The sequence below is a fragment of the Oxyura jamaicensis genome, chromosome 2 (genome assembly GCF_011077185.1).
Source record: "Oxyura jamaicensis isolate SHBP4307 breed ruddy duck chromosome 2, BPBGC_Ojam_1.0, whole genome shotgun sequence".
Classification (NCBI taxonomy): Eukaryota; Metazoa; Chordata; class Aves; order Anseriformes; family Anatidae; genus Oxyura; species Oxyura jamaicensis.
This window is the reverse complement of record NC_048894.1, coordinates 103,024,937-103,097,025: the sequence shown is the minus strand read 5'-3', so window position 1 is coordinate 103,097,025 and position 72,089 is coordinate 103,024,937. Positions and strand designations below refer to the sequence as shown.

Genomic DNA, 72,089 nt, shown 5'->3' with positions numbered 1-72,089 from the left:
TTCAGGTATGCTTAATAGTTTTTACACACATTTGCATAGTCTACACAACTTGGTATATGTGAATGGGTAAATGCCATTGATTTGGTACTACACATGAAAAGTATAGCTTACTAAATTAATTTGTGTGAGCTTAGGACCATTAATCAAAGTTCTGGTGATTTAAGAGTATTCAATTGTTTCTTGGTTTTGTCAGTCTGTGCGTTCAGACTTAGACCTCACAAACTTTGGAAATATTTTTATGGATGCTTTTGCCCTCAGTTTTTCTGTGTTTCCTGGCCTGGCTGCCTGTCCAGTCACAGAAAACTTGATGTCTTTGAAATCCCCTGCCTGTAAACACTTTGGAGAGTACTCTGCCAGCGATGGCATGGCATGTGTGTGGATTCACTCTTTCCATGGCCTGGACAGTAGGCCCACAACCTAGAGTTGGCTTTCCAGAAATCATCTCTTGGAATACAATGGAGGTTTTCCCTGGAACATGACAAACCTAGTAAGGTTCAGAGGTTCGTTTCTCTTTGAGTAGATGTTGTACAGTTTAGATGATGGACTTAATTGCTTATTGTTCGTTTTAATACTGGAAGATTTGAACACCTAAAATACTAAATACTATGAAAAATACTAAATAAAATACTAAATATAATAAATAATAATATTTATATAAAATATAAATTATATATAAAATATAATAATACAATAAATATAAATATAAATAAATATAAAATATAATAATAATAATACAATAAATACAATAAAATACTAAATACTATACTGGATACTAAAGCATTTTAACACCTCAGCCATGGTGAGGACTGCTGACTTCTTTAATGCATTTGCCATATATGCTTTTGCTGGGATTAAAACTTCAACAAAGTTTCAACTTGAACTGGAAACTTGCTTAATATCAGATTTTACAAAAGTCCTGACTCTTCCCTGTCGGAATGGGAGTGACCCGGAGTAACGACACAACCTCGATGAGAATCTTCCCTTCGTAGGAAAACCACAAGGGAGCAGCCTTTCTTAAGGTTTCTCAGTCCTTTTGGTTATTAATCAGAAAGCATAGGGAGGCACAAAGAAAAAGATGAAATTAGAGTAAAACTTCCCATAAATATCAGAGGTTTCAACACTTGACAGTGGGCAACACATGAAGTTTTGGATCTTGGCATGTGTGATAAATGCAACTCAGGTCTTATTAGAGACAGAGCACAATCTTGCGTGAGACATAGAGTGTTTGGCCCAAATCAGCAAGAGCTAATCAGCATGCTGGAAATTAACAAGGAGAGTAAATGCTTTGCTGCATTAGCCTGGGGGGCTCAGAGAGTGTGCTTTAAAGAAGTGAGCCCTGAAAGTGCTTAGAAGGAGCCTGCCTCCATCAAACCATGAAGAGACCAGATAGGCAGGTCTAGTTGATAATTGTAATTCTGCTTTTGGGAACAGCAATGGTCTTTGCACTTCACTAACTTACAGGAATGAGATAAAAACTTCCTCCTCTCTGACCTATATGACTATTCTGAAGCTTTGCAAGTATTGAAAACAAGCTTTAGCAGATGACCTGTCCAAGTAACCCAAACCAAATCTGTAAGACTGAACAGCTGAAGTAAAATGGTGGAAAGAAAGATCCTGTTTTTATGCAACTGTCTTAAGAAAGAAAGAACAAGAGCAGAGAAATATACAGAAAATATGATATATTAGCAGAATAGTTTCAAAAAGAACATTTTACAAAGTTTTCTCAAGCTGTCAGCAGCTGTTTAAGTTTGCTCAAAAGTGATGAGGTGAAATGAAATTCTTTCATATATGATTATTTTTATATTTTCAGGGTCTTTTTTATTTTTTTTTTCCCAGGTATTATCTAGTGACACAGAAGATAATGCACTGTATCCAGGCAGAAACACTACAAAAAGATCAAACATTCCACTTCATCATGTTCAAATACTTTGATGCTACCATGGGCAGGCAAGAAGAATAGAGGAAAAGAAGCAAAAGGACACTTTAAAATAGGATCTAGGAAAGAGATTATACACTGAGCTGCTATAAATTACTTCTGGTAAAGTTGAGAAATCCCCAAAACACTAGAGATGTAGCACTTTGGTAATGCAATTAGAGATTTAAACTTCAGAGAATGACCCTTCCTCCCCCCATGCTTACTTGGAGAAACATACTCCCTGCTGTTCACCTGATAGTCTCAAGAGGAAGGAAAATGTGCAGGTGGCCTACATATGAACTACCCATGATTATATGAGCATGATTTACCTTACTGTTAACGTAGTAATGGGAGTACTGAGGGTCAAGCCCCCTTTGCTTCATAAAAAATATCTAAAAGCCACACCTCACAGTTAAGGTATAACAACATAGGTAATCCTAAGTCAACTTTTCATTATTTACTTTTTGCCTCATGAATTTAGAATGCCACTTTTTCTTAACAACAAGTGGATAGTGAGCTTTCCTAATAATTTTTTTTTTTTTTTTTTTTTTTAAGTGCATTGAGGATAACTTCCTGGTCCAGGTATTAGACAAACCAACCAGAAGAGAAGTGTTACTGGACCTGATGCTCACCAAAGCAGATGAACTCATTAAAGAGTTTAAGACTGGAGGCAGTCTGGGCTGCAGTGACCATGCCATGGTTCAGTTTGTGATCTCAAGGAATATACACCTGGCAAAGAGCAAAGAAAAGTCCCTGAGCTTTCAAAGAGCAAACTTCAAGCTATTTAAAAACATAGTGGCGAAGATCCCCTTGATGCTGTCCTTAGGGACAAAGGAGCTGAACAAAGCTGGCAGCTCCTTAAGGATGTTTCTCTACAACAAAAGAACTCTCCATTCCTCTGTGTAATAAAGCAAGCAGAGAGGGTAGAAAACGAGGATGGCTGAGCAAGGACCTGCTGGGCAAACTGAAATACAAGAAAGAAATGCACAGGCAGTAGAAGCAGGGACATGTGGCCTGGGAAGAGTACAGGGATGCTGTCCAAAAGTACAGGGATGGGATCAGGAAAGCCAAGGCATGGATGGAACTGAGCTTGACAAGGGATGCAAAGACTAACAAGAAGGGATTCTATAGGTACACTGTCCAAAAAAGAAAGACCAAGCAGAGTGCACCCCCTCTGATAAATGAGAAGGGAGAACTGGTAGTAACAGCTATGGAGAAGGCTGAGGTTCTCGACTTCTTTGCCTCAGTCTTCACTGCCAGTCAGGCTTCCCACATCTTGAGTCTCTGAACCTGCAGGTGAGGGCTGTTGGAGCTAAGCCCCTTCCACTGCAAGTGAAGAGCAGATTTGACACCAGGTGATGAAACTAAACAAGTACAAGTCTATGGGCCCCCATGACTTGCATCCCAGGGTCCTGAGGAAACTGGCTGATGTAGTTGCCAAGCCTCTCTCCATCATATCTGAAAAGTCCTGGTAGTCAGGTGAAATTCTTGGTGACTGGAAAAAGGGAAACATCACTTTTACTTTTAAAAGGGTAGAAAGGAGGACCTGGGGAACTACAGACTGGTGAGCCTCACATCTGTGCCTGGAAGGACTATGAAACAGATCCTCCTGGAAGCATTGCAAGGCACATGCAGGATAAAGAGGTGATCTGAGACAGTGTGGTGGTTTTACTTGGGTGGGCAGCTGAGTTCCACCTCAGATGCTCTCTCACTCCCTTTCCTCAAAGGGGAAAGGGGAAAAAATACAATGCAAAGGGCTTTAGGGTTGAGAGAAGGACGGGGAGATCACTCAACAATTACCGTGATGGGCAAAACAGACTCAGAGTAAGGAGAGAGTAAAATTTATTACCTATTACTAACAAGCTAGAGAAGTGAAAAACAAAGGAAAGAAAACAAAACAAACAAAAAAAACCTTTCCCCCAACAACGCTCTTCCACCTTCTCCCCCCGAGCAGCCCAGGGGAACAGGGGAATAGGGGTTGCAGTCAGTCTATAGCACTTCGTCTCCACTGCTCCTTCAAGGTCACTCTCTGCCCCTGCTCCACATGGGGTCCCTCCCATGGGATGCCATCCTTCCTGAACCGATCCTGCATGGGCTTCCCACATGCAGCAGCTCTTCAAGAACTGCTCCCACACGGCTCTGTACCACAGGGTCCATCCATTAGGAGCACACTGCTCCAACCTGAGTCCCCTATGGGCAGCAGCTCCCTCCAGACCCCCTGCTCCTGCATGGGCTCCTCTCCATGGGCCACAAGTCTGGTCTAGCAGGGGTCCTCCACAGGCTACAGCCTCCATCAGGGCAGGTCCACTTGCTCCACCATGGTCTCCTCCATGGGCCTGCAGCATGGAACCCTGCTCCACTGTGGTACTCTATGGGCTGCAGGGAGACAGCCTGCCTCACCATCGTCGTCACCACAGGCCTTAGGAGACTTCTGCTCTGGCACCTGGAGCACCTTCTCCCCCTCCTTCTTCACTGAACTTGGCACCTGCAAGGCTGTTTCTCAGTCCTCTCTCTCTCCCAGCTGCTGTTCCCCAGCAGTTTTTTTCCCTGTCTTAAATATGCTCTCACAGATGTGCAAACAATATCACTTATTGGCCTAGATCTGGCCAGCAGTGGGGCCCTTATCTAACATGGGGCAGCTTCTGGATTCTTCTTGGAGAAGCCACCCACCCTTATGGCCCCCCAGCTAACAAAACCTTGCCACGTAAAATCACTACAAATGGGTGCAAGATGGAAACTAGGAGGCTCTGCTGTGGTGGTTTTACCGTGGTAGGCAGTTGAACACCACAACCGCTCTCTCACTCCCCCTCCTCAGATGAGGAGGGGAAGAAGTAAAGGAAAGAACAACTCACGGGTTGAGATAAGGATGATTTAATTAAAGAGAAATATATATATATATATATATTATTAAGGAAATATTATTATTAATTAAACAATTCAACTAAAGGGAAAAAAGGGAAAGGGGAAGAGGGAGGGGGAAAGGGAATAACTAAACAAAACAAGTAAAGGCTATGTGGAAGTGCAGACGAAAAGAAATTACTCTCTACTTCCCACAAATGAGCGATGCTTGACAACGAGAGCCCACCCCTCCCCTCTTCTTCCTTTTTACACCTTTTATTGCTGAGTGTGACATCATATGGTATGGAATATCCCTTTGGTTGATTTAGGTCAGCTGCCCTGGTGATGTTTCTTTCTCACTTTTTGCCCACCCCCTAGGAGGGTCAGAGAGAGTCCTGATGCTGTGGCAGCACTTCTCAGCAGCAGACACAACAGCGGTGTGGTACCACTGCTGTTCTAGCTACAAGTGCAGAGCGCAACACTGTATGGGCTGCTGCAGGGAAAGTTAACATCCCAGCCAGACCCAGTACATCTGCTTAAATATGAGATAAAACTTTTTTATGGTGCATGTGACAGAGCACTGGAACAGGCTGCCCAGGGCAGTTGTGGAGTCTCCTTCTCTGGAGACATTCAAAACCCGCCTGGACACTTTCCTGTGTGACATGATTTAGGTGTGCCTGCTCCGGCAGGGGGATTAGACTAGATGATCTTTCAAGGTCCCTTCCAATCCCTAATATTCTGTGATTCTGTGATATTCCAGACCATATGTCATTGTGCTGAACAATAAATATGGGGGGAGTTGGCCAGGGAGGTTGGGCCGCTGCTTGGGATCTGGCTGGGCATTGGTCAGCAGGAGGTGAACCATTGCATTGGGCATCATTTGCTTTTTATTTCTCCTTTTCTGTTCTTCTTCCTCTTCTTCTCCCTCCCTTTTTTGTCCTATCAAACTGTCTTTATCTCAATCCGTGAGTTTTTACCTTCTTGTTTTCCCAGTTCTCTCCCTATTCCACTGTTGGGGGTGGAGGGCAGTGCAGTGAGCGAACAGTTCTGTGGGGTTTAGCTGCCTGCCCGGTTTCACCATGATGCCCTCTGAACCAGTGCCTGCTTTTAGAGTTCCTGATTAGCATACTACCAAAGTGTCTCTCGGTAGGGCACAAATCTTTGCTTTTCAACTTCTCTTTCAGCTTTCCCCTGCTCTGGGCCAGCACAATAGAGGGAGTCAGTTGGAGGGCCCCCAAGGTCCTCGGGGCCTGGAGGGGGAAAGTTTCAGGCTGAAGCTCCTTCCCATGGCAACACAACCATGTTTGACTACAGGTGTGGGCCACCATCACAATGGCCATCACAGTGGCCTGATTATATGTGACAGCAGCCACCACCACCCTGCCTTTCCTTCTGGGCCCTATAAAAACAGGAGCCTTGCAGCTGGCCCACCACTTGCCAGGCTTCAAGGCTTTATAATGCCAAGCATGCATGGAAGCAAGAGGAAGCAGAGCAGGAAGACGGGTGGCTGCCCATCTTGGAGAGAGGTGATGACGAGATTGGCAAGGTTGTCAGCATCCAAGCAGCTGAGAAGGCCATGTCATGGAAAGACATAGCAGAATGAGAGGAGGAAGAGCTGCTTTGTCACAAGAGCGATGGCCGGCATTCATATCACCAGTGCCATGCAGACCATGGCTGTGAAGCCAGGAGCGAAAAGCACAAGGCCGCGACATGTCCTTTGGCCAAAGAATGGTGTGGGACCATGGCATGCCAATTGTCATGTGAATGAGCAGGGGCACAGACTGCCAGACAACCGGGAGGAGCCCATGGAGGTGGATCCACAAACAAAGGAGGAAGACCCCATGGCGGTCGATCCACCACTGATAGGGCAGGCATGGAGCTACCCTTGCATGTCTTTGCTGTCCACCATGGGAGCACAGCAAGGTCATTGCAGGAGTGCCTGTCCAGCTCCCTACGTGCAGTGTAGCCTCTGTGCCCGCCATTTACTTGGGCAGAACCACTGCTCTGGATGTCTTGTGGGCTCGCTTGCAAGACATTGCAGAAATAAATAAATCATTTGTTGATTGTTGAGGGTTGTGTGAACCCTTCTTTCCCAACCCCCATCCCTCTTGAAGAAGTGGCATCTCTTCTTTATGGAGCCCCAAGGGAGAGGGGAGGAGAGGACCTGGCTGCTGTACTGGTGTCACAAGAGGAGTCCCTCAGAGGACCACCGTGGGTCTGGGGAGGAGGGACACTAGGAAGTATCTCAATCTGTGGATAAGAAGGATAAAGAGAGGGTGCTTGAAGATGCAGCCAGAGCCTCTGGGGCAGTGCCCAAAGCATAGCAGCAGACTGAGCAAAGAAGTGAGAGGGGCAGCAGTTCCTCCGGAGAAGAAAAAGGCTTCAGGCCTTCCAGGAAGAACTGCTGGAATTCAGTGTTGGGGTCCCTTTGAGATGCTTCATGAGGAGCTCTTCCCAAGACAGGGCAATAAACAAGAAAACAACCACCACCTGGTAAAAATGCTCTCCTCTCCTATTTGGCATTTTGGGGACTGTGTGTAGGCTTGTCTCCCCTTCTGATTGTGGGAGCCCTGCTGAGCCATCCTCCGGCCCTCATGAAGAAGTGGCATTTTGTCCTGGTTTTGGTTGGAATATTGGTAATTTTCTTCACAGTGGCTGGTGTGGTGCTGTGTTTTGGATTTTGGATGAGAATAATGCTGATAACACCCCAATGGTTTAGTTGTGGCACAGCAGCGCATATCCAGAGCCAAGGACTTTTCAGCTTCTCATGCTGCTTTGCCAGCGAGGAGGCTGGAGGGTGCAGCAGGAGCTGGGAGGGGATAGAGCCCAGACAGGTGACCCAGACTGGTCAAAGGGATATACAATGCTAGGCCACTCTCCACCTTCTTTGGTAAGTCATGGGCATCGGGAGAGGTGCCCGATGACTGGAGGAAAGGAAATGTCACTCTGGTCTTCAAAAGGGCAAGAAAAAGAACCCAGCTAACTATAGACTGGTGAGCCTCACCTCTATCCCTGGTAAGGTGATGGAACAACTTGTCCTTGTCACTGTCTCTAGTCATATCAAGGATAAAAGGGTCACTAGGGGCAGTTAACATGGTTTCATCAAGGGTAAGTCATGCTTGACCAAGCTGATAGTCTTTTACGAGGATATAGCTGGGTAGATGATGAAGGCAGCAGACATGGTGTATCTTGATTTCAGTAAAGCCTTTGACACCATCTCCCACAGCATCCTCACAGCTGAACTGAGGAAGTATGGTCTGGATGATCGGGTAGTGAGATGGACTGTAAACTGGCTGAAGGAAGAAGCCAGAGGGTTGTGGTTAATGGGATGGAGTTGAGTTGGTGTCCTGTATCTAGTGGAGTCCCTCAAGGGTCGGTACTGGGACCAGTATTTTTCACTATATTCATCTATGACTTGGATGAGGGAATGGAGTGCATCATCAGCAAGTTTGCTGATGACACTAAACTGGAAGGAGTGGCTGACATGCCTGAAGGCATGAGACAAAACTTTTTTATGGTGCGTGTGACAGAGCACTGGAACAGGCTGCCCAGGGAAGCTATGGAATCTCCTTCTCTGGAGACATTCAAAACCCACCTGGATGTGTTCCTGTGTGACATGATTTAGGTGTGCCTGCTCCGGCAGCGGGATTGGACTAGATGATCTTTCAAGGTCCCTTCCAATCTCTAATATTCTGTGATTCTGTGATTGTGTGATCTTTAAGGTTCCTTACAACCCAAGTCATTCTATGATCCTATAGAATAAGCCATATATATCCTAAGCATAAGCCATAAGCATAGAATAAGCTATTCTATGATCCTATTATACGATTCTTTCAGGCTGAGCATTTTCTCTGTGGTAAAGCAACAGTGCTGTTCCTTCCATCCACCCCCCTGCTAACATACAGGTACTTTGCATATTCTCTCTCACTCATTTTCTTTGAGCATCTCAGTATGTTTAGAGGTGGATATGAATAAAAGTAAACAAACAAGGAAGACTTCATACAACTTCCCACGTAGGCTTAATTAAGAAATGTAAGAAGCTTTAGAAGAGAACTCCTTTTGTTAAGATTACTAGGACAGCTGGAGCATTAAAGGAGTTCAATCTTTTTGAACTCAATCTCAATTTTTACACGTTTCTCATGATGTATTGAAACTATTCTTTGACCTTAAGGGACAGTGGTAGTGAGTCTGTGGTAAGTTCAGCAAGGAATGGCAGGAGACAAACTGTATCAAACCTTATCCTCAGTCACATGCAGGAAGTGTAAGAAGATCTGCATGTAAATGAAAGTGTTTCAAATGCTCTCTTAATACACCATGATATTCCCAGGCTGTTACTCCATGTATATTCTGATTTGATAACACAAGCATTTTGATAGATGTCTATTACTTCTTCCAAACAAAGCAAGACATTAAATATGCAATGTGTTTTAGACAGAATAAACAGGAAATCTTAGTCCCTTTATTCTACTGATAATGTATCATCATCAACACTGTGCTTCTTCAAATTATTTAACAAGTGACCAACAGATAATGAAAATGCCATTTAAAGAGTAAACTGCATGGCCAGTTTCATGCAGTAGCTCCATTTCCCATAGGATTGTGACTATCTGGAAGGCAGATTTTTTCAAAAGATAACCATGAAACTCTTAGACATCTTTTAAAGGCAGTACTGTCTTTCTTCCCTTGCATTGAACTTAAGGAAGTATGACCCATTAAGCTCTTTATATGTCAGTTTGGTTTTCTTCTATTAAATGACAAATCCATAACAAAGGCTGGAGGGGTGGAAGGTCAGGTGTCCCAGTCCTATTGTTGATGCTGCAAGGATAGGAGAATATTAATGGAATTAATGGCAGAAAAGAGAGCATGTTGGTGATTGCCCAGCCCTCTAATTATTCAAGATCTCTCTGCAAGACCTCTGTACCCTCAAGGGAGAAAACTACTCCTCCCAATTTAGTGTGCCTGCAAATGTACTTTTGAGTACTATATCCGGGTCATTTTTGAAAATATTGAAGAGAACTGGCCCTAAAATGGAGTTCTGTGAAACCCCACTAGTGACAGGAAATTATTAGGAGTTTCCAAAATGATACAGAGATGTCAAGGATGATAGGACCAGATGTTTTGCCTCTGTGCACTTATTATTATTATTATTATTAAAAAGAAATCAAGAAAGTGATTATAGAAAACTACAACCAAGTCTGTATTTTTGATTTCCAGTGTCTCAGTATTCAATAACCACAAACTTCAGGATGTTTATGACAAATCTATGTTTTAAGAAACCTTTCAAACACATGACAAAAACTCAGCCCTCTCTTTATAACCTCCAGCAATACCACCTCGTGCTCTGATCTCTCTAGATTTTACATGCTATGCTAGACAGGTTGACTGCTTGACTGTCAAACTCCAAGGAAAACAGAAGTACTGCTAGTGATTGTGTTGAGTGCTGTACAGTTACCACTGTCCCTGTTCAACACTGAGCCTGTCACCTGATACATCTCTGGTGAGCACTGACTTCTGGAATAAAGGCTGCAAGTCAAGAAGTTTAATCACCCAAAGTCTCATAAGGATCCTACCTCAGGGAAAACACCAGTTGCAATGTTGTGTTGATTTACATTCCTCCTGCAGCTATGTTCAGAGGCAGAATGCTTAAGTTCTTGTTTGAAGCTTGTGTCTCATGTGGTTGACTACATCATATTTGGTTTTCTGATTTATGCAGCAGAGGTTGGGAAAAAGTGTTGCTCATAAATACTCTTCAGTTTCTTCAAGTAATTGGAATTAGCTTATGATTTAATATTTATAAACTATTTTGAAATCTCTGTGAAAGGTGATATAGAATGCACTTTGAGGGACAATTTCAGATATGCAATATCAGGCCAGTCCAGAGAAGAGCTTAGAAAGACAGCAAATTTAATTTCAAAGAATATAACACAATTGATATACTTTGTCAAAGGGGATGCTAGGGCAACCTGCAGATGAGAAAGATGATACACCAGCAGAGCCTAAAAGAAGTGCAAGAAGAACCTACAAGAACTGTAGGTTCCTGTGGCATGCTTGAAGCTGCATAATCCCACAAGCATGAGACTCATTTATGAGTTATTTGCAAGTTGCAAATTGGCAGGGGTGTTTGTTTTGTTGTTTTTGTTGTTGTTTGTTTTGAGAAAGATACTAAATGATGAATGAGAAAGTTAACTCAATTTTAACATCTAATATCCATCAACACAAGGAGACCATGCCATCTTGCTAAAGAAAACCTATATTTTCAAACACAACGGCCGATAATTACAGTAATTTTATATTCCCCAAATCTCTGATTGCCAGTATCTTCAGATGGCTTCTCATGTTGTTTTATAGCTGCAGCTATTGCTTAGTGGCTTCCAATGAACATTCCAGTGAATATTAACTGTTTTTCTTTGAATGGCTGATAGTGTTTAGTTTTATTCAAGTAGGCACAAAAAAGAATATTTATTTATTTATTTATAATGCCTCTTTAAAAAAGAGACGAATACAGCATATTAAAAATTATTTTGAGTTGTGCACTACAGAGATTACTGAGTCCATGACGGACTCTAGAGCCATCAGTCTCACTGCTCAGGAAAGGGACCCCCATGAAAACCAAAACAAAAATAATTAAGTCTTACAGGCATTAATAGTCCTCAAAGAAAACAAACAAACAAACAACAAAACTAAACCAAACCAACCAACCAAACAACAAAAAAACAGGTGCCAGATGAAGATAAGTGAGAGCTCAAAGACATACATGGGCAGAGGGAAAGGAAGGCAATTCAATGGAAGATTGGCACAGGCATTGCAAAGGCACTGTGGTTTTGGGTGACAACAGCACATTACTACAGCATGAGGAGTACTGTTCAATCCTGAACTCAGAATGGGAACATATTACTGCAAGATGTTGTGCCACCTCCTCGTCTGCTGCTGCTACTGCTGTTTCTAAGGACTTCTTTTTCTATCTGGGTCGGAGAGCTTCTCTGCTTAATACAAGTCTGCATGACAGAGCTCACAAAAAGCTGAAAATTACTTCACTTGAAAGGTGGAGAAAAAATACTTTTAATGTCCTAAATTTTAAATCTGATTGCTTTAACTTAATCTTTGTGAAGTTTCTGCTACATGTTTTAGGTGGCAGAGTTATGATGCTAATGAGCTGAGCAGCTCAGATATAGTCTGAGGTGAGTACCTTGAGAGCCTTGTTTGATAAATGGTAATGGCAGAAATTTGAGGAATGACCCATCACAATGGCCCCTGATCATGCAGTACTGTTAGAGTACTGTTCTGGTCCTCTCGACCTTAGCAAACATATCACTGAAAACAGTGTAAAAAGGCAGGAAACATTATCAAAGATAAATGGCTAAATAAAAGAGGACTCTTCTGTCTGAAAAAGAGATGAGCAGGCCTCAGCATAAGTATAAATGAATCTGAGGTTGTAAGGAGTGGGACGGATTGCTTATTGCATCTTCCCTTACAGGAGCCCAGGGTAGGAAGGGTAAAAAAAACCCTAACATATTGGTGAATGTAGCAGTCTGCAATGTGTAGTTTGGCTGTGCTAATCCTTGCCAGAAGATGTTGCAATTACTTAAGTTTACATGGATTCCAGGGAAAGCTGGTGAAGGTCATGGAAAAAAAAATGCTTGAGGGATTTCTAAATATATATAGGAGTCACGTCTGGCTCAGAAATTACTAGTGCTGCAAAAAAAGTTTGGTGGCTTGGCAGATACTTAGCGAAAATTATATTCTAACTCTGTTCTTTTACTCTGCTAAGACACTCACTTTTGTTCCTTCTGAGGGGTGAACACAGGGCTGAAAGGACCTGGTCTGACCAAAGATGATTCATGTTTTCTGGCATGCAAGTGGAAAGAAGTCCCACCCTAAGCTCTGCCTGGGATGTCCAGATTTACCATGCTGGTTTGAACACAGGCAGTAAGAAAGAGCAGTAGTGCAAAATAGCACTGAGGAATTGAATGATCTGCAGATATTGTGTGCTACAAGAAGCAAAGGAGCAACAAAGAAAGCACCTCTGGTGGAAAAATGGGCAGTTAAAAGCTGCATGAGAGTTTAAACTCCCTGGAAATGGAAGAGTTTTAAACAGCACTTCACTTTGCAGTTGCTAGCAATGGATGTCAGCAAAAGGCTGAGATTTAGAAGGTAGTCTTCTTTCTAACAATAGCTCGCTCTGAAGCTCTTGATGTGCTTAATAGTTTCCACTTAACTCATGTAGAATAGACTGACTATCTATTCTGTAAAACTGCTAGAAATATCTGAAGATTCCTGCATTCTACAGGGAAATTAAATTGATGAAGAGGCTAAGAGGTTTAAAAAAAAAAAAAAAATGAGTAAAAGATGAACCCATGCATGAGTTCAGTATCAAATTGAGGCTGAACAGCCATTTTTTTGTAGTCTAGAATAATAGGAGGTTGTGCTAAGATGGCAGAAACAGGCAAGAGACAACAGAGTATGTGCAATGTACTCAAAGACCTAAGGTTAAGATGTCAGATAGGTTTTCATAAGCAAAACAAGCAATGATTTCACAGAATTTCATAGAATCATTTGTGTTGGAAGGGACCTAGAATATCATCTAATTCTAAGCCACTGCCATAGACAGGGACACTTTCTATTACGCCAGGTTGTTCCAAGCCCCATCCAACCTGGCCTTAAACACTTCCAGGGATGGGGCAGCCACAGCTTCCCTAGGCAACCTGTTCCAGTACCTCACCTCCCTCTGAGTAAATAATTTCTGGCTAATATCTGATCTAATCCTTCCCCTTTTCAGTCTAAAACCATCACTCCTTGTCCTATCCCTACACTCCCTGTAAAAGTCCCAGCTTTTCTGTAGGCCCTCTTCAGATACTGGAATGCTGCTGTAAGGTCTCCCTGGAGCCTTCTCTTTTCCAGGCTGTGTGGCCCCAAGTCCTTCCGCCTGACTTCATAGGAGAGGTGCTCCATCCCTTTCATCATCTTTGTGACCCTACTCTAATTCTAATTCTCATTCTAATAGGTCTATGTCCTTCTTGTGCTGGGGGCTTCCAGAGATGATTAAAGATTGGGTCTCACAAGAGTAAAGGAGAAAGGTAGAATCACCTCTCTTAACATAATGATCATGCTACTTTTGATTTAGCCCAGGATACAGTTGGCTTTCTGGGCTGCAAGCTCACGTTGCTGGCTCATGTTGAGTTTCGTTTCAACTAATACCTCCAAATCCTTCATCTCAGGGCTTTCTCAATACATTCTCTGCCCAGCCTGTATTTGTGCTGGGGACTGTCCCCGCCCAGATGCAGGACCTTGCACCTTGTTGACTTCATGAAGTTCACACAGGCCCACCTCTCAAGCCGGTTAAGGTCCCTCTGGATGGCATCCCTTCCCTCCCATGTGTTGACTGCACCATACAGCTTGGTGTCATTGGACAAACTTGCCGAGGATGAACTCAGTCTCACTGTCCATGTCACTGACAAAGATGTTAAATAGTGCTGGTCCCAATACTGACCCTGGATTAACACCTCTCATTACTCATCTCCACTTGGACATTGAGAAGTTGACTGCAACTCTTTGAGTGTGACCATTCAGCCGAAGACAAGAAGTCTGCAATGAGACATTCTTCATTTTAAGCTGAACTTTATCAGTAGGTAATAAAAGTGCAGCCAGGTGCATCCAGTCAGAACTGGCAGCAGCAAAGCATGGGTAGATTTAACAAATAAATCTCAGTTTTCACTATATATTCTTATTTCTATTAAATCTATGGGTAAACTAGACACACAAGCAAATAACAAACTAGAAAACAAAATCTGTACAATATCCAGAAAAATATTCTATGTTCTCATATTAAAAGCATGACTACCAGGGTCTTAAATATGTGAGGCAACAGGTACGGAGAATCTAAATAATCTGAAAGACTTAACAGAACAGGGCCGAATCACAATAAAAGTAATACTAAAATGTAGTTGAGAATCCCCCAAAAGTATACACTGATATATATTGATACAACATCATCAAAATTGTTGGCTATTTATTCAGAAATACTGAATGTCATTATGCTCAAATACACAGGGAGACTTTGGTCTTTCTAATAAAATATTTATATTTAGCTAAAATGTATTGTAATCCCTGTAATTTATAGACAGTTGGTGTTGGATGAAAGTGACCATATGCAATTTATTGCTCCTACCAAAAAGCAAGTCTGATAAATGCTGTCCTGACAAACATGGTTCTTTTGTACAGCATTTGAAAAAGTTTAATAGATCAAGAGACTAGAAATACCTATTGTGTATCTCAATCTGATAAAAACGCCCCATCTGATTTCAGACAAAAATGTTTCCACTGAGGGACAGGGCTAACACTAAAGGTGGACCTTAAAGAAAACAATGAAAACTATCATTGAGTTGTGCTTCAACCAAAATAATCTTCAAATCTCAGGATTAGGAATGCTGTATTGAACCAGCCATCTTGTTGTTATCTTGTCTGCAAAAGATAACAATCACCTTTGCTTGTATGGCTGGCATTATACAAGAACAAGTGCATTTCCTATAATTCTGCTAAAGCTTTAACAGAATTTAATTGACCCAGGTAAAAAATTGGTTGTCTTGAAGATTAATACTTTTAGAAAATGTATTTCATGTAATTAGAATGATTTCAAACTGTAAATTATATCAAAATACTTTGGGGGAGTTGCTCAAATTTAGCTTTAACAGGAGAATTAAATATTCACTTCAGAAGTGGTAGCAAGGGGTCATAATGCCAGAGATGGGTGGTGACTGCTACCTGAGATCCTGACAGATGGTAGCCTTTTGCACCAATGTATAGAGCTATTAGCCCTACAAAAGTATCATTTAAATCTAGAAAACTTTGCAAACTGCTAAGTGAATAGCAGTTCTTACACTGTTTCTAGGCAGATGTAGGTCAGAACAGGGCCTGTACTGCTTGCCCCGGTGTTGATTAAATTAAACAGTTTTCCTTTTCAAAGTAAATCACTTTCTTAGAATTTCAGAATCCAGCTATTTCTGTTTCCATTGAGAGGAACTTTGTCATGGGATAAAGGTTTAATCCCCAATACACTGTGCATTTTAATCAGTTTAAATCTTTCTGACATTTCACAATCAATGGGGTTTAATAATCTTAGGGGGAAATTACACTAAAGGCAAGCACTAATACTTTCTCGTTTCCCTCTTTGCTTCTACTTGGTTTTTATTTCATTATTATGAATCTTAGCATGAGACCCAGATCTCTCTCTTTTTTTTTTTTTTTTTTTTTTTTCCTCAGACATTCATCTTCTTTTGATGATTTTTCATTTTATGAAGCTCTAATCCTCTGTTGGTGACAACATAGCTGCTTCCACAGCAGCTAATTGCAATATTTGTAACCACTGATTAGAACTACAGGTGGGGATATGTAGTCAGGATCTACTGAAAAAAAAAAGTCCCAGACAAGCCAAAATACATGATAGAGAACAGAACTGTTTTCACAATTGTGTTTGCAAAGCAATTCTTCTCTTAATGCAAACAACCACAACAGTTTGATGTAAGCATTCATTGACAGCAGAGGACTTCTTTAGACAGAGGTTTTTCAGGGACTTTTTTTCCCTTATGCTCTCCCTATAGGACCAATATACCGGGTGAATAGAGTTGTAGTTTCTTTTTTTCTGGAGCCATAGAAAAGCAAACTAATGTTTTTGTCAGTCTGAGGTCTCTTTCTGAAAGATTAGAAACCAGAACAAAGCACAGAATTTTGTTTTTATTAACCAATAAATATTTGCTTGGAGACAGAATGAGAAAGAAGGAAATATCAAATAATTTTACCCTAACATGGAGAAAGGTGAATAAGTTGTCCTGAGGTGAAGGCATACAATGGCACTGTCCCAGCCCCAGAGCAGCAAGTGGCTGTAGCTTACCTGTATTCCCTGCCTTCTTGCCCTCCATATTGGCATGCTTTAATCATCCTTTCACATCCAACCAGGAAACAATGAGCTGGATCAAGCAAAGCTTACCTGGATTTTTAACTTAGACTTATAAAAGTAGCTTTCCACATTGTTCCTAGAACTGCAGTCACAATGTTTTATTGGTGTGTTTTGTGTATTTCAATCTTGAATTTTTGAATCAGAAATGAATGGGATAATTACAAGGGAAAATGTTTTGGAGACAATAGAAGAGGAGAAGGCATTTAGCTCTGAGCATGAAGGTGGGCTTCTCCATGCATCTATTCCTCCCTGCAGTGTTTTTTTCTTCAGAGTGCATGAAGGCTGCTACACCCAGCAGGAAGGATTAAAAAGGGCTGTGACAATCTAGCCCTGAGAGAAAAATAGAGTACAGACACGAAAATAGCTAGACCAGGCTTAGATAAAATAAAAAGCAAAAACTATGCTTTTATTCACTCTTCACTTTGAACCTAATTCAACCTATATTTCTTTGAGTATTGTAAATGTTTATTTGGATCTTTATCACAAATCTAAGAGAGAGAGTAGTTCTAATACCAGGTTTCATGCTGTGGAAAAGTAGAATATATTATTAACTAATAGTTTTTCTGGCCTTTCACTTTTGACTAGTAAATAATGATTTGATTTAGGAATTGGTTATTAAATAGAAGTTTGAAAATATGAATAGACTCATGATAAAACCAGCTTGAAAAAGACAAATGAATTTTTCCTCCAACTTTTATTTAAGTGGCCATTACACCTAAGAAAATCACCTCTAAGTCAATACTATTAATTACATTTCAACACTCATTACTATGACAGCTTGAAGGGAAGTGGCAGGCTATCAGCCTTTGATTTAGATCACATTTATCAGCACTGCAATTTAAGATATATATTTTTTACAAGGGTTTGAAACTTCATTTGCCACAATTTGTAAGATTTCAGTCATTAATCAAGTATGTGTTACTTGCAAGGACATTATTATTTTGTTGTTGTTGTTTTGTTTGTTTGTTTGTTTGTTTTGTTGTTATTGTGTAAATAACCCAGTTCCATTCCAAACCCATAAATGGAGAAATCAGTATATTCACTGTAAATACTTCTAATGACAATGTGCATGTACGTGTACTAATCAATTCAAATAAATCAATGTTTCATTTTTGCATTCACCTTCAGTGATACTCATTGAGTAAACATGATGATCAATTAAAAAGGATTTATAGTCTCAGTTACAGGATCTTTTGAAATTATTTCAAAATTGATATGGACAAGATTTTTCCTGTAATGGGAGTTATGCACTAGTCTGTTGGAAAAAGAAAAGTTCTTCAAGAGAATGGAAAAAACTGAATATTGTGTATATCCTAAAAAGTAATTTGAAACTTAATTGTGAAGCAACTGCAGTTGCCTGTGCTCTGTAACAGAAGAAATCAGTTGTGGGTAACCAAATATAAAAATAAAACAAAACAAAACAATCAAAATTACTGTGGGCAAAGACATGGATTAAGTGCTTTGATGTTTTTCTTTCTGCTTGTCAAAAAATGGTCATAACTAACACTGAGATAACTACTGTCAGGCTGTGGTAGTCCACAGAACAATAAATTAAGTGAAATATTTAGCTCAGGAAAATTTTGGTGTACTCTTTTTGTGAAGACTGGGATACTACCTGCACATTTTCTGTCCTGATCACTGTAGGATGCAGCCTGGCTGCAGACACAATGGTCTGTCACCACAGTGAAATTGCCAGCAAGTCACTTCAAGGCCTTGCTTTTGCTTGTCCTCACTTATAGGTACTCCAGTGGGTCTTCTGGTGAGACCGAGTTCACAGAAGTACTCCCTTTTCTACTTCCACCCCTTGATTCTTACTTGTTTTATCTTGTCTAACAGTGTCAGCTTTTAGACTCCAGCCTATTATTACTGTTATATCCAATTATTTCTCCCTCTTTTAGGCTACTTCTGAAAAAAAGCATTTTTATTTGTGGAGATCCCCATTTATGAATCTTCGCAGCCCCAAACCAATGAGGGTCTATCAGTTCATACTGTATGACTACCTTCAAAATAAAATCGATGACTTTTAAAACTTGGCAAGGACACATGGAGCATCTGCTGGTTGGCCAAGCAGTATAGTGTTACGTTTGTGGTCTTTCTTAAGTGCACTGAACTGCAACAGCCAGCTGCTGTAGTAAGTGCACAAAATGGTTTGTCCTTAAACGCAAGCTAAGGATTTAGGACAGACAGACAGACAGTGAGATCAGCTTTGGTTTACTGCTACAAGGTTGAGATTCCTGTTATTCCCTTGTAAAATGTCAGTGCCAAAATGGGTAAGAAGTGCCGTACTTATTCTTCCAGATTGGAATAAGTGAGGGTGCCAGTTCCTGTCATTCTTCTGGCCAGTTCTCTCCCAGAAGCTCCCTGCCTATTTAACCTTTTTCTAGACAGAATTGGAGTCTGTGACCACAACAGACAGTTACAAGTGAGAGCAATTCACCTGCTGAAGTGTCCATTCCTGAATGCTACAGAGGCAATATTTGATGTAATACTAAAATTGCAACTGTTCATAGGCATTTCAAATAAAAGACCGAGTTTGATGTTTGAATTGCTTATAGTGAAAAATCTGACCAATGAAGTCCTCAAAAATTAGGTGATAATTATGTAAAAGTCTACAGGAATACAAAATAACCTGTGTTTTGTTGTGGTATATGTTCTTACCTTTGACTTATGTGATTTCACCAGAATTGAAGAGTGACCAGTTAACTATCTGCCACAGTATCAAGATTGGTATAAACTGGTATTTCCTATGCTCTAAAGAAATAGTGCTGGGAGATGAACTGTTTGCCAAATAATAGTTAAATGATTGACTACATACTTAACTTAATCAGCCTTCTTGCTAAAATGTTACTTGGGAATGGAAGTGTGGGGAAAAAAAATAGATCTCTGAATATTTGTGTCCATCTGTATTCTATGTTAAACAAAGTGCAATTATTTCTCCCATTCCTCCAAATGGTGTAGGGTTAGACAGGCTTAATTTATTGGATTGATTATTGAACATATATTGTTGGAGAGATTTAATTTATTTAACAACAAGCAAATAAAACATCAAGACAGAGAAGAGCAAAATGGACAGATATAAAAGCATCTAGACTAGGATTAATCAATTGTTCAGAATGACTTTAAGACATTCCATCATATTAGATAATTTATTTCTCTTAAGATAATTTCTCTTAAATAATTTCTCTTAAATAATATTTCTCTTAAATAATTTCTCTTAAGAATTCTATTGTTAGATCAGAGATTAACAGATTATTGATAACAAATATTTTAATTGATGAATTTAGTCTCTTTAGATAAAGAATTGCCTGTGGAAATATTATTGAATTTAGCAGTTCGATTTTACCCAGCAGTGTTGATTTTTTTTTTTTTTTTTTTTGTCTTTCCTACTATTATTACACTTTGAGGAATATACTATAAAAGTTTTAAATCCAAGATTGGAAGTTGGGCCTGTATTATTAGTTGCAGTTTTTCATATAGCTTCAGAATACAGGTCTGATTGTTATATTTTCCCTTGTGAAAAGGCATATGACTGAGGAGGACAAAGAACAGAAAGTATATTTCATATTGTTAGCATCTGCCTGGACCACAAGATTTTTTTTTGGCACTCATAATTTCTAAAATCAGCAAGTTAACGTAGGATTTTTATGGCTGTGTTTCAGGTGTCAGACTTGTTTTCATTCTACCACCTGCATGATCTGCCTGTGAAGGGAAAATCAAAGCTCTGCTTTTCTAATAGCTCTGTTTTAGGCTTACACTCTAGGCTGGTTTGTAAAGAGATACAGTGAAATGTAAAATAAAAAAGCATATGTAAGGTTTATGACAACTCCGGTATAAGCATTTGAATGTACAACTTCAAAAATGATTTTCAACTTAAGTGGAAGGCATGCAGATTTTCATGGCAGCCACAAAAAATATTATGGCTTTTGAAACTTTAGCAAATTTTAGAGCATATCATATAGTATTCTCCTGCACTTGAAAAATTAAGGAAGAAACTAAAGACAAAGATGGATGAAAAAAGAAAAGTATTATTTATTCTGAAAAAGAAAATGGCGTTGCTCTGCATTTTTCCCAAGAAATCTTTCTAATGGGAAATTAGCCTATCTTCTCTTTCTCTTCTCAGTTGAGGTTTTAATTGGCATTCTGCATTCTTGTTTGTTTCCTTTTGGAACTGTTACTTGTTAGAGTGTTTTACTTCCTTCCCTATCTTAGAAGTGTCTATACTTTTCTTTTGATTGTGTTTAGTGCCATTTCATCTGTGCTTGCAATTTACTCTGCTTCCATATTTGCAATGTACTTTGCTTTTCTGTCTGATTTTAAGTATGTTTGTCTAGCTGATTATGTGATAGACCTTTTTTCTTTTTTTTCTCTTAATTATTGTAATTTCTTTTTTGTGTGTATGTATATGTGTGAAATGGTGCTTTAGAACAGTTTATTATCAATACAACAGCAGCACCATTCGTTTACAATCACTGGAGAACACTTCCATTTGCAGTATGGGAGAATCTGCAACAGAAAGAGGTAAGAGAGAGAAATACAGCTAAACAAAAAGGGATAAATGAACATGAAAGATTGATTGAGCTTTAGAATTTTGAGCCTGGAAATGAATTGCAGCTGTGTGCACGCATACATCTGGGGGCAGATTTTCTAGTTTAGCCTAGCTCATTCTAAATGCTGAGGGCGAGCTAGTGGAAAAGAAAGAAAATTACAAATATTTATTGTCAAGATTGCAGCAAAGGAAGACAGAAAGAGGACAACTGCAGAGAAAGAGCCAGGAAGAAGAAGGATATGTATAGAAGTGTGTATTTTATAACAGAGAGAGATATGTAGGGGGCATATTAAAAAAGAAAAAATCATGAATTAGAAACCTAGTAGGTAACAAAGCTTGGTAATATTATGAAACTAAGAGCCTCCTCCTTTCATTTATATTTAACTGGAAAAAAAAAAAAAAAAAAAAAAAAGGAGGAAGAATTGAAGAATTTCAGCAAGCCAACTTTTTCATTTCTCCAGAAGATTACTATGCTGTTTTATCTGGGATTGTGATAGAAGTTACATTTTATATTCCCTTTATATTTTGGCAGGGAGCTGACACTTTGTTATTTACATGCATTATGTGGTTATGTTTCATTACACAGTATAATAATATGACACAGCTAAATGACAAAGTCCCTGGTGAACATTTTAAGCAGTACACATCCCAGGACTGCAGTAAACAGGCTAAATTACAAATTCATGGACTGGTGAATATGGCCATTCAGCGATATAGGAATGGTTCATCTTAATAGACAATACGTTCTGCTGAAAGGGCATGGGCAATAGGACAGTGCTTTATTTATTTATTTACTTAAGGGCTGAGCTAGGAACATCAAGGAAAGAATACACAAATGTACTTAAAACACAAGGCAGAGGAAGCTTTGTAGTTGTAAAGAGTTATCCAGAGTCAGAAAAAGGCTACAGGCTTTGACTATGATTTCACCAGTATCTTCTACTGTTTCTAAAGAAAGGAAAATGGTACTCACAGGTTAATTGCAAATTAAAGGTAGGGCTTAGGAATGAAATACTGAGATTTTGTTAGCAATTAATTATTCAAAAAACTCGGTCAAATATAAATAACTGCCCCAGGAGTCTAAGCATGGATTGTGAACTTGATCTCTCTGCCTCCATCTATTATCCTCCTTGTCACCTTCCCCTGCCAGTAATGTCTACAATGAAGTCACACCATTTTCATCTTCAGAAAAAGATATGTCACTCCTGTTCCTGACTTTAGGTAAAAACTGCAGAAAAATGCTGTGGATGGTGAGATTGTGAGTTAAAGCAAAAAGCCTTATAGATCTTTTTTTAAAAAAATAATTTTTATTTTTTAATATATGGATTGAGAAGTTTGAAGGAACAAGGGAAGAAAAATGCCAGATAGACAAATAAATCTTATACAAGACTTTTATTCGAAATAAACGTGTTTTTTTTTTTTCAGGCTTCTAGTTACTCTTCATGTGTAACTAGATTGATTTAGTTATTGATTGTGTATTGATTCTACACGATTATTCTGTAAAGAGAATATTTAACACCCACTTTTCCCACAACTGTGGGGTTAGTTTTTTTTTTTTTTTTTTTATACAGACCATGTCTTTTGAATTTTCTACTGGATACCAAATGCATCATCAATTATGGTCAAGAACCATAAGTAATGATCTGGCCATCTCTCATTCTGTAGGAATCTCAGACTGCTGAGCCCCTTACAGGTGCAATACTGTTCACTGCAAGCCTCTGAGTCAACAGCATCACAGATCTCAGTCAAAATAGAACGAGCAGAAATTATTTTGGAATGTCACAATGAAGGTAACAAAGTGCAGACTGCTAAAAAGAATGAAGTAAAAAATGAATCAAGAAATGGGTTGTTTTGCATCAATTCTTTGGGGTTGTAGAAAGAAAGAAGACTGAAGATCTGCAACCATATGTGTTTAGACAAAAATAACTTAATTACTGTAGGTTAACTGAAAGCTGGCTCAAGACTTTAAATAAGAAGTTATGAAAACATCATAGTAACAAGAGTGTATATGCAGTGTAAGTCAAGGACAGTATATCTTTAAAATCACAAAAGTTATATTCTGCATGCACAATGACATGCCACAACAGGAGTGGTCTGGATGGAGGCATATGATAAAGAAAGTACAGACTGAGTTATAAAGAAATGAATAAAAACATCCAACCCAGTGCAAAAAAAAGACACAGGTCAGGAAATGTTTGTATGCATAACGGATTCTTGTACAGAGGCACATCATTAATCATGAAGACTTCAATTACCCTGGCACAGACTTGAATAAAAATTGTGAAATGACTATGGAAAGTTATTTCTGGAGGTAAAATACAACTATTTCCTTTTAAATCTGCTGAGCGATCAAGAAGGCCAGACATGTCTTTGGATGTATCCCCAAGAAAATAAGATATATGTGATAAATTAGATAAAAGTTGTTGAAGATTTGATTCTTGTGATCATAGAGCAACAACATCAAATTGTAAGCACTCAAGAGAATATTCATAAATATAGTAGTACAGAAATATAGGTCTTTAAAAAGGGAAAGCATGAAGAATATGAAATATATCACAAATAGTGTGCAGAATATTAAAAAGCGTGGTAAGTGCATGTTGTAGATAGGGAAGCTACTTATGGAAAGAGATGAAAAGAAAAAATTCTTGCATTATCACACCTGTACAGCAATTTTAAATGATACCGGGGAAGATTCCCTGGTGGTATAGGTATAACTCATTTATTTGGCTGATTTACACCAGCTAGAGGTGGCAAAGGGCTTAGGTAAGATTAAAATGGAAGAAAACCAAGGAAAAAGAGCATATTTAGAAGTCAGATGTGTTGCACAGAAAGGATTATACTAAAAACAAAACAAAAAAACTAATAGAACAAAGAGTAGCTAAAATGAAGTACACATACCTCTACAGCAATTTGACTAACATAAAGAGCTTTTATTTTCAAGTATATATATAAAACAGGTATTTTTTCTGCTTACGACTCCTGCTGTTTTTATATATAATTCCATCACTATTTAAAAAGCTCAAATGATAATAAGCTACATGTAGACAATTTAAAGCAATGTCTTTGTGAAAAGTATATCAGACTGCAAAGGCAGCTATTAGTTTTTATACCCTGTGTGTCTCTGCTGACTAAAACAACAAAAAGCTGGTTAAAGTGAACGAAGTGTATCTTAGAGTTCACATATAAAATACGAACAGTAGGAGGTCTTTAAGCTATTTAAAGAATTTCATGGACTTGAAAAGCCATTCTCGGCGAATCGTGCTGTCTTTACAAACACACTGAAATTATTTTTTAGAGGTTGACATATTGAAAAAAATCTATCATACAACCAGTGTATTAATGTTTCTGTAACATTTTGTAGAAAAGCTAAGAACAGATTTCCATATGAGAATAGAATATATCTTGGCACAGAGCTATATACAAAGCAAGAAAGTGAGTCTCTTACTGTAGTGCAGAACTCTATGCTGTGAGAAAACTGCTGAGAATGTGGGAAAAAATGAGAGCAACATGCACTTCCTTTGAGAGTGTTTGTGAAATACAAATGCCCAGAGCAAATGAGAGAAAGTTGGATTTTAAAATTTGAGGTTACAAAAAAAACTAAGAGTATTGGAGTCAGTTCCACTGGAAATAAGACTTTGTGATGATCTAAATTAGAAAGCTGCAAGGCTTGCTGAAACACAACCATGTCTCACAAATGTTTACAGCAACTATATTCAAGATGCTGTGATATAAAATGAAAAAGTAACAGTTCTAAAAGGGAAGTTATTGGGAAAAATTATTTTTGTTGTTATATACATCCGTGAAAACCATGAAAGTGTCCACATCACTAAAAATAAATTTTTAAATGGGAAGCTGTTAGGAAGCTGACGGGTCTATATATGTATGTATTAACATTGGTGAGGGCACTCATTAAATGATGGTCATGTCCCTTTGGCTTTTTCCAGATTGTATCCTATGAAGAAAGGAATTTTGGGCAGGATGACCTTATTAGAACATCCAACAGTGAAGAGGTACAAAGAAATAGGTAAGTAGAAGGCACACTTCAGAGGAGACTGTTGTGATGGAAGGGTAATACTGCTTTCTTCCTTACTTGGAACAGAGCTTATGGAAACCTAGGAAGAGAGCAAAGGTAGAGGACCTGTCGTCTTTCAAAGACAGGGAGGTCTACTGAGCAGACTATTCAGACACTGAGTAGCAGTGAGCTTCTATCCAGGCTTTCAACAGGATGAGACTCCATTTCTCATATTGCCTTCTTTCCCACTGTCCATACTATGTTGCCTTACCTGTTTAATCTCTATAAACAGGCCTAATGGCACAATAACTATAAGCTGCACTAAATAAAGAGGTGAAATGTTGAAAAAGGCTGTGAATTGTGAGCCTAACAAATCCCATAAGGAAATGGTAGTAAAATCTTAAGTAAAAAAATATATTCCACATCAGCACTGGAAAGCCTAAGATACTCATGTGGTTGAAGCTTACTTGTAAAAGCAACCTGTTTTGCATTTAGATGGGATAGGAAGCATGTACTTGTGCATCCTGAATCCTCTGTCCCACATCATCTGAACAGCAGAGGACTTCAATTGGAGAGTGTCCGAGCTCTCTCAGTTCCCTTCCCCAAGTAGCCTAACCTGAGCTAAGATGAGAGGCAGCTGATACCTGCTGAGGTTGCACCCTACAGGGGATTGAGATGTTGTTGGGATGTAGACGCTGGGTCCTATAGTACACATATAGATTCCTACTTACCTGAGTACTTTTGTTTTTGAAGGCAGGATTCAAATTATTTGCAATTACGCTTTCTACTTTTTCATTTATGCAATGTGCTTGCATATAAACCACAGATTTAAAACAAAACAAAAAACATTTCAAGAGAGACAGGTAAAGAACTTTGTACTGGGTGCAGGTGGCCAGGAGTCAAGAACAGAGCTTTGCAGGGGCAATCTTTGTTAAGGAGAGGCAGAGGCTGCACCATGCTGGACACAGCTAGTTCCCTACCACAGGACACAAGATAAGCCCATATATCATAGATGTGGCAACTCTGCACAAACACATTTAAGAAAGGACAAAAAGTGCCACACAAGCAGAAGAGAAGGGAGAAAACCCAGGAGAAACAGCAGTGTGAACCCCAAGGTCAGAGGAGAAGGTGCTCCAGGTGCCACAGCCTGTGGAGAAGACCACGTCAGAGTAGAAGGATATTTCTCAAATAACTGCAGCCCATGCTGGAAAAGAAGAAAAGTGTGAAGGAAGATTCAGACAGAGAAACCATTATGCATAGACTGCAACACCTCCCTTACACTTCATTCCTCCCTGCACTACTGGGGGCAGGGGGAAGAACAGAAGTGACAATACAGTTGAAACTAGGAGAGGACAGAAAGAAGATATTGGTTTAAAATTTTGGGAGCTTGGCTGTTATCCAGGGCTAATCCACTACAAATGCGAAAAACTTAAGGAGAAAACAGAAGACAAAGAAGGAGAAAAAAAAAAAAAAAAAAAAAAAAAAAAGGTAACTAGTCTTTCGCACCACAGAGATTTCCACATCCACCCTGTCCTAATGAGCAACTCCTGGTCTCATGCAAAAGTCTTCAAATTGACTGGGAGGGAAAGGGAAAGGGAGAGGTCTCTGGCACTTTTGTCAGCAACTCCTTCCCACCCTTCAGAGTGAGACAAGCTGGAGGAAACAGGCCCTTTTCCTGTTACATGGATATTTTCCAAGTGTGATTATCACTTTTTGCTTATGTTCATCCCCTTAAAACAATAAATTCTGCATAAATATGCTGTGACTAGTTGTAAATGGCATGTGGCAGAGAATGATTTAAACTTTCAAATACTGATGGAATTATTCCTGCCTTATTTAGATTATCTTTACTATCTGTTTCTAGCCTTCAATAGTTTCATATGGAAGTTTCCAGTTCATTAAAAAAAAGTCAAAAGTAAGACTTTGAAAATTTCTACTCATCATAAACTGTCACAGTAAAAATAATATAAAAGAATTATAAATATCCTGAGTTGGAAGGGACTCAAAAGGATCAAGTCTAATGCAGTGACAAAGCTAGAAAGGTCTACAAGACTAATGTTGTAACACATATGTATTAACAGCCCAAACAGAAAAGAACAGAATGGGTGATCTACAAATATTTATAATCAGAAAATATACTATCCTCTATAAAACTGATTATTCTTTGTAATTTACTTTATAATCTGGCAATGCATTTTAGTACTGAGTGTCCTAATGGAGTGTCATAGAAAACTGTCTGAATTAGGTTAGCCTATAGAATGGAGGGTGATGGATGAGAGTCGATATATGTTATATATAGAGAAAAAAGCTTCAGGCATAGAGCAAAGTTATATAAAGAGGAAGCTGGGCATACACAAACACACACAATACAATATTCCTATATCCATGTTTACTTTCAAGAGGTATTTTTCTGAAAAATAAATTACAGCAGTAGGTGAAAAGCCTACAAGGGAATCAGATAGATGAACAGTGCTGCAAAATTATGTCTCCTGTACAAAGGGAAAGTATACATCATAGTTACTGTCACCATCGACTGTTATAAGGATTCAAAAGCAAGTGCAACTGCTGAGCTTAAAAAAGAGTAATAACAACTGTCTTAGTGACATTGCAGCTTGTAAGCTGCTATGAGGTTAGACTCATGGACAGAAAGAGAGCTAGCATATTATCCATAAATCACAGAGCACAAGCAGAGATAGTGCTCCTTGTCTCTTCAGCCAATCAGGAACTCAACCTGCATGTTCTATAGTACAAATGAAAAATATTGCATCTGGGCAGTCACAGAAACCAAAGAGTCTAAAAGACTGATAGAGCATTTTTATTTTTTTAAATGCCAATTTGTACTTACAATAGAGAACTCATAAGCTGTCTTTAAGTATCAATTACATTACATATGTTATCGAGGATAAGTATAATTTTGCATTTGGGAAGATTATACATCAAGTTACTTTTTTTCTGGAATGCTATTGAATATGCTGGGAGATGAGACTAGGAGGAAATAAATGTAGAACAGTTTTTATACTTGTTTTGGTCTTGATTACAGTTTCCTAGTAAATTCTTACAAAAATAATTAGGCAGGTACAAACTCAAAAAGTGTGTCGAACCTGGGGTGCTACAGGTGCTTTCAACACGTATTTCAGGTTCTAATTTAGCAGGTAAGATTTTTAAACAAGAAAATACATAAAGTCCCCAGCATCTCTCAGTACACTTAGGTGTTCTAAATCAGTAGGAAAAGTCAGATAGAAAACATATTCAAAACAAAACATAACAAAACATGAACAACAAAAAAACACAGAACAGGTCAGTAAAATGTGATTCTATTTTTGAAAAGATTGTCCATCAAATCAAAGGCTTGGAAAAATTCTGTTCTGTCCAACTCCCCATAAATACAAAGTAGTTCAGTGCAACCCTTAGAACCTCATCAGTTTTTATATTTCACAGTATAGTATTGTACCTTGTGTCAAGGGCATACAAGGGCAAGAATAAATCACTGTCTGAAGTTTTACCTCTATGACATTCTTAGTTTAGATTGTAATAGGTATGCTGGGCTATCTTTCTAGAATTCAAAAAATCCTTCAGTTTTATTTTCCTTTTTCTTCATGCAACTAGATGATAAAAAACATATTTCTTTTTTTTTATTATTATTATTTTTTATGTCGTGATCTCAGGTTTTAGTTTGTTTTGTTTTGTTTTTATGCTTCATACATTGCAAGTGGCAACAAAAGAATTAGTAATTATCAGAGAATATATTCCATAAAAGAAGAATAGAGCAAAAAGAAAGAGTTATAAGTAATGAAATTACTTTATAGATTGCAATCTCCCACACAGCAGGCAGATAACTTTCTAACCTGTCAACGGAATTATTCGCTACCGAACAAAGTCTACATTTGGAAATTGGCAAAACTCTTGTTGACTTATAGGCTGTGAGAATTTTATATGGCCCTATCTAAACTAGCTAGGACACAAAAGTTAAATAAGACTTACGACCTGATGAGAGTTTTTGTGCTTTGGGCTGTATTTTCAGTGTATTAATATATTCAATTTTCTTCATTCAGTAGTTGTTCTTTGGTAGATATATGAGCTGCAAAGTAACTGTTTCATTGGTAATGAGATCCTTCTTCCAGTTGCACCGAAACACAAAAGGTAATAATAATTCTATACATGATGCTTAGTGTCCGTCTCACTCTGTGCGCTATATACTTCAAGAGAGTACATCATTTTCATAGCTTTCCTGCAAAACCTTTTTTTTCAACTCTGACACAAAACATTTTACCGTGACTTACAGCATTTTTAAAGAGCTGGACAATTGGGTCCACATGTTATATGCCCAGAAGGAGGTAGTACTGAAAAAATGTATGAGGAAAAATAGAGAGTAAAAGATTAGAAAAACCCTCTTCTTTATTGTAGTGGGTTTATGTGGCAAGGTTTTGCTAGCAAGGGCCCTAGAGGTGTGAAGAATCCAGAAGCTGCCCCATGTTAGGTAAGGGGCCAGCTGCTGGCCGGAGCCGAGCCAATAAGCAATGTTGTTTGCATCTCTGCAAGAGCATATTTAAGAAAGGGGTTAAAAAAAACAGCTGCTGCACAACAGCAGCTAGGAGAGTGAGGAGTGAGAAAATGTGAGAGAACCAGACCTGCAGACCCCAAGATTGGTGCAGAAAGAGGGCAGGAGGTGCTCCAGGCACACAGCAGCAGTTCCCCTGTGGCCTGTGCAGAGGCCCCTGGTGGAGCAGGCTGTCCCCCTGCAGCCCATGGGTCCCACATGGAGCAGATCTCCATGCTGCAGCCCATGGAAGAGCCCCTGGTGGAGCAGGTGGATGTGGCCTGGATGAGGCTGCGGCCCATGGAGATCCCCCGCAGGAGCAGGCCCTGGGCCAGAGCTTCAGCCTGTGGAGAGGAGCCCATGCAGGAACAGGGGGTCTGGGGGGAGTTGCGCCCATGGGGGACCTGTGCTGGCCAGTTTTCTCCTGACGGATGGACCCTGTGCTATGGAGGCATGTGGGAGCAGTTCTTGAATAGCTGCTGCCTGCGGGCAGCCCCCAAAGGATCAGTTTGGGAAGGACGGCATCCTGTGGGTGGGACCCCATGTGGAGCAGGGGCAGAGAGTGACTGTGAAGGAGCAGCGGAGATGAAGTGTTAGGGACTGACCGCAGCCTCCATTCCCCATTCTACTGTGCCGCTCAGGGGGGAGGAAGTGGAAGAGAGTGGATTGGGAGAAGGTGTTTTTGGTTTCTTTCCTTTGTTTCTCACTTCTCTAGCTTGTTAGTATTTGGCAATAAATTTCTCTAATCTCCCTACTCTGAGTCTGTTTTGCCTGTCATGATAATTGTTGAGTGATCTCCCTGTCCTTATCACAACCCTTGAGCCCTTTTTCTAATATTTTCTTCCCCTTTCCCTTTGAGGAAAGGGAGTGAGAGAGCAGTTGTGGTGGAGCTCAGCTGCCCACCTGAGTAAAATCACCACACTTATCAAAACCTGTTCAGCCTGGAGAAGAGGAGGATGAGGGGGAACCTCATCACAGTCTACAACTTCCTCATGGGAGGGACTGGAGAGGCAGGTGACCTATTTTCTGTAATCACCAGTGATAGGACCTGTGGGAACAGTGTTAAGCTGAGGCAGGTGAAGTTTAGGCTGGACATCAGAAAGAGGTTCTTCACCAAGAGGGTGGTCACACACTGGAACAGGCTCCCCAGTGAAGTAGTCACTGCACCAAGCCTGTCTGAATTTAAGAAGCAACTGGACTATGCACTTAGTCACATGGTCTAAACTTTTGGGTAGACCTGTGCGGTGCCAGGAGTTGGACTTGATGATCCTTATGGGTCCCTTCCAACTTGGGATATTCTATGATTCTATGAAAACCTAATTCAAGATTTACATCACTAATAGCCCATAAACAGTCAAATTATTATTCTTGCAGCTGATTAACCATCAACAAATATATCTTAAAATTCCTAGATAATTTTCCATAAGCATTTCTAAATATTTTTTTAAATGCATGCAAATTTTTCAATATATTATTTTTCAACATAGGAAGGTAATAAAAGAAAGATTTTTATTTTGGCAGAACAGTTCTGGATGTTTTCCAAACTGTGAATTTCTGATACACAACAATCGTACAATTCTAGAAATAGCTTTATTGGTTTACGTGTACTTCCTTTCAAGAATCTGAACAAACTAGACAAGGGTCCTTTTGTTACAGTGTATGATTTATCCATTGTGGTTGCATCAAGATTTTCCCTGTGGAGGCAAGACGTGTAACATGGGTAGCATGAGGGTAATGTGATGCAAGAGAGAAGTTTAGAGAATTGATGTAATTCCCAAGCTCCATGAAAATGTTAGAGTGGACTGATGAGTTATTCAGGCTGGTAGGTACTCTAGTCATTGAAAAAAAAAAAAAAATCTCTTCTATTTAAAACTAAATAAGATGTCACAAACATAAGATTCAATGCCACCTCAGCAAAGAACACTCAAAAATAATTAACAGACATTAAAAAGACATACACATATACACATAAAAATACATCAATATCTGTCTTCTACTCAACTTCTCCAAATGCCCAGGCTTTGTTAAAAATACGTTAGGGACATGGAGTTGAAACAGAATCTCTTATGCTTTAGTTCTTTCCGATATAAACATCTCCTTGTAATTTTAAAACTTGTATCTCTTTCCTTGTCATAACTCATTTCATGTGGAAGAATTCATTATCCTAACTTATCACACATGAAAATAAGTGAACTGCAACTCATTTTTGCACTAAAGTGGTTGGGGTGAACACAGTTGAATAACCACCTTTAATCAGCCATCTACTAGGTTGTCTTTCAGAACAACTGAACAGAAAAATTCATTTTTCATTTATTTTGTTTGTCTAAAAGAGAGAATACATATGATCATTAGCTGTGATCATCTTAAATCTGCACTTTAAGCTTTATATTGCCTGAAATATACAAAGGACATCTCCCTTAGACTTACAATTTACCTGAAAAACAAATATCATAGTCCCAGAATTCTTTTGTATATTTGTTTCCTAAATCTATTTATTGATATATTTGGTCTTTTTCCTCTTTTCAGAGCTAATAAAGAGTAACACATACTGAGTGTACTGAAGATCATACGCTCATCTTACTTTAAGGGTTCCAGTCAAAAAATAAAACTCCTATCTGATTGACACATTAAACAACCACATGACTGCACTGAGAAACTGTTTGAATAATTTATCATTTGCAAACAGAAATGACAATTATTGCGCATAACAATATTTTTCATCAAAAAGAGCACTTTTCAAATTTCCTCCTGATTATTTACACAACTTTAAGAGAAATAACTGTGCATTGTTTGTAAATTATTAACTTTATTTAAAAAATAAATTAGCTGGAATAAACACTTACTATATCACATAGCAATTATATAATTATCCCCCTTCCAATCATTAATCAAGAATTCTTTTGTATAGGAAAGACATGGGAGAGAAGTCTCCACAGAGAGGAGCCCATGGTTACCTTTGCTAAGAAAGTGCTATTTCCAGGCTGCATATCATCAATTTTATGTTGGAGCTGAGTGCTATATTAAATACAGAGAAATGTATTTTGTCTGCAAAGAAGCTCATGAAATTTCCCATGTTGGCTGGGGTAGATTTGATCAGCACTTGAACGAGAAAGCAAATCAAAGAAAATCTCTCAGGCTCAAGGTTGTAACCCAAGCTTTTCTTTTACTCCCACACATAGAGACCTGCACTGAAATCTCAGATATTCACACTATTCCTGCTTAAGATAATGTAAATTATATGTGAACATCTTTGGATGGTGTCAGGACCCTGTACATGTTAGATCTAGGTCTAGTAAAAACGAGTGTTCTGAAATACTCTGTGCACTAAATGGTGAAGCCAGTGAAGCCAGTGGGATCTTCAACTTTGACTCCCACAGAACTGAGACTTTACTCTGTCTTTTTTAAACGTGGGCTTTGTATGGGCTTTTTTTTTTTTTTTTTTTTTTTTTAAAGTTAGCCTTGAAGTAAGTAATTGTGAAAAATGCTAGCCTTACAAACCTGGAGACCTTCCCTTTAGCTGCAGAGTAGTTTCAGCAAGGAAAAGCTTTCTTATACTAACATACCAATATGCACCAGCCTCTAAGTTCAGTCTAGTTTCATATCTCTTCAGCCTTTTTTTTTTTTTTTTTTTTTCCACACATATCTACATATGAACACTACCACAAAGACTGTAACAACTTTGTCAGAAAGGAGAATGTTGTTTATTCAAATACAGATCTGATTGCATGATATTTATTCTATGCCTAGCTGCACATAAACCTCATAGTTTTCTCATGAATTGTTGCTGTCTCCTGTGATTCTATTTTAATTTTTTCTGTAACCAACCACACTAAAAACTGCTTAACATTTCTGTATCCTTGAGCAATTTTAAATAGGCAGTTAAGAGAAGGGGAATCAGGAGATTCCTTTTTCCTGTTTACACCTCTGTATACTTCATGATGGTTATATCTGGGCTTCACTGCTCCTTAACACAGGATCCATCCCTATCAAGTTTGCATCAAATGAAAGTCAAAGTTCATGTTCCAAACTCAATTTGTTTGCTGCCACATCAAGACGTGTCCTCCATATTGATTAAAATCATAAAAATTAGATCACTTTCTCTGAAACATGGAGAAATATGACTTCTTATTGACTTAATATGACCTCTATATACCTCATAGCTCCTCTTAACTTCCAGCAACATATGAACTCCCCATTCTTAAGTACAATTGTGTAAAAATACAAAAAGTGTAGGCTAAGACTTGAATATTTGTAACTCCTTATCTAAGAACATGACAATTTTATGGTACAGAAGAAGCCCAGCAATCAAATATAGCCACTCTGCCTACTGGCAACACAAGGAGAAATCACATGGGGGAATCCGTCCTGGTGTTTGTTTTCCACACTGAAAATATCCAAATGATATTTATATCATTTATATAAATGATATTTATATCATCATGATATTTATATCATTTATATGATATTTATAGGGTTTATGTCATGGTGTGACAGTTCCTACTTGAGTATGAAGAGACATATCCCCTGAAGGAAATATTTTTTTCAAACACTGCTTTGTGCTTGAAGGATCCTGGCAAATTTTTAGTTAATTCCTGTGCAGATTTCCACTGTCCTGTTTGTCCCTGTCCTGACCTTCATTGCAGCTGATGAAACAAATATTGCCAATGAGAACCAAAGACTGCATTGTATACACAATCACATTTGTTACATGACAAATTCAGGATAGATGACATGGTTGCAGCCTAACAGTATGAAGCAGAGGTGATTTTTCCAAGGTCTTCTTCATTTATATAGATTATCTAGACATGTCATTCCACTCCAACTATTTCAAAGCATTTTAACAATGTTTAATGGAAAGAAACCAGGACTGCAATTTGAAATGTGAGAAGTTAAAAACCGGTAAGTATTGACTGTTTTATACAATGCATGTTGACAATGTTCTGCGTCTATACTTAGAAAATGAGTATAATAATTTTTTATTATCATTGTTCAATAATGCCTAGCTGTGTTATTCCTCAACTTATTTGAGACACAAAAGAAATGACAATAAAGGTGTGTATCCATTTAGCTCTGTATCTGATCTCTGACTCTGGCCATTCTGGATCTGTAGGGATAAGTGCTAGCAATAAAGGGCATTATCTCAGCTATGAGAAATTTCCAGCTTAAGGATTTTCCACACTAGTCCTTCCATCCTCTTCTGTGTGGTAAACAGTCCTTGCTGAACTCGCCTCCTTGCCTTTTGACTACTTGACTACTTGCCAATCTGTACTTAGATAGCTGTAGCATTTTGTGGAAACAAATTCTGTAATTTCAATATCCAGTGGAGATATTCTCCTAATCTTGTGTTTGTTTTTAAACTTCTCTCTAAGAATTTAAATTAATGTCCTTAGTTTTTGCAGCACACAAACTACCACTTCTACTTTTAGCTGATGCAGAAGGCTGGGGGTACAGGGTAGGAAGCACAGCAAAATGTTACTTTGCATTCAAAGACAGGCATACCACACACTTTTTTTGTTGTTTAGACCTCCATTTGCCCACTAAAAAAGAAATCTACATTCTATTTGACTCAAACAGTTGCTGGACACAAAACTGTCAGTCCAATAGACCTATTTGAAATGGCTCCTAAATCTCTTAGTAATAATATCTAATTCAGCTAATTCTTTGCAAAGATTTACTTTGGGCCATTTTTCCATATATGTGTAACTTTGTGTTTATCAGCACTGAGTTTCAGCTGACATTTTTTTGCCAGTGACTCAGTATCATGAGGTGCTCCTGAAACTCATTGTAGTCCGTTTAAACTAAGATGAATAATTCTGTAAAAACAAACAGACACAAAAAAAATCCCAGAAAAGTGACAGTTATGTGTTCGCTCCGCTAGGTGAATTGTGCACATTCAGATCCCTGAAGGATGCCAACATTAACTTGTCTGAATCACATTTACTTACGTTTTCTCATTCCATTTGTTGCCTACCTCATAGTAGTCCATTATAAGTCAAGAAAATCTTCCTTTTCTTTCCATGACTGCTTAGGTCTACAAGACCCTTTGATGAAGGTTTTCATCATAAACTGTAAATATCCAAATGCAATATCCAACTTCATAACCATTTTTCTTATGCTTATAGGTTCATTCAAAAAATTTATTCTCTCAGAGCCTTATTCCCTCAGTACTGCCATTGGTTACTCAATACAATTAGCATTTTAAGGATTTCTTATAGTTCTTCCTCTAGAAATACCACATTAATACCAGCTAATCTGGGCAATTCATTACTAGCAATTTACCTTTTTTTTTTTTTTTTTTTTTTTAGTTTTTAGTTTTTAGCCCCTTAAAAACTTGTATTCCAAACTATTTTTTCCTTAAACAAAGAAACCCAACAGTTTAAATTGCTGCTCTTTGAGATCATTCTCATTTTTTCTCATTACAGAGCTAGCTTTTTTTCCTCTGTTTGAAGGCTTTATACATATATTTCTAATAGCACTTTTATTCTACTGTTTAATGGTAATGACTTTTGCTGATCCTGCTAAAATCTGTATGTGGCATAAATATTCTTTGTCTTTCAAAGATGGGATCTTTAGATCACCTACACACTCTTCCAGATTCAGGCAAGGCATTTCTTTTTGTATGGATCCACTATTGCTGGATGTTACAGATGTTAACATTACTTGACTTTAGATTTTGATACTGATACCATTTCTATATCAGCACAGTTTACTCTGTCATTTATTATAAATACTCCCATTTTGTAGTGCACCAGTATTTATATTCCTTCTGCCACATCCTTAAGATACTTAGTATGTCAAGATAGTCCCCCAAATCAAAAACTCAGCTTCCCTGCCCAAGCAATTCAGCTCCAGGCAAATCTTGTCTTCCTTTTCCCATACCACTTTTTTTAAACCATATAGTAGGATTTGGCCTGGATCTACAATTATTCAAGCGTATGTTCCTACTGAGGCTTTAGTCTTAAGCATTTCACTTAATAGCTTGTTTCCAGCATCTTTTTATGCTATAAGCTTAATGCTTCATTCACTATGGACAGTGCATCATCTTTACACTTGTCAGATACATATTAACACTGTCCTGACTGATATTAAAAAAATCCATTTATATTTTATAACATACAATAATCAAAATACTTAGCTGTTCACCTTCTTCTCCATGTCTCCTAACCTACTCACTACCACAAGAATGTGTCTGGCTGTCATGTGGTGTACGGTTCTTGTATAAATCATCACTCCTAACATTTCAACTTCCCTGCCCTCCCACCTCCAATGGGAATAAATGGTGTAAATGACCATTTTTTCATGCCATTCAATCATGAAATTGCATAGTAACCATGAAGGGGTTAGCACTTTTTTTTTTTTTTTTTTTTTTTTTTTTTTTTCCAATTCTTGAAGTAGAAAATAGATAATCAACCTCATGTGTCAACCAGAAAGGGATGGCCACAAAGTGAAGGAATAAGCTGAATTTCAGGAGATGTGGCTGAAGGTTTGGAATCTAAATACCATAGTCCAAATCATATCAAAAAGTTGGTAGTATATGAAAAAAATCTTAATAGTCCCTCAGTAATGCATCTCTCCTCTTACTACAATAGAAAGAAAAATGGAAAAATGGTAGGAGCAGAAAACAACCCATTTAAAATTCAAACTCAGATAGACATCACCTATTTTTATTAGTTTCTATCCCACCTTGGTAAGAGATGTCAAAGGGCATCTGTGACCAGTACACAGGGTTAGTAGAGCCTAAGACTCTAGAAATCTTTGTAATAAAGAATGCTGTAAAAGTAGGCCTCTCCTCTTCTTCAAAGAGAATTTAAAGTTATTTGCCTTTAAAACCAAAAGGCCAAATACCCACTTCAAAGTGGGGTTTTCCATAAAACTCCCTTTCTGATTGCAATTCTAATATTTTCTGTCCTGCTATAAAGGAAAAGCAAACCAATGATCACAGATAAGCTGGGTCACCCACATTCAGGCTTTCTTCTCAGGTTCACAGCTGTGTCCATCTCTAGTCTAAACTAGATTTTAACTGGCTTTCCCAGAAGAAGTCAACATTCTGAGGGGGAAAAAAATCAGAAACCTCTTTTGATGTCACCATTAATCAGGTCTGTTACTTACAATGCCTAAACATTTTTTTTCTAAAGTGATTGAAGATAAAAACATTTAAAATATAATATCCCAGCACTCTGTTAATGCATTCTTAGACATCTGTTTTATCATGAGTGAATTTGGACAATACGAACAAGATTTTTTTACGGAAGCATCTAAAAATTACTGTGCAGTCAGTCTGTTCTCTCTGCATTCAGTATGCATCACAGATAACAAGTTCAGGTGTAAGTGCTGCTGTAACAACTCCTTGAATCTGACACTTGATTTTTCATTATGTTTAATGCATACCAAACATAAGAGTAAAGGTGTGGTCAAGAAACACAATGAGCTAGTAGCAGTCATACAGAAATACAAATTAATATGAGATCTTTTTAAATACTATCCCAAAGACAGTGGCCTAGAGAGAAAGGACCAAACCCGCAAAATAATTTGAATCCTGTTGCCAAAAGGACAATTTTATAAAACATATCTACAGCACAGACATTATATATGTGATCTATTTTAACACCGCAGTCTATGAATGATAGTGAGAGGCACAATCTGTGGAGATGGAAAATGTTGATTCACTAAAGCTGTCTTTTTTTTTTCTTTTCTTTTTTTTTTTTTTTTTTTTTTTTCTCAAGGGACAGTGAAGACTGTCATATCCCCAGCTGACAAAGTAGGCAAGGTGGTAACCATACACTCTGCCCCTAGCCCCTTTGCTACATTCCTTGACATGCTCTGTGTGAAAAGAAATAAATAAATAAATAAATAAATGAAATAAAAAGGGTAAAACTTGGCTGTCCTTGTGTTTATGTTTGCTTCGGGCTGTCCATTTAGCTGTTACATTTCTTAAATTTAGCTTAGTATCTGAATTCCAAGTCTGCATAAAATGGTGAGTTTAGTCTGAAATGCAAAAGAAAATGCAGTAGTAACAATGTTGGAAGGTAAAGGATAACATTTAGATCATCCAGTTCCTCTCTCTACAAGCCCAGATTACATCACTTTTCCTGATTTTACATTAACATTCACTATGTGGTATTTTACTAACTTCATACCCTAAGACAATTCCATAGCCAGGAACTTTGCCCTGGTAGACAGCTTATTTATCAAAGATCTTGATGTGTCAAGACACCTGCCCTCATAATACAGACAACAGTTAATTATTCACTACAATTTTTCAAGCAGTTTTCAGTTCAGATAGAATTTCTATCTATGGCCTTTCCACTTAATCTGACATGGAGACGTTCAGAGCCTGTGATGTGTAAGGTATGGTTGGGTACCACTCTGTTACACTAGAATTTTCCTTCTTAAACCAAATGGTCATAGTAATTTGGCTTTACCAACCCACACGGCTCTTTCTCCCACATTATAGCCTTTTACCAGCCAGACTCTGGCTGTCATGTTCTTTTGCTGCTGACTGGACCCCTGATTGGCTCCCAGACCTGTTTCACTGCTTGCCATGTTGGGGTCCGTCATTGGACCCTGCTACCAGCAGGCAGGTCTTACTGCTGCATTCAGTCCTGATGGGACAGCATCTCACCTGTAAGGGCATGACTGGCCACAGGGGTTGTCCTCAGCTTCCTGCTCACATACTTTTTGGGAGAAGACACCCTCCTGCTCCTATTTAACTTCTTCCTCTAATATTTTCATAGAATCACAATCATTGAATGGTTTGGGTTGGAAGAGAGCTGAAAGACCATCTAATTCCAGGCCCCTGCCATAGACAGGGACACTTTCCACTACACCAGGTTGCTCCAAGCTCCATCCAACCTGGCCCTAAACACTTCCAGGGATGGGGCAGCCACTGCTTCCCTAGGCAACCTGTTCCAGTGCCTTACTACCCACTGAGTAAAGAATTTCTGCCTAATATCTAAAAAAAAAAAAAAAACTTCCCTTTTTTAGTCTAAAGCCATTATCCTCGTTCTGTCACAACATTCCCTGATGAAGGGTCCGTCCCCAGCTTTTCTGTATGCCCCCTTCAGGTACTGGTATGCTGCTATAAGGTCTCTCCAGAGCCTTCTCTTTTTCAGGCTGAGTGACCCCAACTCCCTCCATCTGACTTCATAAGAGAGATGCTCCAGCCCTTTGCTTATCTTTGTGGCCCCTCTGGACTTGTTCCAATATGTCAATGTCCTTGTGCTGGGGCCTCAGAGCTGAATGCAGTACTCCAGGTGGGCTCTCACAGCTGCAGAGTAGAGGGGGACAATCACCTTGCTTAACCTCCAGGCCATGCTTCTTTTGATGTAGCTCAGGATACGGGCTGCTTTCTGGGCTTCAGGCTTACATTGCTGGCTGATGTCGAGCTTCTTGTCAACCAACACCCCCAGGTCCTTGTCCTCAAGGCTGCTCTCAATCCGCCAAACCTGTATTTGTGCTGGGGATTGCCCCAGCCCAGATGCAGGACCTTGCACTTGGCCTTCATGAGGTTCGCACAGACCCATCTCTCACTCCTGTCAAGGTCTCTCTGGATGGCATCTCTTCCTTCCAGTGTCGACTGCACCACACAGCTTGGTGTCATTGGACAAGCTTGCTGAGAGTGCACTGAATTCCACTGTCCATGTCACTAATAAAGATGTTATACAGTGCCATTCCCAACACTGACTATTGAGGAACACCACTTGTTACTGTTTTCCACCTGGATATTGAGCCATTTACCACAAATCTTTGAGTGCAATCATTCAGCCAATTCCTTACCTACCGAGAGGTCCATCCATCATATCCATGTCTTTCCAATTTAGAGACAAGGCTATCATGGGGAACAGCATCAAATACTTTGCACAAGTCCGGGCAGATGATATCAGTTGCTCTTCCCCTATTCAAGTAGATACTATCAGTTGCTCTTCCCCTATTCAGTGCTGTAACCCTGTTGTAAAAGACCATCAGATTTGTCAGGCATGATCTGTCTAGTGAAGCCATGTTGGCTGTAACCAATCACATCCTTATTTTAATATATGCCTTAGTGCCTTAGCTTGGTTTCCAGGAGGATCTGCTCCTATATCTTCTGTGAGTGTCGGTAAGGGAATTTTTGGCTGTTTGGTTGTTGGCTGTGTCCCCCACAGACTGTCCTAGGATCTTGCTCTCTAACTACTCCTCAGACTCTCTGATGCTAAGTAGCATGTGTAATCTAATATCTTGGAGTTAATGATGCCATTGTGGATTAGGGCCCATGCATTCAAATAGGGTTTATCAGCTACATTCCCTACAGAAAACTGGGGCACCATACAAACGGTTATTTTCATACTTGTGAACAGTCTCTAGTTAAAAGCCGCTGATGATAGTTTGTTGTCATCCTGAATGCTTTGATCTAGTAGGATTGGGGAAAAAAAATAACAACCCAAAGCCCTCTATAAAAATGTCACACCAGCACCTCTTGAAGTTGATTTATTATTATTATTATTATTATTATTATTTTAGGTATCTTTTGCTTGCTTTAAAAGGCCATTTACCTTGAATACATCATAACCTGAGTAGAGTAGTTTATCATTCCCAATCATGAGAACTAAACGACTCTATATAATTGGATATGAAGCTGATTCAGAGAAGCTTACTCTATTTCCCTTGATATTTGCAAGAGGAAACACTTGTTTTGCAGCTGAGTCCTTTTTTCCCCAGAGAAACTGAAAATTCTCCTCAGAGATGCTTCTGATCAGGTTCAAGTTAGGAAAACTGAAAATCTATTTATATTTAGAGACCTTCTGTTATCTCCAGACACATCCTCCTCCTCCCCCACCCCCCCAACCCCTTCCAAAAAAAAGAACCTTTCATTTGTAAACTCCTTGTGTTTACCTATTTTACAAAAATATAATCAAGACATGTTTCAAGTGCTAAAATATCAGTCTTCCATTCCTAACAAAAGCCACAAACATTCAACAGCAATATGACTTATAATACATCATATATATAAAGCTTCTTAGAAATCAGACATCTGCTTAAAATCTGGGTCCTTTCAACAGCTCATAACCTCCCAGACTCTCAGTTGAACTTACAGATAGTGTAACTGAGTTTAAGAAAAACAAAAGTCAGTACCAAATGAAAGTTAAGTGAAAAGGTTTCATAAAAAGGAAAGAATTATGGGGCTGATTTTAAGGAACACCTTGTAAATACCTAGATGTATATAAAGAACTTCTTATATATATATATATATGTATATGTATATAAAATTTTAGTCATACTATAATTCATGTCCTCGTGACACAGGTCTTTTCATGGTTAAAAATGGAGACAGGGAATTAGTAGCAAGGTTGATAGTCTGAGGTGAAAGAAACTGATGACGATAATCCAATGATACACTTTGTGCCAGGCACTGTGCACTCATGTTACTGATCTGAAGCTGCAAGTCTGCTTGGAAGCACAGAGATCATTTGGAGAATGACAGGTGATGACTGTCAGTTGAAGGAGTGGATAATAGTCCTTGAAAATAAAAATAAAAATCCTAAACAAAATCAGATACTTCACTGAGAATGTAAATTCATTTTTGAAGACAAATATGTCTGTCAATTGAATAGCTTCTTCTCTTTCTCCTTCTTTTAAACTTTGTTTTTTCCTAGACACATTTAAAATTTATTCCTGTGATGCTATTTTTACAAGTTCTTTTATAGACTAGAACTGCAATTTTAATAGGCTCTAAAAACAAAACCTTTTATTTTTGGTACACAGAACACTGTGTACTAAGTGCAATGCAATACAAGTTGCACAAAGTATATGAACTTTAATACTTATACCGTGCATTTACGAATACAAGCTTGTAGTTCCCATTTTTCTACTGGGATGTAAAGATTTTCTTAAAAAAATATATATATATATATTATTTCCCTTCTACTCCTCCACATCATGAGAATGAATTTGAGAAGTGGTGAAAAGAGTAATGTTTATTATGCTATTGATATTTTGAATTATAATCCATATAAAAATTGCAGGATAAATTAGGATAAATTGCAGGTTTCATCTAGAGTAAAACAGAAGTCTACAGGGTGATGTTAGGGAGTTGATAGTAACAGACATAATATAACTTTCCAAATAATAGACCTATTCTTTTATTCTTTTTAGAAAATAATTGAATAAATAATATATTTTTAATATATATATTTATATTAATGGTCATTAGGTACAGAAGTATTTCTTATATTTTAATAATGCAAGTTGGACAAGATATCACCCTAAATTCACTAATTCCAAAGAAAAAGGGAAATTAAGAGAGCCATAATTAAATTATTCTGTATCTATTATTAATGCAAATCATTCATAACAATTTAATCATAATGTGATTAAGTTAGTGCAACAGATATTTCTTAATTTTGGGATAGTGTATTTGGGTTGCCAATTAATTGTTTCATTAATACAAAATATTCTGGAGTAGATGCTATCCACAGTTGGAGTTGTTAGCCCAGAAAGTTATAAGCATGCTGTTCTGCTTCCAGATTAAGGAAGTTGAATTTTTCAATAGCAAAGCTATTTTGTAGATTTTTTTTTCATTTCATTTCCCAGACGTGAAAGTCCTGAGAGGGGCTTGCATTTGATGGCAAATAGGTCATGCATCACTGCTGTTTGGAAAGTCCTAGAAGCAGAATGCTAGGTGAAAAGATATTCATGCAGGTCTAGGGCAGGCTCAGGTGCCATATCTCAACACAGAGTACCCACCCTTGAATTGCTTTCTTCTCTCTCCCTTTTGCAGAGATGCATCTGTTATGCATCTCTCTTGTACCATCCAAGGGAACAGCACTTGAAGTAGTGCATACTAACATGTTCTGAGGAAGTAAAGAACAGTTGGTTTAATCAATTCAGATATAGTCATTACTATAAACTATTTTGGATAATTTTTAAGATTTTTTAAGAATTTATTATTAACATTCTTTGAGTTTTTAGGTATAGGAGTTATCAGCAAACCATTGGGACTGCTGCAGGGAAAGTTAACATCCCAGCCAGACCCAGTACAATCAGTTATCAGGTAGCACACATATTTTCCCATATCAAATATAAATGTTGTAGATTCACAAAGCATTTATAGTTCTTTAGTCTGGATTTACTTCAGATAGGTTTAATAGTGAGTGCCCAATACTTTTCTCTGAAATTAAAGATTAATGGCCCTACATCTAATATAATGCTCTCAACCTCACAAAGATGAACACGTATTCAAGAGACATTAGATTGCTTCTGCACTCTAGAGACTATGGTTAGGTAATAAACAGCTTAGAGTACATTGTAGAAGTTACAAAAATTCAAAGCAGTCCAATCCTATTGATCTTACTACAGCATTAGCTGGCCATTTCTAAATGCAAAACGTGTTAAATTTAAGTTAATGCAGCTACTGCATTAATTCAATTCTTTCTTGCTTCAGCAAAAAAATGCTTGTACTGTATAAATCCTACTGTTGCAGAACAATTCTTTAGATATAAACAACTTGGCTATTGTTAATGTTCCTATACTGCTGAGGATCTCAGAAAAGCTGCAGAGATGCATCACAGCAATCATTACCGATCAAGGGTTTCCAATTACAAAGTCACACCTACTTGTCAAGCAGTTGATACAAATAAAGCAAAACTAAGAGTTTGTATTCAGTATACAGTTTTCTAAGAGAATGGAAGATCACACTTCCAGAAGATTTTATTTAAAATGCAGACATATCACGAGAGAGACAGTTCTACTGTTCTGGTTTAGTCATATTTTAGCAAGCCAGTTAACAGGAGCCCTATTGTGATTTGGAAGTTGAGAGAAGAGTTATAACAACTACAAAGGTTTAAACCAAAGGAATAATAACCTATTTGGCTTCCTGAACTAGCCCCATATAGACAGTGCATCAGCAAATCCTTCATCAGGTACATCAGTGCCTACAGCTGGAAAGACCTCTGACAGGAAAAATAAATAAATAAATAATGATACCTGGATATCAGGAAAACGTTTTTCACTGAGAGGGTTGTCATGCACTGGAACAGGCTCTCCAAGGACGTAGTCATGGCACCAAGCCTGTCGAAGTTTAAGAAGCATTTGGACTGTGCTCTTAGTCATATGATCCGAATTTTGGGGTAGACCTGTGTGGTGCAAGGAGATGAACTTGATGATCACTGTGGGTCCCTTACAACTTCAAATATTCTGTGATTCTCTGATAGATTTGGGCAGTGTACAATGAAATAGTTGCAACAATAGAAGGATTTCTTTTGAAGAATGCCTGAAGCCTTATAAACTCTTCTGCATAAAGAGAAGTTGCAATTTTGCATGATGTTTTACATAAAGTCAAATTGCTGTCTTGTCGAAATTCAGGAGATAATAATGATCTAATTTCACTTTTGTTACACTTTGTTACCCTCAAAATCTTGTTCTGGGGAAAACAGAACACACCAAATATGGAGCTAAGAATGTATTTTTAGTTAAAATGATGTTTTTACAGTTTAATTGTCCAAAACAATACAAAAATATTACTAATAATACAGTTAAAATTGCTATACAATTTATATCCCACCCTTCTCTCTTTTGCAATGTTTACTTTGCCAATGTGAAATGTGTTAAATTGATTCGTGTCAGTATGGAACAATGCTAGGGCCGCATGATGAAATATATCCTTCTATCTAAGAAAAACAGAGTGATTAGTGTACATAGTTCTTGTATCATGCAAAGGAACAGTCCAGTAATTTGTGTAAATAGAGGGTTTGAAGGGCAAACATTGAGGCTCTAGTCTGGGAGATAAGAGGACCAAGGAGTATTTTTAGGAAACTTCTGACTTTTGCATGGGACGCTGCGCAAGCCTCTGATATCCAGCAAAGAGATCCACCAAATAAGGAGAAAGGGGGAGTTGAAGGATGACCAAAAGACAAAGCCTGGGAGGAAGACTACGAGCCTTCAGCACAAGAGACCCCCAGAAAGACCACCAGAGACTGATACACATGTGTCCAGAGAGGGTTTGGATTCTGGGAACTAATTATAATAACCCTACCTTTTCTAGGAATAGTGATGAATATGTATTAGTCTAGGAGCATAAAAATCAACCACCTGATGTAACAGGTGTGCGTCCTGGTAGAGAAGAGACTCCCGGTGCACCCAGCGCTGTTTGCTTGCCTCTGTTTGCTTAATAAATCACAAAAATCCTATTTGGGACTTAATCATTTATCACACCAACATCCTTCTGGATCCTATAGTCAACAGCTGAGTTTTCCATAATTGGCTGAGGGGGGGGGGGGTAGTGATAATAAGTCATCAGTACCCTGTGGACTTTGCAGGAAAAGTATAATGTTTATGGTGAGAGGTTTTTTCCCTTCAGTCTCAGGTTTCTACAAGCTTTCTCACAACAGACTGCTTACTTTCCATTGACTCCCAACTTCTTTTGACAAAAAGTGCTACTGTCATGCACTTGTTCCCTAGGCCTGTGAGACCATTGCTACACAGGGCACTCAGAGAAGTTAAGCTAACACATCTGCAGTGAATTCACCAGACAGTTGTTGCAACAAGCTAAATCCAACTCAGGACATACAAATCCAGATGAGATCATACACAAATCAGTCAACACAATGCCTGTGGCCTTCTACTAGTGATAGAGAGACCATTGTAGTTACTGGGTTACAGCTATCACCAAAGTGAACAGAAACCTACCACTGACTTCCTTCTGATGGGAACTGACTCAGCATACACGCTTTTTAAACATTCAATATGGTTAATGTTCTTAAGAAAATGGAATTCTTTCAGTTGTTGGAGTGTAAAATAGATAGTATTTAAACACATGAAGAAAGAAAGCAAATCTTGAGCTTCTTGCTAGAGTGGAGATGAAATTGCATGAATTAGTTAATGTGTTCAGAGACAGAATTAGGAAAATGAAGGTGGATTCAACTCCATAAATCCATAATCCATTTTATATTTATTTATATAGAGCTTGCTTCTACTGCTGGGAAAACTAAACTTCATGAAAACTCCTTTTGAGACTGACCTCTCTCAAATGTGGAATCAGAAACATTCCTTATTAACTTGCAAAGTTTGTTTGATACCAGCATATAGTTTTGTTGCTATCTCTCTGAATTAGACAACACTAATTTCCATATATCTCCATGCTGCTGTTTTCCTCATACTTACTCAGTTTACTCTAATCTTTCTTTGTTCCTCAAATAATGTTTGAGACCATTGAAAATGGGAAGAGAGCTATAAAATAAATATGTTTGAGATGAATAGCTACATCTTTCATAAATCTTTTTTATTATTATTATTACAAATGAGCTCGACATAGTAATGCATTTTACTTTAATTACAATTTTGATGACCTTCTTAGAGCTGAAAGCCGTTTCTCTTTGTTTAATGACATGCATGTGTGTGGTTGGGGAGCTCTGTTGCTAAGTGATTTCTAGGAAAGCTAGTGAAGCAAACTAATGAAGTGTCACATAATATTTTGTAGTGCTTTTATGGAATGGCACGATTGTACCACGAAGAGACCTGTCTTGCATTTGCAAAATCTTCAGAGTTTTAAATTTTGAGAGAGCATATCAGACCCAAATTCCAAAAGAACCCCCCAAATTCAAAAAAGAATCTCCCATCTCTTTGTTTTGCCATATCTAACTTGTGCATTTAATGATATAATAAAATACGATAGGGTAGATGAATGCAATGTATATTTGTCCTATTAATCTGCAAGGGTACAAAGTATGTTTGAAACTTATATTGCTAGTACTACTTGTACAACTGGTAAGAAAATGGGAGCTCTTCTTTAAATTTTCAATATTTTCCAGAGGTATGGAAGGAACAGCTAAGTAACAGTGAAATCGACATGTTTATAAATAAACATATAAGACTCATAATAAACATGTTAGAACTGTTACCTGCCTGTTCCACTTTCTTCGTTACTTTTTTTTTTTTTTTGCCTTCCTGCCTGCTCTCTCTTTCTTTTTTGCAGTTTCTTTTTAAATTAAGCATCATCACATCATTGTTGCTCTTCTTAGTGTTTTGTTTTGTTTTGTTTTGTAGAAGAAACTGAAGTGCACTCTCTCTGACATGTATAGTATAAATTCAGCCTGTACACATGATACTTGTCAACTTTAGAGTGAATCTGAAGCAGGTGGAAGTGATATAGCACCAACTTCAATACAGCTGTGTCACATTGATGATGGATTCTAGGACAGCTCCACAGTTTTAAAACACTTTTTATGGAATAAGCTTTTTTTATATATATATTTTTTTTATTTTTTATTTTTTTTTAAACACAAAAGCAACCCAAAATATTGGGTTCTTAATATGGAAATTAGCATGATGTGTTATTTCTATATTGCATTTTTTTTTGGAGAGGAAGACAAGACATATATTCTTTGGGAGCAAGGATTTTAAGACTTCACCTGAAAAGCTGAAAAAATATCAATAATTTATAGAGCATCTGGGTAGCACTTAGGCATACCATAATGAAGAGTTGAATGATACACAGAAACCAGTTTCCTGAGATGCAGTTCTGTGCAGTAGTGTTTTCTCATCTTTCTTCAGTTAAAAACAGCATTTAAAACTTTATGATCTGAGTAGACAGCAGCAGAGCCAACTAAATTTAGATATTGGAAAAACTACTCTGCTGGCACTACTTATTATGCTTTGGTGTGGGATAGGAACAAGAAGGGGGAAAGGAAAAATATTCCGTATGCGCTTGCTGGTATTCTGTGAGACCTAAAGTAGAAGGAGCAAATTAAAGCTGGTTGATGCTGACTTTGCAGTATTTCAACAAAAATCTTACATAAATTCCAGAAGCCTCATGAAAAGATGACCTGTTCTCTAGGAATTTCTTAGCTTGAAGTTTTGAGAAGTTCAACAGATCTGGCAAATATGTAGTGAGTATATAACTGTATATCCTGAGTTACAGATATATCACTTCTGCATCTTTGCACTCAAATTTCTATTGGTCTTTTAAAACTTATCCTTTATCAGCATGGCTAACTGATGTGCCCTTTAGTCAAGGACACATTATACTTGGGCTTAACATGTGATTCCTAAACTGATTCTTCAAAACTTCTGCTAGCATACTGATAATACCTTAAGGAAGAGGAAGAATCTTCAAAGATATCTCAGTGAATACAATCTGATCTCTATCACATTTCTTTCATTTAGAAAAGGAGAGAAGAATTATTTTATTTTATTTTATTTTGTAAGAGGTAAAGAAGGCAAAACAAGTATAAAGCACAAACTTTAAGGTAAATTGATTCATATGCTGCCAAATTCAGGGAAAACTATAATTTGGACATCTCCTATTCTAGTAAGCATGCGCTTCAAAATATTTTTTCTTTTGCACTGTGACTTTCCTTTGTATCTTCTTTTTTTTTTTTTTTTTTTTTTTTTTTTTTTTTTTTTCACTTGCAGTACCTCCATGCATTGATCTTAGAAGTCCAAAAATACATTTGTGTAATATATTATTGAAGTGATTTCAGACTTCTTAGATAGCATGCTATGCTCGGGGCTTTACAGCAGCGTTATGATAGCATGCTATGCTCGGGGCTTTACAGCAGCGTTATTTTGCTTTGTGCTCCTTAAAAAATACTCATGGGATTCCAAGGCAATATTGGTTCCTTCTACAATGTATTGCATAACCTGTTTAATTGTACACCATTAAGATAATAACAAAATCAGACATGGTTATTGTATCTTATGTTCTTCAGCACTGCTTATTGTAGACAGTTTTTTTTCCTTCCCTTTTTCTCTCCTAAAGAAAAGGACTTCTATTTGAGAGATGCTATGTATTAATTTTTACTAAATTTTCCAGTGGGGAAGTCACACAGATGAAGAGAGGAACTTACCATTTTGCTGTGAGAGCATGAACCTGTGGTGGCTTTACACTGCTGGGCAGGTGAACATCAACATAGCTGTTCTCTTACTTCCCCGCTTCAAATGAAAAGGGGAGAAAATAGGATGAAAAGCTCTCAAGGGTTGGGATAAGGACAGGGAGATCACCCACAAATTACCATCATGGGCAAAACAGTCTCAGCATAGGGAAATTAATATAATTTGTTTCCTATCACTAGCAGACTAGAACAGTGAGAAACTAGAAACAAAGTAAAAACACCTTCGCCCCAACCACCATCTTCTACCTCCTACCCCCAGGCAGCACAGGGGAATCGTGAATGGTGGATGGGATCAATCCATGACCCTTCAGGTTCGCTGCTCCTTCATGGTCACTCTCTGCCCCTGCTCCATGTGAGGTCCCTCCCACGGGATGCCGTCCTTCCCGATCTTAGCCTGTGGGGGCTGCCCACAGGCAGCAGCACTTCAAGAGCTGCTCCAACATGGCTCCATAGCACAGGGTCCATCCATCAGGTGAAAACTGCTCCAGCACGGATCCCCCACGGGTGGCAGATTCCCCCAGACTCCTGCTCCTGCGTGGCCTCCTCTCCACGGCTGCAGCTCCTGTGGGGGCTCTCCATGGGCCGCAGCCTCATCCAGGCCACATCCACCTGCTCCACCTCGGGCTCCTCCACAGGCTGCAGCATGGAGATCTGCTCCATGTGGGACCCATGGGCTGCAGGGGGACAGCCTGATCTGCCAGGGGCCTCTCCACAGGCCACAGGGGAACTGCTGCTGCGTGCCTGGAGCATGTGTTGCCCTCCTTCTGCACTGACCTTGGTATTTGCAGGGCTGGTTCTCTTACACTTTTTCACTCCTCACACTCCCAGCAGCTGTTGTGCAGCAGTTTTCTCCTGTTCCTAAATCTGCTCTCCCAGAGGCCCAACCAGGATTGCTCATAGGCTTGACTCTGGCCAGCAGCAGGTCCCTTTTGGAGCCAGATGGAGCCAGCTCTTATCTGACATGGGGCAGCTGCTGGGCTTTTCTCACAGAGGCCACCCCTGCAGCCCCCCCAATATCAAAACCTTATCATGTAAACCCAGTACAGTACCAACCATAAAATACTTTCAGTTGCTTCAATATACTCCTGTTGCAACCTGCTCAAAGAGCAATGTGTACCACTCTAATAGTTATATGAATTGTGTCTTGTATCTCTTCTCAGGTTTGAAAGCAAAATACTTCATATGTTTGTGTGACAGAAGAGTTTTTCTCAGCTAGAGAGGAAAATAATACAAGAAAAAGGTCATTTACCATTTAATCCTTGCAACTGAAACTAATAACACCAGTCTCCAGCATGGACCAGACTACAGCATTGAGAAAAAGGCAAAAAAGCAGCCCTTTCACAGCTCTGTCCTCTAACAGGACATATAATACCCACATACTATGCTGGAGACTGGTGTTATTAATTTCATTTGCAAGGATTAAATGGTTTTAGTGTTTTCCACTAGTCATTCAGATTTTTGATCTTAAAGTTGCTGTGTGCTAGTTGGTGTTCCAGTACAAGAAGTATTGAAATTAAGGGCCTTATGGTGTCTTGTGTCACGCTCTTTTTAAGGAAAATCATGGTGCTGTGGTTTAATATGGGACTTCCATTTTGGGAAGGTTTTACAGAAATTCATTTACCTATGCTCAATTTCTAATGAAAGGTGAAAAACCTACACTTTTCTAAAGCGAAATTTGGATTTTGTCCTCAGTAGTAAAGGCTTCTCTGTGTAAATCAAGGGTAGAAACATGGAGAAAGAGTGCAAGAGTTCTTTTCAGCAGCTGTTTCTCTAAATAGTATGAGATGTTACTGTTGCTTTCATATCCTACACAGGCAGTTTTCTTCTTTATGCTGATACTGCTGTCAGTACTGGCAGTCAATACAAGCTGTGATTTTTGGATTTGTGATTCCAGGTCTTGTCTCCTGGGAACTGAGCAGAACCTACCTAATTACTTAGTATTTGTAACAAGAATTGGATGGTTTTCACAACTGCACTTTGACTGGAGCAGGCTGGCACAACTTTGCCAGTTAACCATTCCTCTTTTACCCACACCGAAAATTTAGTGAGTTATAATGCCCGAGCTAACTTCATAAATGAGATATGAATACAGCAAGGTATTTTTAGGCATGATGGACTGGAACAAAAATTCTTAAAGCACCGAAATGTCTAGAATATGATTTGTTCTGCTATGATATATTCTTTTATCTAATAAAAAGAAAATAACAAAAACAGGGAAGGCAGGTTTTGTTAGTCTGAGGGTAATGGATTTATCAATTCCCAAAAGTCAGGGTGGCTAAACACCTATTGAGTCTATGAAGACTCATTACAGCCACACATAGTGAAAGAAGCCACACACTAGAAGACAGAAAATAATGTAGCAAATTGCAGTTAACCTGATTTTTTGAGTGGGATAGCTATCCTACCTACACACCTACGGGTGATTGGTACTTTATTGCTTTCCTCTTTTCCCCATTCTTCATCTTCACACCTTCTTCTTCCCTAAAAGTCAGACATACAATGATACCTGTTTGATACCTGTTTTGTAATTTATTTATGGTAATCAACACAGGATCCAGTGCAAGTCTCTGTATTATTGTACTTTTCCTCAGTTGTGTTTGTGTATATGTGGTCTTTACAGAAGTTTGCTAAAAAACAATATTGAGCATGGTAGTAGATAAGTATATAAAATTTTAAATTATGTGGCAACTTTTTGTCTGTTTCATGAGTGTTAGGCTCTTGAATGAGATCCATCAGTCCTTCTCTCTTTCACTACAGCAATACCGACACTTCAAAGAAAGCTTGAAGTCTGGTAGGATAGGCTGAGATACTTAATCTCAGTTTACTTTTCCTGCCTTTCCATCCTCAGTGAACTTGACATTTCAAGTGCAATTTTGTTTTTAGCTGTGCCTTTTAAGAAATTATATGCATGATGTATGGTATATAAAGCATTTTACCAATCACTTCTATTTAGAGAAACAGAAAACTGAAAACTGCCTTTTTTTTTTTTTTTCCCTGTGTAGGTGTTTTTATTTACTTTATTTTTTTTGGGGGGGGGAGGGTAGAAGTAAGAAGTGGAGTATGGTGGGGTTGGGGGGGTGAGGGAATTGTGAGGGAATTTTGTACTCAGAAATAAAATCACTTAATCTAAGGACAAAACAAATGCTTTCTATATAATGGATGATGTAGAAATTGTTATTGCTGCATCATTAACAAATGTCTTGTTTAGGTATTGAAAATGCTTTCAAGGAAAAGGTAAGATCTTGTTCAAATTACATGTATTCATCTCAAATGTTGTCTTTAAAAATACATAAATAGCAGATCAAAGTGAAGTTCTAGAACAATATATTTTGAAACACTGATCTAAGCATTATTAATGGAAGTGTTATCTAAATCTTGTAGAAGTAATGACAATTTCTCCAGGTGTTAAACTACTGAATCTTTTGACACTTTGGTATAGGGGTTAGATCACAAAATGGATTACCTTGCCCATCAAAATATGGCTGAACAACATTTCACTGACTACTGAGGTAGGAGTAAATATACAGGAAAGGTCACATGGAATTTACCAAGTTTAAAGAAACAAGACACTTACCAAACAAAACAAAACAAATCAAAAAGAAAAAAAATCAAAACAGTAACAAACAAACAAACACCTGAAAGGCCTGGTACAAGATGATGTTAATTTTATATAAATCTGTTTATCTCAGGAATCAGTTTAGAATTGCATAAAGAAAAGGTGATTGCTAACAGAAAGAATCATGGCTTTAGCTAAAAAGACCCACTCAGATTTACTTGATTTAATTTATTTATCTTTGGCTAAGCTGAGAAGAATATAACCATATGTCTTTCATAGATGGAGAGACTAATGCTAAGGTGGAAAGTGTTTATTTAAATAGGTATTTGCCTTCAGCTTTGTTTTATGAGGCTAGTCATTATCTTGAATTTTAAACTGTGCTAGGAGAAAAAAAAAATAGAGTATACAATTATGCTTGGTAGAATTATTTCCTTAAAGGCTACACACTATTTGGCTTGAATTGTTGGGTGTCACAGTGGCCAGATGGAAAACTCAATTTACATTTTATTTCAACTGATTTATCAACTATTCCATTGACAAAGAGAGGTGTTACTTTGGTGAGTGAGAAAAATGCTATTTTTGCTTCTAATTGCATTAAAATGTTATAGTATGCTAGAAGTTTTCACTCAAAGCCTTTTAATCATGATTGCTGTTTCCCAGACTCCTCCATTTTTAGCTGCTCATAGAGAGAGTTTATACTGCTTATACTGAGCGCTTTAATAGGTGTTACTACATCTGAAATTTTTCTGCCATTTCCTCCATCCGTCCCCATATGCTTATGAATACACAGCATATTAAAATGGCTGTGTACACTAAGGGCTTTGTCAGACAACTGCAGGTTCTTGGTAGGTTTGCTGAGACAGTGCCAATATTTCCTCAGTGTCCTTCAGGGAAACCAACAGCTTAAGAAAACAAAAGTTCAGTCCCTGACTCGCCAAATTTATCTCCCTTGCTAGATCACACTTTTTTTTTTTTTTTTTTAAGAGAAAAAAATATCCAAAGCCTAGGTGGATCTTCAAAGCTTTACAACAGTGTGTGCCCTGCTTGAGAGAGGAGCAAGACAGAAGAGTAGTAGTTAAACTCTGTTTAGATTGACCTGATTTTTCTCTGCATGGACACAGCACATGTGCTTCCCTTTCATGCCTTGTTTCTTCAGAGGCAAACAGTCACTGCCCACAAGGTATACCTCACACTTTCTCTGGGGTCATGCTTGCCTCATATGTTTGAAAATACAGAACCGTGACATTGACTCTTTTTCCAACAGATGGATACATTCATAGAAAGTCTTGGTGTCCCACCATAAGAAAAGACAGATTCTTACATGTTACCTGTTTTCTGAGCATGCTTTTTTGCATGCCACTTCTGGGACATCACAGTTTTGAGATCTAATTGCTTTTTGCTCAGGTTTCTCCAAGAATCTCTTTTCTGTACTGCCTTATAAAGAAGCATGCATGGTGCCTGAAATGCTGCAGAACTGGATTTAGAGGGTTTTACGCAGTAATGAGAAAAAAAAGAAAGGGAGAAGATTTAGAAAGCATGAGAAGTGGAAAAAGACCTTACTATTTTCAATGTTATTTCACATGCTGGTACTGAATCCTTTAGCACTCCTCTGTTTCTGGCAGTAGGGCTTTTATGAGCTCACTGACATGGTAACTCTTTGTAATCCTTGAAAATCTGAAAGCAAAGTAAGATTTACACACACACACACACACATATATAATTAGCAAAAGTCTTATTGGCAGCAGCACCATTTTCTGCAACAGCAGTATTTGAACTGCAACAGCAACAGCAGTATTTGAACTGGAGACATGTTTGCATTTCATGATATGACTCTTTGATTTCCTTTGTTATTTTATTCATGGTGTTCTTCAGCCACCCTAATATATTAATTTCATGTGAAATATATATTTTATTTTAAGCACATGAGAATACATTTGAAAGCTGTTTTTTATTTTTTTATTATTATTTTTTAAATCTCCACTCTGACTGACAGTTATTGATAATCTTGACATGGTTGAAACTGAAATTTTGCAAGCACCAGAAGGAAGGTTATTTATTTATTTATTTATTTATTTATTTATTTATTTATTTATTTCCAGGTGTGTGTAATAAACCTGAAAATCTTGAGGAACAAATCAAAAATAAATCATGTTTCTGTAACAGGACCTTTCTAGGAATGACTGGGTGTTAAAAGAGCTCCTGTTCTGAATTACAGCCCCATAGGGCTAAAACAGCCCTATGATAGCAGTTAAAGAAATTCCATAGAGCAGGGAAAAAAGAAATTAGAAATAATGTTTTGTATTACAATTAATTCTCTCTCACCCTTAGGCAAACAAACCATTATCTTTGGTGACAGCAGTCTTTATATGAAACTTTCTGAATTTATTCTTAGCCCAAGAATAGCCCACCTCTTAATTTCCTTAAGAGGTGAGTGAAAGAGACAAGAAACTGATAAAAGAAGTGTTCAACTTTTAATGAAGTTTAACTGAGAACAGTCAAGTTAATTATTTATTTTATTTTTCATTCAAGATCAGAAAACTTCTATCAAAACACTTGGTTCACTAAAGTGTAGTTTGTCATGGAGAGAAAACTCTATGGTTTCTTGTATTTCCATAGCTAATCCTTTTTATTACCCTAAATACAGCTTTTATAGCCCAGAGGAAAATTTTTTATTTACTGAGGAATTTTTAAATGGGCATCAATGTTGGGCAGTCTCTCCACATTTTCTTTCTGAATCAGAAAGCACAGTAAGCAAGCAGCTCAACAGTGTTGAAACAGCCCAAAATAAATTCAGTTATGTTTCTCCAAGCTGGGTAGTTCAGTGTCATTCAGAAAGTTACATTAATCTGATAATTCTGAAAATTCTGACATTTTCTATAATTTTGTACTATTTTCTCTGGCTCCTTATGTGTAGTACCAAAATGCTTTTATGTAATTTGTCTTCTAATTCACATTTTTTATTTGGGGGCATTTGTGATTTCCTCTCCATATGTTTTAATTAGCTTTTAGGTTGATTAATCAGGATGCTGCATTTGGTGCTAGTGCAATGTTGTTATATAGTAGAGAAGTGAGTGTTATTGCAGACTACATATCCTGATGATGGTCCACTTGTTACTGAGAACAACTGTGAGTGAATCCACTTTGTTCACTTCTCATTTTCTAATATTTGTTTTACTGAAAGGAACTTTACTAGATTTTTATTATTATTATTATTTTCACATCTATATTCACATGAGTGGGCCAGATTTCTTCAGATTTGATTTTGGTGTAATTCAGGCAGTATTATTTAGACATGTCTCATGTCTTGTTATAATAGAATATTATAATATTCCAATAACTAGAGTCACAGCATCTTGCAATTGTTACCATATCATTCAGCTGACTGAACTAAGGAGCCTAATTCCATCAGAGCAGGTGGAAGGCTTTGAGCTGACTTTAACCGTTCCAATTATAAAAATAGAAAGACTCAGTAGCACTAAACTCCAATGAATCAAAGTGTTAGGAATGAGTAAAGAAAGAGGAAAAAGATAAACATTGCTGTTTGCTAGGAGAATTGCTAGGAGAAGATTGTGTACAAATGGCTAAGGTACCTCATCCTGATATCTGCATGCATTTCTGGTCTCCGCCTGCTTTCCTCTTCTCCTTTTTTTAAAAAGGAAGAAAAACAAATAAAGGGAATAGGAATGATCCAAGTTTTGAATTCGCTTCCATATGTAGGAGCAATTAGATCTTTACTCCCTCATTACGATCTCATTGGTTTTAAAAATGATACACTTTTAAGTGGGAATTAGTTACTTATCCTCTCTGGCTTATGTTTCTGCAGCAGTGCAATTTCTTTTTATATAACTTTGTGAACTGGTAGAGCAAGAACTACTAAACACGTGGGTGAGAGTCTTGACTGGGGTGGGAAACCATTAGGACAGTTTAGAGACCCAGGGTAACAATGGTAAAGTTTGTCATTTCTGTCCTACAGATTGTCAAAATATATGAATGGAATTAAAAGTTTAAGACCAGGAAGTTACTTTGCTTTACAAGAGGATCTTATTGGAGAAAGTACTTGCTTCCTCAGTGTCCAAAAACTATATTTTTGCATTTAAGATTTTATTTATTTATTTATTTATTTTCTGTTTTCATGTGACAAGTTTAAGTATCATCAAGTTTGCTGCTGATGCACTTAGATCTCCTCTTTCCAAATGTTCAACTCGAAATCTACTTGATATGACTGTTTTGTTATGTTGCATGTCCTGGTTTCATCTGGGATATAATTAATTTTCCTCCTCGTAGTTGGTACGGTGCTGTGTTTTGGATTTAGGATGAGAAGAATGTTGATAACATGCTGATGTTTTAATTGTTGCAGAGCAGTGCTTACACTAAGCAAAGGGCTTCTCACACCACCCTGCTAGTGAGGAGGCTGGGTGTGCAGCAGGAACTGGGAGGGGACAGACCCAGGACAGCTGACCCAAATTGGCCAAAGGGATATTCCATATCATATGGCTTCATGCTGAACAATTAATATGGGGTGGCTGGCCACAGTGGGGGGACCGCTGCTTGGCGATGGGCTGGGCATCAGTCAGTGGCTGGTGAGCTATTACATTGTACATCACTTGTTTTGTACACATTATTATTATATTACTATTATTATTTATTTTCAGTCCTATCAAGCTGTCTTTATTTCAACCCAAAAGCTTTCACTTTTTTTCCAGTTCTCTCCCCTGTCCCACTGAGGGGGAATGTGAATGAATGGCTGTGTGGTTCTTAGCTGCCAGCTGGCTTAAACCACAGCACTGCATGCACAAAATAGCATACCACTATCTTCTCATATCTTGCCATGATGCTTAGCCAGTGACTAAACTTAATTCAGTGTGGCATTCTCACTTGTAGAGTCTTCTTTAACTTGACATGACGGTACTGGTCAAATCTGTGACAAGATGTTTTCCCCAAATCCATTGTCATCATTTTTAATACCTTTGTGCCTAACAGTTAGCTCCCCTCCTTCCCCCCCTTCCATTTACTATTCAAATTCTAAAATAGTGAATTAAAAGTTGTTTCATAGTGAATTAAATAATGTTTCATAATAAATAATCTTGTTGATTCATTCTTGGGAATACTTCTATTCTTCGGCTATATCAGTCAACTTTTCCATTAGGACTAGCTTCCTATATTTATGTTCTGTTATTTCTCCAACATTCAGCAAAATATGGTTAGAAGGCTAGAGTGCTAGTTAATATCTTGTAAAAGCATGCGTTTTTATACAGGCCCACAGCAGTTTCCCTTTTCTCCACAGCAAGGAATATACTTTTTTTGATGTGTTAATGAATAGGGTTGTCCAGCTCTCAGATAGGAACTCTCAGTTTGAGGCAGAAAAGCAGCTGCAGGATTCACAAACAGTACACCTACAGACACAAGAACTATAGCTGAAAGTCAGACAACTGAGAAATAATTAAGTAGTTTAGTGCTACAAATATTTCAATATTTAATGGCATGAAGGTCTTTTCTTAAAACCTTTTATAATTTCACAGACTCTTTTGGAGCCCCAGAAGGTACAGCTGTAGCTGCTACGCAGCACACACAAAAAAACACATACATGCATAGTGTAGGGTATAAAGTTAGGGCATGTTGTCCTGGATGAAGCTTTTCCATAAAAAAATCTCTCTCTAATCATGTTGTTGTATTTTGTTTTTTTTTTTTTTTTTTTTTTTTGTTTGTTTGTTTGTTTGTTTGTTTGTTTGTATTGCTTTTAATTAATGAAAATAAGCATAGCTGGACCTTACAACTTTCAGAATTATCTGTTCGCCTTTTACTTTCTAAGAAAGTAATTGAATCATTTAGGCTGGAAAAGACCTTCAAAATCACCAAGTCCAACCACCAACCTGACCTACCAAGTTCCATCAGTAAACCATGTCCCTTATTACCATGTCCTCACTTCTCTTAAATACTTCCAAGGATGGGGACTCCACCACTTCCCTGGGCAGCCTGTTCCAATGTTTGACCACCCTCTCCTTGAAGAAATTCTTCCTAATGGCCAATCTAAACCTTCCCTTAATGCAACTTGAGAATGTTTCCTTGCATCCTATCACTCGTCACCTGAGAAAAGAGATCAACACCCTTCTCGCTGCAACCTCCTTTCAGTTAGTTGTAGAGTGATGATGTTTCCCCTCAGCCTCTTCTTCTCCAGACTAAACAACACTCCGTCACTCCTCATAAGTCTTGTTTTCTAGTTCCTTCACCAGCTTTGTTGCTTTTCTCTGCACTTGCTCAAGAAACTCAATATCTGTGTATTGTGGGACCCAAAACTGAATACATTTGTTGTGCAGCTTCACCAGAGCTGTGTACAAAGGGACAATAACTTAGTCCTGGTAGCTATTCTATTTCTGATGCAAACCAGAGTGCTCTTGGCTTCTTAGCCACCTAGGCACACTGCTGGCTCATGTTCAACCAGCTGTCAAACAGTACCCCTAGGTTCTTTTCAGCTAGGCAACTTTCCAGCCACTCTTTCCCAAGTCTTTATCACTGCATGAGGTTGTTATGACCCAGTACCCAGGACCCAGTACTTAGTATTGTTGAATGTCATGTATTTGTTCCATTGATCTTGCCTATCCAGATCCTTCTGAGAAGCCTTCCTTCCCATAAACAGATTGGCAGTCTCACCTAATTTGGTATTGTCTGCAATCTTACAGAGAGTGCATTTGATCCCCTTATCCAGACCACTGATGAAAAATGTTGAAGAAATGTGGTTCTGCTATGAGTCCTGGGGAACACCACTAGTGACCAGCTGCTAATCAGACTGATCCACATTCACTGGGACTCTTTAAGATTGACCATCCAGCCAGTTCTTCACCCAGTGAATGGTACATCTGTCCAAGCCATAAGGAGACTTTTTTTTTTTTTTTTTTTTTTTTTTTTCCCAGAGAATACTGTAATAAATGGTGTCAAAGGTTTCACCACTGTATATTGAATAATACTGCTATTGAATATTGTATCTGGTGGTATTTTCAAACATTCAAAAAATTAGACTTTACCCTAATTAATTCAATTATATTTAAAAAAAAAAAAAAAAGAAAAAAAGAGAAAATAACTTATTTTTCATCAACGTATTTGGCTTTAGCATACCCTAGATTTTAGTCTACTATGATCTTTATTACTTTTTAAATGGAAATTCTCAGTGTTATTTGTCTTTGAAACAAATCAAGAAGGAGAACATATGCATTGCTGCAAACTATCTCAAAATGTGGCTTCATAAGCCCTTATTTCAGTTGAGAGAGGATAAAGAAAATCATTTATTTTCATAATGGCTCTATTAGGGCAGACTATGCCTCTGCCTAGAAATGCCCTGTTAGCAAAGCTGTCATCCAACAATGAACTCTTGGAAGGTGAATGAATATAACAGAATTCTCCTGCATTCATTTTAGAATAGTCAATAACTTCTCCCATGCCTCCACTATTTCACACAGCATCATAATTTCTTATAGTTTATTTTTTTTTTGTTTAATAATAATGCCCTCTCATGGACCACAATTCGATCCAAAGTGAAAACTTGCCTAAGCATGGAATTATACACTAGAGAAATATTTACGAGATCTATTGTAATTTACCCTGCAAGCAGTCCACAGAGTCATTTTTCAGATTACTGTGTGAAGTTGATATACTGGATTTCTTCTCCCACTACCCCTGGTCATATTCCAGGGTGATTTATGGCTGCTTAAGACACTAATGGGGTAAGAACAAGGAGATCCAGTTTCAGAAGTAAATTCTTCATAGGACAGTTGGGAACAGGAAATGCTAAGAAGAATAGGCTGAACAGCTACCATGCAAAGGTGTTACTCAAAGCTTAAGTGGTTCCAGGAAATAACAACCTTTAAATAAGAACCCAAGCTTTATTAAACTTAGAATGTTCTTTGAGCTAAAGGCTGGACTTTGCATTCCATGTTACATTACTGGAAAAGAATAGTCAGTCAAAGATGAGGTCTTCATTTTCAAAGTATTTTTTTTTTTTTTTTCCTGTGCTTTTGGCTTCCCAGTTTAGTTGACCAGTCTTAAAAGTGGGAAGACAAGGTTCAAGATTATAAGATCTGTACTAATGCCCCACATGGTCATGTCCTCTACCACACACACACACACACCTGCAACGCATTGGAGAGAGCAGACAAGCATCAGTTGAGGGGAAGCAGCAACCAAGAGCACATTCCTCTCAGGGAGCTTTAGCTGATGAACAGTTCAAATGTGGGACTAATACTGTATTTTTATTACTGTCTCCAAAACCAACCACTTCCAACTTATTTACTTGTTCTGTGCTTCCTTACACTTGAGAAAACTTCCAGGGCATGGATAATATGTATATGTAGGTGTATGTAATATATGTATGTACAAAGCAAAGCAAATGAATACTATTAGGCAAATGTTAGATCAGCCTCCTGGGTGACTAGACACTGTGACCTTTGACAGTTAACTGCAGTACAGTAGGCACAAATGGAATTAAAATTGCACATATGAGGCTGAAATTGTTGAAGAATATAATAGCTTAAAAAAGTAGTCCCTAAAAATCGTTTCATGTGATTTTGGAAGTGTAGCTACAAAAGATTATTTGAAACCTGCACTGTGACCTGTACAACTTCAAGTTATGACAAATCATCTTCTCTGTGGGTCTTTGCAGCTTTTTTTTTTTTTTTTTTTTTTTTTTTTTTAAGAATTTGTTTGTGTCATTCTCAAACTAGTAATAATAATTAATTATTGTAGATGTACAGTTTTAGCCCACTGTAAATATTAGGTAATCTCTGCTCAACACTTTTCTCTTAGAGTTGTGTAAGTCTTATTATCTTGTGTAGACCTTATCTAAAATACGTACAGACAGGTAACACTATGGCATAGTCAACAGTTAATAGCTAGTTAAAACTGTGATAGCATGATAGTGTACTTCAGTCCCTCTTGAAGAATTGTCTGGTGTAACTCACCGTAAAATCCATTGAAGCTCTCTCTAAGGAATGAAGAAAAAAAAAAAAAGAAAGAAAGGAGGGAAGGAAGGGAAGGCAGGAAGGAAGGAAAGAAGGAAGAAAGGAAAAAAGGAAGGAAGGAAGAAATGAAGGAAGGAAGAAAAAGTTGGAGAATTTCTACTTAGAAAAATTTGAAGACAGAAGAAAAGGTTTCTAGTGCTCAAAAAAGATAGATAATAAGCACCAGAAACTGCACTTCTCAGAACTTCTGTCTTTAAGCCTCACACTGAATGCAGGACAAATGATCATCTAGAGACACATCTGTTTACCAAACAGCCTGTGGTGGTTTTACTCAGGTGGGAGGCTGAGCTCCATCACAAGTGCTCTCTCACTCCCCCTCCTCAAAGAGGAACAGGAGAAAATATTATGAAAAGGGCTCAAGGGTTGAGATAAGGACAGGGAGATCACACAGTAATTTTTGTGATGGGCAAAACAGACTCAACATAGGGATATAGATTTATTGCCTATTACTAACAAGCTAGAGAAGTGAGAAACAAAGGAAAGAAACTAAAAGCACCTTCCCTCCCCCCCCATCCACCCTCTTCCACCTCCTCCCCCCTAGCGGCGCAGGGGAATGGGGGAATGGGGGTTATGGTCAGTCTATAGCACTTCTTTGCTGCTCCTTCTTGGTCACTCTCATCCCCTGTGCTGTGGGGTCCCTCCCACGGGATACAATCCTTGCTGAACTGATCCAGTGTGGGCTTCCCACAGGCAGCAGCTCTTCAATAACTGCTCTAGGTATGGGTCCGTACCACAGGGTCCATCCCTCGGGAGCAAACTTCTCCAACCTGGGTCCTCCATGGGCAGCAGCTCCTGCCAGGTCACCTACCTCTGCGTGGGCTCCTCTCCATGACCTACAGGTCCGGCCCGGAATCTGCTCCATCAGGGGTCTTCCACAGACTGCAGTCTCTGTCGGTGCAGGTCCACCTGCTCTACCGTGGTCTTCTCCATGGGCTGTAGCGTGGAACCCTGCTCCACTGTGGTACTCCATGGGCTGCAGGGGGACAGCCTGCTTCACCATGGTCCTCACCACAGGCCGCAGGGGACTTCTGCTCCGGTGCCTGGAGCACCTCACTGACCTTGGCACCTGCAAGGCTGTTTCTCACTCTTCTCACTCTCCCAGCTACTGTGTGGCACAGCGTGGTTTTTTTTTTTTTTTTTTTTTTTCCCTGTCTTAAATATGCTCTCACAGAGGCACAAAGCAACATCACTTATTGGCTCAGCTCTGGTCAGCAGAGTGGGGCCCTTACCAAACATGGGGCAGCTTCTAGATCCTTCTCACAGAAGCCACCCTTATGGCCCCCTGCTACCAAAATCTTGCCACGCAAACCCACTGCACAGCCAGAGGGGATAGGTAAGTGTCTGCATCCAGTGTGTGCTTGTCCTACTTAAAAATGTCAGTTTTGAAGATGGATGATTAACCTACCCTGTTTATGTTTCACCATTAAATGCACAAAAGGAACATGCGTTAATCACTGACCTGGTACAAAGTCTGGTGTTGCATCCTGAAAGAGAAAATCATTATTTTAATTGGAACTAATGGCTTGTGGCCATGATAGCTCATGGTGAGGCACAATATTAATGTCACTTTGTCTGGTGACAGAATATCTTATGCCCACTTACTCACAGCCTGCCACAGTGCCAGCTGATGAAAATTGACACTGTCTTCAGGCCAGATCCACAAAAAAGTCTTTGTTGCCTTTCATGCCTAAAAGAGAGACTTGAACTTCTTATGTCCAATGTCACTGAAAGTGACAAATCCAAGTACAAACCAGGACTACTCTTAGTCAGCCCTTAATGAAGAGTCAGTAATTACTTATATGAATTTATACTTTTTCCATATTCTGTGTGTTCATGTTAATATCAAAAATAAGTAAATGGACAATTCAGACAGGAAAATGTAGAGTTAAGCATAAAAAGGAAGAGAAATTTACTCCTGCCCATAAGGGTAGTTGGTGTATTAATAAATAAAAGAGTACTGGAATATCTGAAGAGAGAATACTTAGAAATTGTCATCATACAGCACTTGCAGGGCAAGCAGGCGATCAGGCCCAGTCAGCATGGGTTTATGAAGGGCAAGTCCTGCTTGACGAACCTGATGTCGTTCTATGACAAGGTGACACACTTAGTGGATGAGGGAAAGGCTGTGGATGTTGTCTACCTTGACTTCAGTAAGGCATTTGACACTGTTCCCCACAGCATTCTCCTCAGGAAACTGGCTGCTCATGGCTTGGACTGGCATACGCTTCGTTGGGTTAAGAGCTGGCTGGATAGCAGGGCCCAGAGAGTTGTGGTGAATGGAGTTAAATCCAGTTTGAGGCCGGTCACTAGTGGAGTCACCCAGGGCTCGGTACTGGGGCCAGTCCTCTTTAACATCTTTATCAATGATCTGGATGAGGGGATTGAGTGCACCCTCAGTAAGTTTGCAGACAACACCAAGTTAGGTGCGTGTGTCGATCTGCTCGAGGGTAGGAAGGCTCTGCAGGAAGATCTGGATAGGCTGCACCGATGGGCCGAGGCCAACAGTATGAAGTTCAACAAGGCCAAGTGCCGGGTCCTGCACCTGGGGCACAACAACCCCAAACAGTGCTACAGGCTGGGAGATGTGTGGTTAGAAAGCTGCCTGGCAGAGAAGGACCTGGGAGTATTGGTTGACAGTCGGCTGAATATGAGCCAGCAGTGTGCTCAGGTGGCCAAGAAGGCCAGCAGCATTCTGGCTTGCATAAGAAACAGCGTGGCCAGGAGGTCCGGGGAAGTGATTGTCTGCCGTACTTGGCTCTGGTGAGGCTGCACCTTGAGTACTGCGTTCAGTTTTGGGCCCCTCGCTACAAGAAGAACATGGAGGTCCTTGAGCGAGTCCAGAGAAGGGCTACGAAGCTGGTGAAGGGTCTGGAGAACAAGGCTTATGAGGAGCGGCTGAGGGAGCTGGGACTGTTTAGCCTGGAGAAGAGCAGGCTCAGGGGTGACCTTATTGCACTCTACAGGTACCTTAAAGGATGCTGTAGCGAGGTGGGGGTTGGTCTATTCTCCCACATGCCTGGTGACAGGGGGAATGGGCTAAAATTGCGCCAGGGGAGGTTTAGGTTGGATATTAGGAAGAACTTCTTTACTGAAAGGGTTGTTAGTCACTGGAATAGGCTGCCCAGGGAAGTGGTTGAGTCACCATCCCTGGGTGTCTTTAAAAGATGTTTAGATGTAGAGCTTAGGGATATGGTTTAATGGAGGACTTGTTAGCATTAGGTCAGAGGTTGGACTGGGTGATCTTGGAGGTCTCTTCCAACCTAGACTATTCTGTGATTCTGATTCTGTGATTCTGTGATTCTACGTACTATCCTTTTTAAAAGAAAGAGGAAGCTAAAGAAATTAAAGAGAAAAAATTTAAAAAGTTTGAGAAAAAAATGCTTGCTGATGTTTATAAAATGATTGTTAAAGCAGTTAGTATCAAGAAAAAATGCTACTGTGTATATAACCATGATACATGATTTTTTTGTAAATGTATTGAATTAAGACTTTCAAAATCTCCATTTGAACTTGTTTCTATGTGACAATGGAGAATGATTTTGTTTAAAGCATGGCAACTGGTCATTTTTTCATAGTACCATTACAAAAAGAAAATTAGAGAAACAAATACAGTTAAGTGATTGTAAAAATGTGAGTTGGAAACATTTATTTTAAAGACTGCTTTTCTACATGTGAAAAAAAGATAAAATTATACTTCTCATCAAGTGGAATCTGCATGCTTAAAGATGCCATAAATGTTAAAATAAATGATAACGATATTAAAGAAGTGTTTTGTTTTTGTTGTTGTTTTTTAAGATCAAAGTTATATGTTATTAGTAAACAATTTACACTGAATTCCATTCAATGTACTAGTTTCATCACTAGTTTTGTCACATCCTCTCTCTATATCTGTTCCACATGGAACTAACAGAAGCTTAAATGTTGTAAACACCTTGCATTTGTGACAAATTTCTTGTTAGTGTCAAGTGGCATTCTTCTACAGATGAGTAGGAGTAGTTCTCTTCAATTTACAATAGAGATAAGAAAGTTAAGGTCTTCAGTTTCCTGACAGGGTCTCTGTAAGTGATCCATTAGATCACCATAGGCTTCAAAGTGATGCTACCTGAAGGTTACTTGGGGTCCCCATGCCTTTCCCACCCCTTCTGTCATGTCAACCCGTTCTGCTCCTCAGTCTTAGACCCAGCATTCAAAAATTGTGCCAGGAAGGGCAACTGGACCAAAATCCAGAGCTTAAAGGTTTGCATGTTCTTCCTACAAAAGGACTGCAGGATGTTGCTTGTGCTTCCTTTAGCAGTGCAGGTGTACAAGCATTTGCTGAAAGAGGGCCAAGGTCAAGCCAGGACCAAGCAGTATGAGTTTCTAAGTGAGCTTTCTCTCATGTTCGAGCTTGCTTTTTGCAATAATGCTACGCAGAAATTGGTTTAACAAGTCCCTAGACAGAAAATCTCATGCTGGTATATTTAATCTGTTATTTGTTTATGCAAGATTTTTTCCTTACAGAATTCAAAGGCCACCTTAAATCTCTAATAAAAGCACAGCTTAGAAACAACATGGATCATTGTTTTGTTATCTATTGCTGCAATAATGTCCCAATTACAATTGCTAGTCTTTTCTGGGCCAAACTTTATTTGCAGAGTAAAGGCTCATGGAGTGGTCCATCTGGCTCCTGGCTTGGAAGAGAACCTTATGTGCCAAAATGCACCTCTGAGACAAACCACAGGAGATGTGTAATGGGACTCAAGCTAGAAATGTCAAAACATTTTGCATATCCTCATATTTGTGGTATCAATCACAAAAAAATCTGGAACTCCTGCAAATTTAAAAATATTTTAACTTTTTTTTTTTTTTTTCATGTAACTATTTATGAGTTCTGCCTTATTCTTTGCTCACAAGCAAGAAATTTCATCTAGCCACCTCAGGCCTCTGCATTCAAGCCTGTTGATTTCTGAGTGAAGAGACATTTTGGAGAAAGATATGCTCAAAGATTTGAAAAAGCAGGTGAAAACTACCGTGTTCTGGATGTCAGTATTTTTTGGGGTGTGGGTTTGTTGTCACAACAGAACAAGACAGGCTAATATAAAGGAAAATATAAGTAGTTGGAGCGATGGTGTTCTTTAGGTTAACATGGGCAAATATCAGTGCCGAAATCTCTCATGAATCTACCATCCAGAAATCCACAAAGAAGTTCTATTGCAACCGCGAATCTGAACCTTGGTGAGTTTGCTGAACTGAATTTAAGCTTGGAGGTTTGTTCATCACATGTATTGGTGTTCCCTACCTGACTCATGTCATGACACAGACAAGAATTAAAGAAAGTGCATGTATGAGCAGTGGAAATGTACCTTCACTGTTGACTTAAATTAATTGTGCTAAAGGCAAAAGCTGTGTACCTGACCCTGAGCAATGTTAGCTGAGAAGAAAAAAATAATTGTTCAAGTGAGCAAGAAGTCCCTGTGATCTCAGCATTTACAGGAAAGAAAGGGTACAGGAAAAAAAAAAAAAAAAAAAAAAAAAAAAAAAAAAAAAAGATAAGAATTACTAGCTTATATCTAATACCAGCTTAGCCAGCATGGTTAGTGTTAATGAACCTTGTGTGAGGAGCCCAAAGGTTGCCACATATGGACTGTGCTCCTTTCTTACAAGAGTGACAAGCAGGAAATGTTCTATTATTGCTCCAGCTAGGTCTGTAATGACTCCTCTGCCTTTTCTCCTGCTGTAGGTAATAGCTTACCCATGCAATTACCTTCTTTTGTCTTCACAGAGTTGAGGATAAATTATTTCAACCTCTTTGTGGGGGGCATTTGAAACAAAAGTTATTTTTAGGGAAAAATAAATTCTTTCATGTAAGACGCGGGAGTTGTTGCTCCTCAGGCAGTTGAGAGAAAATGAAAGGCACTTCAAGTCTTTTTAAAAGCAGGGTTCTGATGTTTAGCTTGAGATCAAAGAGGGAACAGAGAAAGGAGGGGAAGCTGAGTTTCTATTAAGCTACCAGTATATACAGCCTCATATATACATCCTTTGAAGGATTTGCCATTATGTTTCTGATCTTTGAACTCTTTCTTATTTTATGAAGGTGAGTTGATTTATTATTATTATTTTTTTTTTCAGTTGTCTTATTGTAAAACTAAGCACTATGCCTTAGATAGTTAAAGATTGTACTAACCTGAGATAGAAGAACACAGTGGCTGGAACTTGCTTATTGCCATCACAATTTTGTTTGTAGGAAAAATGCCAAAGAATATTTAAAAGATTAACAGTATAAAATAACTTTTAACATTAAAACAACAACAACAACAACAAATAATTCAGTATTTTTATGTCATACTATAATTCTTTAAGGTCAGTTCTGTTACCTTAGTATATTTATTTTGTATGCAGTAAGCCCATTTGTTTTCTTTTCAAGCTGCTTTATTTTTTGAAGGTGATACATTTCACAATCCAAATTTGTTTTGTTGTTTCTTTTGCATATACTTGCAAAGCTACTGCTAACTTGTGTGAAGAATAATAACCAAGCTAAATGATTACATTTAAATAGTAACATTTGTAATTAATACAGAGGCTAGGCCGATGTTCTAGCCCATTAGAATAACAAAACATTTTTTTTTTTTTTTGAGGTAATACTAGGTAAACCACTTACTTTCTGACACTATGAGGAAAAACATATCTAATAGTGTGTAGCTGAGGGGCAGTACTGTCTATTTATCACTGTACAGAGATTGCTTGTGGAGTTCAGAAGGAAGCTGTATTCATCTCAGCTACAGTACAGTCTTATTGTTTCCTACACTTATCCAATCTGATGACATTCATTGGGACTAGGAATCAGTTAGGACTTATAGCTTTGCTATGGAAAAATAAAAGATATATTTTCCAATACTATGTGGGATGCCACATATCTGAGGTTCTGACAGGAATATAACCAGCAAAAATAAACAGGAATTTCTTTTAACAGTTTCATGTGGTAGCAAAAACATTTGTTAATACAAATCTTTTCTTCTGTAGATCTTTAAGATCTTTACTAAGATGGGGAATAAATGTAATTCCCATTATTTACAGCTTTCAAAATTGATACAACAGAGAGAAGAGCTGCCTTGCTTGAGGGGAAAGAGTTGGTTGAAGTAAGAAGAGTGGAAGCATTCTTGCAACAGTGGTTTGAGTGCTTATAAATATTGATGTCTTACATTGTGATGCTTTCTGAGCAACGCAAATTCATAAGAGATTCTTGTTATGTTACTGTGTGGTTTTGTCAATAGAGAATGATAGCTTTTAATACAAAAAACAATGCACTTGCAAGCATATGGTAGAACCCCTGGAGAGGTTCTGATTTGTATCAAATGAGCTGAGTGATAGAGTCAGAGATGATAACATGAGGAATTTGTTTTTGCTCAGTGTGTTGAGAGCTGTTTGTTTCTTCCTGGGACAAAGACTAAGTGGTTGTTCCCTTACAGCCTACCCTCTTTCTTTGTTGCAGGCCTATATCCCCATTGCAGGAATGGCATTACAGCAAACTATTCAACCTACAGACAAATCAAGTTCTTCAAGTAGGTTTTGTTGTCACTGTCACTTGAGAAGCCTCACTAAGGGAAGGTGCAAGGCTGCAACAGAAAGCAGAAAATTTGACTGTAGGATCAGCAATGATTGCAGCACAGGCAGACTGCTGAGTAAAAGCAGAGAACATAATTTATGTTCCTGGGAAACACAGACGGTCAGTTCAACTGATGCAGCTCTCTGTAGGATCTCCTGGTGCTTTCTTGGCATGCAGTAAGTGGGAAAAGAAGAGAGGGAAGCTTTGTGAATCTTTAGAAAATCACCCACTAAGCTCTCCTCCTTATCAAATGTCACTTCTTTGTGGGGAACTCATCCCTGGGAGGAAGCCTGGGTTGTGGAACCCTGTGGGAACATCCCTATGATTTCTGGATATATCAGGAGTGTGACTGGAAAATCTGTGGCTTATATAGGTGTGTTCTTCAAAGGTTTCACAACACTTAGACTATTTTAGCTATTGAATCACCTTAACACAGAAGAGAGCAAGCAGTTAAAAGGCACAGCCATTAGAAACTGAATAAATTATCCTACCATTACTGGATGACATTGCAGATACACACTGGAGTAAAATAGAGGTCAGTACTGATATAGGTGGATGAGCTGTGGGAAAAGGAAAATTCCATCTTTGTGTCATCCATTCTCCCAAAGCTCCTGCCTATTATTGCAATAGTCTGGGACCTGGCCTACTTAGCAGGCTGACACAGCTCTGCCAAGCAAAATGAAGCCTACACACTACCCATTTCTCTTCCATCTTGTTTCTACTGCACTGGAGGTCCCAGTGCTCCTGAACTGCCAAATGAGACCATCACCTCAGCAAATCTTTCATGGGCCTCTTCTGATTAAAGAGCTAGAGATGTGCCACCTTTGGTCCCTAACAGCTCAGAATAACAAAACCAATAATGCCTAGAATCTCTCACTACCTTCTCCTATTCCCCTCCAGTGCTCTCAGACACTGGTGTGACACCCAGGGCTGTCAGGGCTCCTTCTGATCCCGATATCAGGAAGAGTCTATACAAACCCGTCGCTCCAACAAGAGGTAGAAGAACCTTTAGGGCAGATGGAATACTCCCTAAGTCTGCAGAGCTGCCGTGGGTGATGAGAATGACAGGCTTTGTATCCTCCTTGTGGGTTATGTTTTATTTTGTTTTTCCCCCAGTTTTCACCTTTGAGCTCTTCCACATGGTGAAATGAACTATATCCAGGTGAACATATTGGATGCTCCTTATCACAGCCAGATCTTTCTCTAACCGCTTGCCCAAATACTACTCAGAATAAATGTAGCTCCCAATCTTGCCTCAATTATAAAACAAAAAAACTACACTAAGCCCAGATGGCATTGGTCTCTGTCTTTATCCCACCAGCTACTCTGCACTTATGGTTTCTAAAAATCCTGGGAAAAATCCAGCTTTTAGTAGTTTCCTGCCTTTCTCACCTCATTTTTACTGATAACCCTAAAACAGGGATAAGTGAGATAATAATAAAATCCCATGGGTAATTTTGGAGGTTTTGTGGTAAGCTGGCAAGACAACTTGTCATGAACTAGGCATAACTAGGGCTGAGTGGAAGAGAGGGAGATTTAAGTTTCTGAGAAGTGGGAGCTAATCATAATAAACCAGGCATAGGTATGACACCTAGGTTGTCAGGGATTGCATATTGTACCTGTGTGTTGGGGTGCCTCAGTTGTAAAGGTACTTGCAGGTCTGGATGCCAAAAATGCAACAGGCATCTAGGGATGAGATGTTGGTCAGGGGTTAGTGGAGAGAAACTGCACATAGACTCTTATAACTAAAACATCCCTAGATATCTGGGTAATGGTAAATGAATCTCACTGACTGGACATTTTATGGTAAGCAAATTAAGCAATTCAAAGTCTTTGTTATATTGTCAGAACAAAGTTACATCCTGAAGCAGAGAAGAATCTGGCCACAACGGGGAGAAGGAAATAATAATAAGGGAGGCCAAAACTGTTCCAAAGGTGAAAATAACTTGTTCATCCTGATAAACACCATCCCAGACCATCAAGTGGGAGACCTAAGGGAGGAAGATCAGAAAAAGAAGTCAGAGTTTGCATTTTTGACTTTTGACAATGATTTTGTTTACATAAAAAGGAGAGGCGGGCTTTATGGATTCCGTGAAAGCAGCAATCTCTCTAGCTTAAGAAAAATATGTTGTATGGCTTTTCTACTTTCAAATCCTATCTGATCGTTCAAACTCACTTCTATGCCAATGTTTTTTCATGACAACCAAAACAGAGGGGACAGTAAATATTTGTCTTCAGACAGTTCAAAACAGATGAGTATGCACATAATAAAGAGCACAAGTATAA

The 72,089-nt window shown here is 38.5% G+C and overlaps 1 long non-coding RNA gene across 1 annotated transcript; it reads right to left on the bottom strand.

Moving 5' to 3' along the window:
* Positions 1 to 41,365: 41,365 nt before the first annotated feature.
* LOC118162379 lies at positions 41,366 to 63,259 on the bottom strand. Its single transcript, XR_004748429.1, has 3 exons — positions 63,055 to 63,259; positions 50,181 to 50,216; positions 41,366 to 41,376 (listed from the first exon to the last, which is right to left on the bottom strand). It is a non-coding gene; the product is annotated as an uncharacterized LOC118162379 (long non-coding RNA).
* Between the last annotated feature and the right edge of the window lie 8,830 nt (positions 63,260 to 72,089).